The sequence below is a fragment of the Rhinoraja longicauda genome, chromosome 11 (genome assembly GCF_053455715.1).
Source record: "Rhinoraja longicauda isolate Sanriku21f chromosome 11, sRhiLon1.1, whole genome shotgun sequence".
Lineage (NCBI taxonomy): Eukaryota > Metazoa > Chordata > Chondrichthyes > Rajiformes > Arhynchobatidae > Rhinoraja > Rhinoraja longicauda.
This window is the reverse complement of record NC_135963.1, coordinates 55,677,636-55,749,120: the sequence shown is the minus strand read 5'-3', so window position 1 is coordinate 55,749,120 and position 71,485 is coordinate 55,677,636. Positions and strand designations below refer to the sequence as shown.

The window sequence follows — 71,485 nt, the reverse complement described above, 5'->3', positions numbered from 1 at the left end:
GGACTCGCCCAACATTGGGAACATTTTTTCCTGCATCTAGTTTGTCCAGATCTTTTATAATTTTATATGTTTCTATGAGATCCTATATGGACAGGTTCTTGATTAGTAACGGTGTCAGGGGGTTATGGGGAGAAGGCAGGAGATGGGGTTGAGGGGGGAAGATGGATCAGCCATGCCCAGATGAAGTAGATTGGGGCCAAATGGCCTCATTCTGCTCCTAAAACTTATGAACAATCCCAGTTTAATTGGACAATTGGCACTGGAACAAATTTTTAAAGTGAACTTAAAATGTCCCCAGTTATTGAGTAGGATTAAGGTTTAATTGATATCTGCAGAAGGGAAAGACTCATTTCATGGTCTTAGCCTTAAATATTTCATGCCCGAACTCTTCTTGCAAAAGCAACCTCAGTATAATTTATAAAAAAATTAAACAGGGCAAGTAGTCTTCCACAAATATCTCTGCCGATCAACAAATGAGCTTTGGTGATGAATGACTTGGACACATTAATACATTAATGACTTGGATGAAGGGATTAAAAGTACCATTAGCAAATTTGCAGATGACACAAAGCTGGGTGGCAGTGTGAACTGAGGAAGATGCTATGAGGTTGCAGGGTGACTTGGACAGGTTGTGTGAGTGGGCATGGCAGATGCAGTTTAATGTGGATAAGTGTGAGGTTATCCACTTTGGTGGTAAGAATAGGAAGGCAGAGTATTATCCGAATGGTGTCAAGTTAGGAACAGGGGGACCTACAACGAGATCTGGGTATCCTAGTGCATCAGTCACTGAAAGGAAGCATGCAGGTACAGCAGGCAGTGAAGAAAGCCAATGGAATGTTGGCCTTCATAACAAGAGGAGTTGAGTATAGGAGCAAAGAGGTCCTTCTGCAGTTGTACAGGGCCCTAGTGAGACCGCACCTGGAGTACTGTGTGCAGTTTTGGTCTCCAAATTTGAGGAAGGATATTCTTGCTCTTGAGGGCGTGCAGCGTAGGTTTACTAAGTTAATTCACGGAATGGCGGGACTATCATATGTTGAAAGACTGGAGCGACTGGAAAGACTGAATACACTGGAATTTAGAAGGATGAGAGGAGATCTTATCGAAACATATAAGATTATTAAGGGGTTGAACACTTAAGAGGCAGGAAACATGTTCGCAATGTTGGGGGAGTCCAGAACAAGGGGCCACAGTTTAAAAATAAGGGGTAGGCCATTTAGAACTGAGATGAGGAAGAACTTTTTCAGTCAGAGAGTTGTGAATCTGTGGAATTCTCTGCCTCAGAAGGCAGTGGAGGCAAATTCTCTGAATGCATTCAAGAGAGAGCTAGATAGAGTTCTTAAGGATAGCGGAGTCAGGGGGTATGGGGAGAAGGCAGGAACGGGGTACTGATTGAGAATGATCAGCCATGGTCACATTGAATGGCTCGAAGGGCCGAATGGCCTCCTCCTGCACCTATTGTCTATTGAAACATTAAACATTACTTACTGGGTGTCGGATTCCGCCAGTTGCCAGAAAGAAGAGGAATGGGGAATAAACTTCCAGTCTGAAACAGATAACACAAGAAAAAAACATTCTCGATTTTGGTTTCAAATAAATGTTTAAAGACAATGATACAAAGAGCTACTACTACCTAGTATGAACTAATTGGCCTACCCCTTATTCTTGAACTGTGGCCCCTGGTTCTGGACTCCCCCAACATTGGGAACATGTTTCCTGTCTCCAACGTGTCCAACCCCTTAATAATCTTATACATTTCGATAAGATCCCCTCTCATCCTTCTAAATTCCAGTGTATACAAGCCTAGTCGTTCCAGTCTTTCAACATGCGACAGACCCGCCATTCCGGGAATTAACCTAGTAAACCTACGCTGCACGCCCTCAATAGCAAGAATATACTGTCTGCCTCTTTGGTGACCCTCGGACTATCCTTGTTCAGACTTTGCTGGCTTTACCTGGCATGAAACGTTATTCCCTTATCATGTGTCTATACACTGTAAATGGCTCGACCGTAATCATGTGTTGTCTTTCTGCTCACTGGTCGGCACGCAACAAAAGCTTTTCACTGTACCTCGGTACACGTGACAATAAACTAAACTGAACTAAAGAGGGGGGAGCAACAGGTACAAAATGAGCTGACCTCGTCAAAGTGTAAAGTTTATATCTTTACAGCATCCTGCAAACCAACCTCCCTTTCATTGACTCCATCTGCACTTCACGCTGCCTCGGCAAGGCCACCAGCATAATCAAGGACCAGTCGCACCCTGGTCACCCCCTCTTATCCCCTCTCCCATCAGGCAAGAGGTGCAGAAGTGTGAAAATAGATAATAGACAATAGGTGCAGGAGAAGGCCATTTGGCCCTTCGAGCCAGCACCACCATTCAATGTGATCATGGCTGATCATTCTCAATCAGTACCCCGTTCCTGCCTTCTCCTCATACCCCCTGACTCCGTTATTCTTAAGAGCTCTATCCAGCTCTCTCTTGAATGCATTCAGAGAATTGGCCTCCACTTTCTTCTGAGTCAGAGAATTCCACAGATTTACAACTCTCTGACTGAAAAGTTTTTCCTCATCTCCGTTCTAAATGGCCTACCCCTTATTCTTAAACTGTGGCCCCTTGTTCTGGACTCCCCCAACATTGAGAACATGTTTTCTGCCTCCAACATGTCCAACCCCTTAATAATCTTATACGTTTCGATAAGATCCCCTCTCATCCTTCTAAATTCCAGTGTATACAAGCCTAGTCGCTCCAGTCTTTCAACATATGACAGTCCCGCCATTCCGGGAATTAACCTAGTAAACCTACGCTGAACGCCCTCAATAGCAAGAATACTCTTCCTCAAATTTGGAGACCAAAACTGCACACAGTACTCCAGGTGCGGTCTCACTAGGGCCCTGTACAACTGCAGAAGGACCTCTTTGCTCCTATACTCAACTCCTCTTGTTATGAAGGCCAACATTCCATTGGCTTTCTTCACTGCCTGCTGTACCTGCATGCTTCCTTTCAGTGACTGATGCACTAGGACACCCAGATCTCGTTGTAGGTCCCCTTTTCTTAACTTGACACCATTCAGATAATAATCTGCCTTCCTATTCTTACCACCAAAGTGGATAACCTCACACTTATCCACATTAAATGGCATCTGCCATGCATCCGCCCACTCACACAACCTGTCCAAGTCACCCTGCAACCTCATAGCATCTTCCTCACAGTTCACACTACCACCCAGCTTTGTATCATCTGCAAATTTGCTAATGGTACTTTTGATCCCTTCATCCAAGTCATTAATGTATATTGTAAATAGCTGCGGTCCCAGCACCGAGCCTTACGGTACCCCACTAGTCACTAAATCACAGACAGTTTCTTCCCAGCTGTTATCAGGCAACTGAACCATCCTATCATCAACCAGAGAGTGGGCCTGACCTCCCATGTACCTCATTGGAGACCCTCGGACTACATTTAATTGGACTTTACCTGGCATTAAACATTAATCCCTTTATCCTGAATCTGTACACTGTGGACGGCTTGATTGTAATCATGTATAGTCTTTCCACTGTCTGCATGGCAGGCTTCAAAAAAGCTTTTGACTGTACCTCAGTACAAGTGACAATAAACAATGAACCAAAGTAAATGTTGTACTCTTTATCCTTTATCTGTGCACTGTGGACAGCTTGATTGTATTCAAGTATAATCTTTGACTGGATAGTTCCAGCTTCTCACTGTACCTCATGACCACTGTGCACATGACAATAATAAACTGAGGATAGACAGGGCAAGTTTAGACACACAGACACACTTTAAGGGGTGATTGATGGTCAGCGTGGACTCGATGGGCCGAAGCGCCTATTTCCATGCTGTATCTCTAAACTAAATTAAGCGATGCAGTGCCAGTCATTCAAGATCGGTCCTGACCTGGGGCGCTGTCTGTGTGGAGTTTGCACGTTCTCCTGGTGGCCTTATGGGTTTCCTCTGGGTGGTCCGGTTTCCTCCCACATCCCAAAGGCTTTGGGGTCTGTGGGTTAATGGGCTTTTACAATGTGGGAGGTGGTGGAGGCAGATACGATAGTGGTGTTGAAGAGGCCTTTTAGATAGGCACGTGGATATGCAGGGATATGGGTCACGTGCGGGCAGAGGTGATTAGTCTAACTTGGCATCATGTGCAGCATGGTCATTGTGGGCCAAATGGCCTGTTCTGGTGCGGTACCGTTCTATGTTCTCATCGAAGCTCATCAGCAGCTTTTTGTTTCTTTTTAATGTTCTCAAAGCAATTGTTATGGTTGCAACGCTTAGACAGGTACACGGATGGGATAGATTTAGAGGGATTTGGGCCAAACGCAGGCAGGAGGGACTAGCGTTGATGGGGCATGTTGGTCAGCATGGGCAAGTTGGGCCGAAGGGCCTGTTTCCATGCTGTATGACTCTTAAGTCAACTGTCTATTGCTAAAATTGATCTTCCTCAAAACTTAGTCTGACCCATTTCCCTGTGCAGGTCACTAATTACAATTTTCAAGGTTTTTTTCAAGGTTTGGAGGGACATGGGCCAACATAGGCAAACGGGACGAGTGTAGATGGGGCATCTTGGGCAGCATGTGTGAGTAGGGCCGAAGGGCCAGTTTTCATGCAGCAAGTCCCATAACTGGAATACGTGCAAGAAAGTCCAGTGCTAAATGATGCAAATTACAGTCCAAGATGAAGAACATTTTGAGCGATACGTACGTATTTTGGTGAGCCCGCTGAATGCAGTTGAACATGGGGCCGTTCTCAGGATCGTCACTGTACATCACGGGGTACTGGGCGATAGGGAGAAATGCAGATAATTAAACACTGACCCAGTGACATAGTGACCAAAGATACTAGAGGAGCACGATGAACCACTGCGTTCCGCAGAGACCGTTCCCTCCGTAACTCCCTGGTCCACTCGTCCCTTCCTACCCAAACCACCCCATCCCCGGGCACTTTCCCCTGCAACCGCAGGAGATGCAACACCTGTCCCTTTACCTCCCCCCTCAACTCCATCCAAGGACCCAAACAGTCCTTCCAGGTGAGACAGAGGTTCACCTACACCTCCTCCAACCTCATCTATTGCATCCGCTGCTCTAGATGTCAACTTATTTACATCGGCGAAATCAAACGCAGGCTCGGCGATCGCTTCGCTCAACACCTGCGTTCGGTCCGCGTTGGCCAAATTGATCTCCCGGTGGCCGAGCACTTCAACTCCCCCTCCCATTCCCAGTCTGACCTTTCTGTCATGGGCCTCCTCCAGTGCCATAGTGAAGCCCACCGGAAATTGGAGGAACAGCACCTCATATTTCGCCTGGGCAGTTTGCAGCCCAGTGGTATGAACATCGACTTCTCCAACTTTAGATAGTTCCTCTGTCCCTCTCTTCCCCTTCCCCTTCCCAGTTCTCCCTCTATCTTCCTGTCTCCACCAATATCCTTCCTTTGTCCCGCCCCCCTGACATCAGTCTGAAGAAGGGTCTCGACCCGAAACGTCGCCCATTCCTTCTCTCCTGAGATGCTGCCTGACCTGCTGAGTTATTCCAGCATTTTGTGAATAAATACCCAAGATGAACCACTCCGTCGAAATCGCCTATACTGAAGTGTTGTACGCAAAGGAGCGTAACGTCCGCCATTTTAGTAGGCAAAACCCGCCGTTCGCTATGCCTCTCGCAGTGTAATCAGTGTTTTGGGGGAACAGTATGTGTGATGATACCATAAAATGAAGAATATATCTCATCTATCAATTCACAGATTTTTGTTATTTTCCTTTCAAAATGTTTCTGCAAGTTTCTGCCTACTAAAATGGCGACATGACCTACTACGGATTTTAGGGTCGAGTGGTCTATCTTGCTCTTCTAGTATCTTTGGGAGTGACCCAGTAGGGGCAGAGGCCTTCCCGAGTTGCCGCGGCCACGGTGACAATAGACAATAGGTGCAGGAGGAGGCCATTCGGCCCTTCGAGCCAGCACCGCCATTCAATGTAATCATGGCTGATCATTCTCAATCAGTACCCCGTTCCTGCCTTCTCCCCATACCCCCTGACTCCGCTATCCTTAAGAGCTCTATCTAGCTCTCTTGAATGCATTCAGAGAATTGTCCTCCACTGCCTTCTGAGGCAGAGAATTCCAGATTCACAACTCTCTGACTGAAAAAGTTTTTCCTCATCTCAGTTCTAAATGGCCTATCCCTTATTCTTAAACTGTGGCCCCTGGTTCTGGACTCCCCCAACATTGGGAACATGTTTCTTGCCTCTAACGTGTCCAACCCCTTAATAATCTTATACGTTTCGATAAGATCTCCTCTCATCCTTCTAAATTCCAGTGTATACAAGCCTAGTCGCTCCAGTCTTTCAACATATGATAGTCCTGCCATTCCGGGAATTAACCTAGTAAACCTACGCTGCACGCCCTGAATAGCAAGAATATCCTTCCTCAAATTTGGAGACCAAATCTGCACACAGTACTCCAGGTGCGGTCTCACTAGGGCCCTGTACAACTGCACACAGTACTCCAGGTGCGGTCTCACTAGGGCCCAGTACAACTGCACACAGTACTCCGCGGCCATGGTGCCTGCCCAAAGGTTCGGCGTTCTATGGGACCGGGACTCGACGGTCGGCAGAACCGGGAGAGAGCTGGAGATGTTGGATGTGAGGAGCAAGGGCCGGTAGGGATGGTGAACCAGGGTCATGTTTCCAGCACCTTCAAGGTCGGCTGCAGGAGGCGCCCCCGAGACACAAAGATGGCTCGGCCAGGAGAGGAGAGGGACGTCAGTTCGTGGGAACTGCTCCAGTACAACGAGAGCGCGGGCCGACCGAACTTTGGTCTTTGAATAACAGCGTCAAAAATGGCAGCACTGTGCTGTTGCATATTTGATAAATAACGAAAACAATTGATTGTGTAGGAAAATAACCGCAGTTGCTGGCACAAATCGAAGGTATTTATTCACAAAATGCTGGAGTAACTCAGCGGGTCAGGCAGCATCTCAGGAGAGAAGGAATGGGTGACGTTCCGGGTCAAGACCCTTCTTCAGACCGAGGACCAATCGATTGTACTATTGACACGGCTCTTTAGTGCAGGAGAATTGAGCCAGGGGCTTGGAAAAACAGGGAACCACAAATGCTGGTTTACAAAAGAAGACACAGGGCAGCACGGTGGCGCAGCGGTAGAGTTGCTGCCTCACAACGCCAGAGACCCGGCTCACTCCTGACTAAGGGTGCTGTCTGTGTGGAGTTTGTACGTTCTCACCGTGACTGCGTGGGTTTGCTCCAGTTTCCGCCCACACTCCAAAGACATGCGGGCGAGTTTGAGGGTTAATTGGCTTCTGTAAATTGTAAACTGTTCCTAATTTGTAGGCCAGAGCTAGTATACGCTGGTCGGCGTGGAATTTATGGGTCGAAGGGCCTGTTCCAACACTGCAAGTCTAAAGTCCAAAAGTCTAAGGACATAAATTGCTGGATTAACTCATCGGGTCGGGCTGCATCTCTGGTGAACATGGATAAGTGAAGTTTCAGACTGAAAAAAGGTCCTTGATGATGCTGGCTAATTTTTTGGGGCAGCACCTCCTAATGATTCCTTCGATGGTGGGGAGGTCAGTACCAGCGATGGATAATTAATTAGTAATTAGGCAGCAGTATTTTGAATAACTGGTTATACAAAGGCAGAGACCTCAGAATAGCCACGTTAAAAGGCACCAAGGGCAGGAATGAAGTCACAAAGAACTGCAGATTCTCCTTTTTTTAAAAAAAGACAAAGTGCTGGAGCAATTCAGACAGCATCTCTGGAGAACATGGATAGCTGACCTTTTCGATCTGACGAAGGGTCCTGACCCGAAACGTCACCTATCCATGTTTTCCAGAGATGCTGCCTGATCCACTAAGATCACCAGTGATAGGAGCAGAATTAGGCCATTCGGCCCATCAAGTCTACTCCGCCATTCAATCATGGCTGATCTATCTCTCCCTCCTAACCCCATTCTGCTGTCTCACCACTGACACCTGTACTAATCAAGAATCTATCTTAAATATATCCACTGACTTGGCCTCAACAGCCTTCTGTGGCAAATAACTTCACCACCTTCTGACTAAAGAATACTCCGACATTCTTGTCTTCAGTCCGAAAAAAATGACCACCAGGTTCAAGAACAGCATGCCAACACCTATCATGCTCTATCAGCAACTATGAAAGTCTATGGACTGGAAGGTCTAGATAGAGAATGGATGAGGGGAGGATGTTTCTGGTAGTGTGAGAGTCTAGGACCAGAGGCACAGCCTCAGCTATAAGGACGTACCTTTAGAATGGAGATGAGGAGGAATTTCTTTAGCCAGAGGGTGGCGAATCTGTGGAATTCATTGTCACAGATGGAGGCGGAGGCCAAGTCAACAGGTGTTTCAGCTGCGCCAGCACTTTGTGTCTAGACTGATTGCATCGAGCTTGCTAGACATGGATCTGGGCATCTCAACAATGCTGTATCACTAAACTAAACGATCGTGAGTAGAGACATTTATACATCTGCAAATGGAGTTTTGTTGTAAAGCTGCATTGATGGGATGCCTGGTAGGGACGGGACCAGGGAAGGCAAGAATATATCATTCTAAAACTTCCATCCCAACGGGAGAAATAGTTATTATGTGTTAATGTGCGGGGATCGCTGGTCAGCGCGGACCCGTTGGGCCGAAGGGCCTGTTTCCGTGCTGTATCTTCCTATCAAAGAATATTCTCTCTGCTGTCCAATCCTCTGAAATTACAGTATTGTTACAGTACAGATCCCATGAAATAAAAGTCCTAGCCCGCCCAACCTCTCCCTGTAGCTCAGGTCCTCGAGTTCTGGCAACATCCTTGGAAATCTTCTCTTCACTCTTTCCAGCTTAACAACATCCTTCCTATAGCAGGGTGGCCAAAACTGAACACGAGACCTTGTACATAGTGTGCAGAACGTGGGATCTGTACTGTAACAATACTGTGATTTCAGAGGATGGAACAGCAGAGAGAATATTCTTTGACAGGAAGATACAGCACGGAAACAGGCCGTTCGGCCCACCGGGTCCGCGCTGACCAGTGATCCCCGTACATTAACACTATCCTACACCCACCAGGGATAATTTTTACATTTACCAAGCCAATTAACCTACAAACCTGTACGTCTTTGGAGTGTGGGAGGAAACTGAAATTCTCGTAGAAAACCCACACAGGTCACGGGGAGAACGTACAAACTCCGTACAGACGGCGCCCGTAGTCGGGATCGAAGTTCTGTTATCCCACCTTCACATCCACTCCCTACACACTAGGAGGAATTTACAGAGGGCCGATTAACCTACAAACCCGCACGTCGTTGGGATGTGAGAGCTCCCGGAGGGAACGCACAGTTACAGGGAGAACGGGCAAACTCCACACACGCACGCACGCACGCACGCACGCACGCACGCACACACACACACACACGCACACACACACACACAGAGACAGCACCCGAGGTCAGGATCGAACCCCTGGTCACTGGCACTGTGAGGCAGCAGCTCTACCCGCTGTGCCACTGTGCTGCCCTTCGTCCTGCCTGGTTTCTTTGACGGTCCGTGCCAAGTTATGTCGTTTTGGCCGTCGTGAGTTTAGATTTAGCCTTGAGCCACAAGTTAGATTGTCAGAGGCCGATTGGAAAGAACACAAAGGATTTTTTCAGCCACATTGCAATTAAATAACAATTTGCAATTTTGAGTTGAGGGCTCCATGTTACACAGTGTTCAGAAATCACGGCACTCGCACAAAGAAAATATTGGAGCTACTTGGAAACAGCGGTCAGGAGGAAAGATTGTTGAGGTGGAGATAAGGAAGTGAGCAGTAAGCAGAACCAGCTTGAGATCAGACAGATCTTAACATGTAAGATTATAATGGGATTGGACACGTTAGAGGCAGGAAACATGTTCCCAATGTTGGGGGAGTCCAGAACAAGGGGCCACAGTTTAAGAATAAGGGGTAGGCCATTTAGAACAGAGATGAGGAAAAACTGTTTCAGTCAGAGAGTTGTAAATCTGTGGAATTCTCTGCCTCAGAAGGCAGTGGAGGCCAATTCTCTGAATGCATTCAAGAGAGAGCTAGATAGAGCTCTTAAGGATAGCGGAGTCAGGGGGTATGGGGAGAAGGCAGGAGCGGGGTACTGATTGAGAATGATCAGCCATGATCACATTGAATGGTGGTGCTGGCTCGAAGGGCTGAATGGCCTCCTCCTGCACCTATTGTCTATTGTCTAAACACCACACTTCACAGGCCAATAATGAAACAGTTTATCATAAAGTGCTGGAGGAACTCAGCGGGTCAGGCAGCATCTGTGATGGATTTGAGACTTTAGGCACACAGCGCGTAAACAGGCCCATCGGCCCACCGAGTCCGCACCGACCCAGTGATCACCCAGTACACTAACTAGCACTGTCCCACACACACGAGGGCAAATTTACATTTTATTTTAACCGAAGACAATTAACCTACCGTGTCAGGGAGAATATACAAACTCTGTACAGACAGCACCGGAGGTCAGGATCGAACCCGGGTCACTGGCGCTGTCAGGCAGCAGCTCTACACTGCGCCCCCAGTCAGTCTCACTGAAATCCTCCAGCACTTTGTACGTTTTGTTCAAGATTCCACCATTTGCAGTTTCTTGCATCTCCACGGCGGTTTAAGCAAGGTTTGGCGTGTTGCAAATCTTTAGGTCACTAACATTTTAATGACTGTGTGCAGTGGATTAAAATACTCGGGGGTAAGGCAGGGAAGGGAACTGCAGATGTAGGTGTCAGGAACTGCAGATGCAGGTCTCCAAATTTGAGGAAGGATATTCTTGCTATGGAGGGCGTGCAGCGTAGGTTCACTAGGTTAATTCCCGGAATGGCGGGACTGTCGTATGTTGAAAGGCTGGAGCGATTGGGCTTGTATACACTGGAATTTAGAAGGATGAGGGGGGATCTTATTGAAACATATAAGATAATTAGGGGATTGGACACATTAGAGGCAGGAAACATGTTCCCAATGTAGGGGGAGTCCAGAACAAGGGGCCACAGTTTAAGAATAAGGGGTAGGCCATTTAGAACGGAGATGAGGAAGAACTTTTTCAGTCAGAGAGTGGTGAAGGTGTGGAATTCTCTGCCTCAGAAGGCAGTGGAGGCCAGTTCGTTGGATGCTTTCAAGAGAGAGCTAGATAGAGCTCTTAAGGATAGCGGAGTGAGGGGGTATGGGGAGAAGGCAGGAACGGGGTACTGATTGAGAGTGATCAGCCATGATCGCATTGAATGGCGGTGCTGGCTCGAAGGGCTGAATGGCCTACTCCTGCACCTATTGTCTATTGTCTATTGTCTAAGACACGAAATGCTGCTTTCGTGTCACCCTGCACACCGATGCAGTTATAAAGAAAGCCCATCAACGCCTTAACCACTTGAGAAGATTACGGAGATACGGTACGTCAGAGATCATTCTCCTGAACCTCTACAGGTGTCCAGTGGAGACCATATTGACCGGCTGCATCACGGCCTGGCTCAGCAACTTGAACTCCCAGGAGCGAAGAAGACTGCAAACAGTGGTGAACACTGCCCAGTCCATCACGGGGACTGACCTCCCCACCATCGAAGGGATCTACAGGGGTCTCTGCCTCATAAAGGCAGCCAGCATCATCAGAGACCCACACCTCCCTGGCCACGCTCTCATTTCACTCCTGCCATCAGGAAGAAAATACTGGACGTCCTGAAAACTGGAACGTCCAGGTTCAGGAACAGCTTCGTCCCGACAGCCAACAGGCTATTAAACACTACAACCTCCGAATAAGCTCTGAACTACATAGACTTGGGGGCATTAGCTTTGTCCTTTTGCACTATTCTTGTTTGTTTTGTTGTGTGGATGTATGTATATACACACACACACTGATTTTTTTTCTCATTTATTGTGTTGTTTACAGAGTACTGTGTTCACATATTCTGTTGTGCTGCTGCAAGTAAGAATGTTATTGTTCTATCTGGGACATCTGTTTACTAAAACTCTCGTTTGTTTGTTTGTTTGTTCCTGAACTACAGCCAAAACGGTACACGATAGCGCGACAATTTTAGGCCCACCTTACTCACCATCGTCCCTTTGGTGCTAACGGAAGAAGTTTCATTGAAATCGGTGTGATATCTTTAAAGTTATTCACATTTTAAAGTTTAAATCTATCTCCTAGGGAGGGTAGGGGGGTGGATGGGGAGGGAAGGTAATGGGGAGGGGGGTTGGGGAAGGGAGGGGGGAGAGGGGTTGGGGGGAGGGGGTGGGGAGGAGGGAGGGAGGGCGGAGAAAGGACGTGGGGAGGGGGAAGGGGGGAGGGGGGGAGGAGAGGGTGCTGCACCAATGCAGGAGAGGTTTGGGCCCAACGGGTCCACTTGGTCCAGTATGACAATAAAACACTTGACTCTCTCTTGACGCTTGAGAAACTCAACGGGTCAGACGGCATCTCTGGAGAACATGGATGGGCGAGGTTTCGGGACAGGACCCTTGTGGTTTAAGGGGATTAGGTTAATGGAAGTAGCTAGGCAACCTGGATGAGTTGGACCGAAGGGCCTGTTTCTGTGCTGTGACCTGGTTCATCTCTAGGTTTGCAGATGACACAAAGCTGGGTGGCAGTGTAAACTGTGAACAGGATGCTATGAGGCTGCAGGGTGACTTGGACAGGTTGGGTGAGTGGGCAGATGCAGTATAATGTGGATAAATGTGAGGTTATCCACATTGGTGGCAAGGACAAGAAGGCAGATTATTATCTGAATGGTGTTAGATTTGAAAAGGGGAGGTGCAACGAGACCTAGGTGTCCTTGTTCATCAGTCACTGAAAGTAAGCATGCAGGTACGTGAAGAAAGCTAATGGCATAGAAGTGGCGGCGCCTAACGGCTGCGGCTCGCTAGCAGTCTGTTCGTCTTTTTTCCTTTTTTTTGTTGTTGTGTGTCGGTGTTGGGATGGTTTTTTTTGTTTGTTTTGGTTGTGTATGTGTGGGGGGTGGTGGTGGTGTGGGTGGGGGGGGTGGTGGTGTGGGTGGGGGGACGGGGGACACCTTTCTCTTTTAGGTCTCTTCCTCACGGTGCGGGGTGCGGCTCGGCCACGGGGCCTTCCATCGCCCGGCGCGGCTCGGCCGCTGGACCTAACATCGCCCGGTGCGGCTCGGCCGCGGGACCTAACATCGCCCGGTGCGGCTCGGCCGCTGGACTTAACAGTGCCCGGTGCGGCTCGGCCGCTGGACTTAACAGTGCCCGGTGCGGCTTGGCCGCGGGGCCTAACATCGCCCGGCGCGGCTCAGCCGCGGGACTTTTCATCGCTGGTGCGGCTCGGCCGCTGGACTTAACATCGCCCGGTGCGGCTTGGCCGCGGGGCCTTCCATCGCCTGGTGCGGCTCGGCCGCGGGACCTAACATCGCCCGGTGCGGCTCGGCCGCGGGACTTAGCTGCGCACGGCTCGGCCGCGGGGCCTTCCATCGCCCGGCTCGGCCGCGAGACGTTTCAGCGCCCGGTGCGGCTCGGCCGCGGGGACTTCCATCCCCTTGTGGGGACTGTGCGGGTCGGTCGGGGACGAGCTGTCTGTCCGTGGGTGCGGGGGGAAGAGAGTGGAAGTTTGGAGTGAGGGGGTGTTTGGAGTCACTGTGATGGATGTTTGTGTTGGGGTCATGTGTCTTGTGTTCTTTTTCTTTTTTATGTGACTGCTATGTAGTTTCGTTCGGTACCTTGGTACCGAATGACAAATAAAGCTCTGTTGTTGTTGTCTGTTGTTGTGTTCACAGCGAGAGGATTTGAGTTTAGGAGCAAAGAGGTCCTTCTGCAGTTGTACAGGGTCCCGGTGAGACCACACCTGGAGTATTGTGTGCAGATTTGGTCACCTAATTTGAGGAAGGACATTCTTGCTATTGAGGGAGTGCAGCGTAGGTTCACCAAGTTAATTCCTGGGATGGCGGGAATGACATATTATGAAGGAATGGATTGACTGGGCTTATATACACTGGAATTTAGAAGGATGAGAGGGGATCTTACTAAAACATATACAATTCTTAAGGGATTGGACAGGCTAGATGCAGGAAAAATGTTCCCAATGTTGGGGGAGTCCAGAACCAGGGGCCACAGTTTGAGAATAAGGGGTAGGCCATTTAGGACTGAGATGAGGAAAATCTTTTTCACCAGAGAGTTGTGAATCTGTGGAATTCTCTGCCACAGAAGGCAGTGGAGGCCAATTCACTGGATGTTTTCAAGAGAGAGTTAGATAGAGCTCTTAGGGCTAAAGGAATCAAGGGATATGGGGAGAAAGCAGGAACGGGGTACTGATTTTGGATGATCAGCCATGATCATGTTGAATGGTGGTGGCGAATATTGAAGGGCCGAAAGGCCTACTCCTGCAGCCATTTTCTATGTTTCTATGTTTCACTTTCGATTCATGGACTGGTGATTGAAGTCACTATCTCGGAGGTGATTCTGGTTATGGGTGATATAAACTTACGTCCACATTGTACTTCTTCCGAGCTGCCGCCACCTTGTACGCCAGAAAGGAGACCACGGCAAAGCTGGCCGCTCCTGTCAGCACCACGCACCCATATTCCTTCGATAGCACCACCATCTTTTGGACTCTAAACACAGACAAACAACAGTAGTGAAGGAACACAAGTAAGCACAACAGTTTCTAGTTCGCACTCCCAGCATCCAGTGCCTTGCTCTCTCGACTCCCTCTCTCATATAGACAATAGACAATAGGTGCAGGAGGAGGCCATTCGGCCCTTCGAGCCAGCACCGCCATTCAATGTGATCATGGCTGATCATTCTCAATCTGTACCCCGTTCCTGCCTTCTCCCCATACCCCCTGACTCCGCTATCCTTAAGAGCTCTATCTAGCTCTCTCTTGAATACATTCAGAGAATCGGCCTCCACTGCCTTCTGAGGCAGAGAATTCCACAGATTCACAACTCTCTGACTGAAAAGGTTTTTCCTCATCTCTGTTCTAAATGGCCTACCCCTTATTCTTAAACTGTGGCCCCTGGTTCTGGACTCCCCCAACATTGGGAACATGTTTCCTGCCTCTAACGTGTCCAACCCCTTAATAATCTTAATATCATCCATCACCTTCACCAATTGCCACATCCATGGATTAAACCGTGGCCCAGCCAATATCTCTAAACAGGTAGAATTCCAAGTAACCCCTGCATTCCCTCGACCATCCCACCCTCCTCCCCCACCCCAGTCACCCCACTAGTTCCACTGTACGCATCCTTGCATCCCTTCATTAACACCTCTTCCAAAGCCAACAATGGGCCATCGTGGGCTCAACCCTTCCTTGGTCATCTGTTGCCGGCCCTAATTTGTTCAGGCCTTTTCCTACCTCCAGCCCCCCCCCCCCTTTCAGTTTGAAGAAGGATTCCAATCCGAAACACCACCTGTTCCTTTTCTCCACAGATGCTGCCTGACCTGCCGAGTTGCTCCAGCACTTTGTGTCTACCCTCGGTAGAATCTTTACTTTAGACTTTACTTTAGACTTTAGAGATGCAGCGTGGAAACAGGCCCTTTGGCCCACTGAGTCCCGCGACGGCCAACAATCACATCATACACCAGCACTAACCTACATCATACACCAGCACTAACCTATACTCCTGGGGACAATGAACAATTTTACCAAAGCCAATTAACCTACAAACCTGCATGTCTTCGGGGCGTGGGTGGAAACTGGAGCACTTGAAGAAAACCCATGCGGTCGCAGGGAGAACGTACAAACTCCATACAGACAGCACCCGCAGTCAGGATTGAACCCGGGTCTCTGGCGCTGCAAGGCAGCAACTCTACCGCTGCGCCACCTTGCCACCCCAAGTTTTAGATTTAGATTTAGAGATAAAGCCCGGAAACAGGCCCTTCGGCCCACCGAGTCCGCGCCGCCCAGCGATCCCCGCACACTAACACTATCCTACACACACTAGGGACAATTTTTACATTTACCCAGTCAATTAACCTACATACCTGTACGTCTTTGGAGTGTGGGAGGAAACCGAAGATCTCGGAGAAAACCCACGCAGGTCACGGGGAGAACGTACAAACTCCGTACAGACGGCGCCCGTAGTCGGGATCGAACCTGAGTCTCCGGCGCTGCATTCGCTGTAAGGCAGCAACTCTACCGCTGCGCCACCGTGCCACCCCACGTTCTGTCGTTGGAAAGATCTATGGCTTGAAATCCAAATCCCTCCCCACGTTCCCTTCCTAGAACAATGACCACACTTGGTGTCCGGATGATGGAAGATTATAAATTCGCCTTTCCCCTCGGGAATAAAAGTCTGTGAGTTACACCAGGGTTCCTGAGGACTGTCGGTAGTCCGAACTGTTGGTAACGAAGGTACGGTTGCCTTCACCGGGCCGGGACATTGAGTAGAAGAGTCAGGGTGTCATGTTGCAGCTCCACCAGACTTAGGCCGCAAATGGATATTGCGTGCAGTTCTGGTCACCCCATTAAAAAATGGAGTCTTTGGACAGGGTGCAGAGATGGCTTACCGGAATGGTGACTAGATTAGGAGGTATTAATAGACTATTATTATTATTATTATTATTTACAGTGTACTAGTCTCCTTGTTCTATCTGGGACACACGACAATAAAACACTCCTGACTAACTGCAGGGAGAGGTTGGACAAACTTGCATTGTTTTCTCTGGAGCACGAGGGGCTGAGGGAAGACCCGATAGAAGTATATTAAATTATGAAGGGCCTAGATAGGCTACAAAGTCAGAACCATTTTCCCAGAATGGAAAAAACAAATACCAGAGGGCACACGGTGAGAGGGCCAAGGTTTACAGGAGATAACATCGCTGGTCAAGAAGGCATAGCAACGACTGTTCTACCTAAGAACACTGAAATGGTCTGGTCTACCCCAACATCTGCTGACGACCTTCTACCGCTGCACCATAGAGAGCATCCTAATACATGGCATCCCTGTGTGGTACCCCAGCTGCACGGAGGCAGAGAGGAAAGCTCTTCAGCGGGTAGTCCATAGAGCTCAGAGGGCCATCGGAACACAGCTACCAGCCTTGGAGGGCATCTACAACACACGATGCCTCAGAAAAGTCACCAGCATCCACAAAGACTCCTCACACCCCTGCAACAGTCTGTTCGAACTTCTACCATCGGGCAGACGCTACAAGGCCTTCTACGCCCGCACCTCCAGACTCAGGAACAGCTTCATCCCCAGGGCCATAGCTGCTATGAACCGGTCCTGCTGAGCTGGATGGTCACATCGCACAGTGAACCGGCACAGATCTACTTGAACTTTATACTGTTTTAAAACTGTTTCTAATTTTGTTTCACTGGGTTGTATAAATTTAGCTAATTAATTTATTGCATCGTATGGGAGGCGCATTCCCAATCTCGTTGCACTCCTGTACAATGACAATAAAGATATATTGTATTGTATTGTATTGTGTTGCAGGGCAAATTTTGTTTTTACACTGAGGGTGGTGGGTGCCTAGAGTGTGTGGTGGTGGAGGCAGGTACGATCGTGGCGTTTAGGAGACATTTGGATCGGCACATGGATGAGCAGGAAGTGGAGGGAAATGGATCATGTACAGGCAGAGAGGAGGCAGTCTTGGCATTATGTTCAGCTCAGACATAGTGGGCCGAAGGGCCTGTTCCGGTGCTGTACTGTTCTATCTTCAATGTAGGGGAGAAGGTAAGGTTTGGGAAGGGGAGATAACAAAGGGAGGGAACCACATCACGTTTTAAGCTAAGTGTAGACAAATTCTTAACACACAAAGATATATAATTGATAGACTGAGTTAAATTTAGCTTAGACCGAACAATTAGTTGGAGACGCAAGTATGAGCTCAACTCGAAAGCAAATAAGATGCGGAACAAAGAACAATTTATTTTGGAATTTGTGATTTAATTGTGCGTTCACTAGAGATAGGCCTTCGGTAAACAGGGGATTATAACGGCCTGCACAATATCCACCCACGGGAAAAGGGATCTTCAAGCAAATGTCAGATCATTAAAACCTTACTGACATTCCAGCAGTGTTTAATACAAAAATAGACAAATTGCTTATAGAGTCAACGAGTCAGTCTTACAGCATGGAAACAGGCCCTTCAGCCCAACTTGCCCACAACAGCCAACATGTCCCATCTACTCTAGTCCCACCTGCCTGTGTCTGGCCCATATCCCTCTAAACCTGTCGGATCCACCTACCTGTTTAAATGCTTCTTAAACATTGCAATAGTCCCTGCCTCCACTACCTCCTCTGGCAGATCGTTCCATACACCCACCACCCTTTGTGTAAAATAAGTGACCCCTCAGGTTCCTATTAAACCTCCCCCCCCTCACCTTAAACCATTGTCCACTCTGCTTCACACACATTTTGAACAAGACTGGCCATTATATATTTTTTAAGTAGACAGCGAGCATAAGAGGGTCTCGACCCGAAACATCGCCCATTCCTTCTCTCCCGAGATGCTGCCTGACCTGCTGAGTTACTCCAGCATTTTGTGAATAAATACCTTCGATATTGTACCAGCATCTGCAGTTATTTTCTTATAAGAGAGTTAAATATTGGTTTCCTCTCAAACTGTTAAGTAATCGAGTAGTTTAGTATAGTTTATTGCCACCAGGGGGCGCCTTACGGTGGCTGCCTCGCCAGCCGTCTGTCTCGTCTTTTTCCTTCTTTGTGTTTTTAGTTTGTTGTAAAATGGATGTTTTAGTTTATCTTTAGTTTTGTATTATGTGGGGGTGGGGGGAAACTTTTTAAATCTCTTTCCTCGACGGAGATGCGACTTTTTCCGTGTCGTATCTCCGTCCGCACTGCGTATCTCCTAACATCGTGGAGCTGGCGGCCTCTTGCTGGGACCTCAGGAGCTCCAACTGCGGGAGCCTGTGGACTTTAACAACGTGGAGCTCGCGGTCCCTGGTTAGCGACCGACTTCGGGAGCTCCAACCGCAGGAGCTTCGAACACCCCTAGGTTCACTAGGATAATTCCCGGAATGGCGGGATTGTCGTATGTTGAAAGACTGGAGCGACTAGGCTTGCACACACTGGAATTTAGAAGGATGAGAGGAGATCTTATCGAAACGTATAAGATTATTAAGGGGTTGGACACGTTAGAGGCAGGAAACATGTTCCCAATGTTGGGGGAGTCCAGAACAAGGGGCCACAGTTTAAGAATAAGGGGTGGGCCATTTAGAACGGAGATGAGGAAAAACCTTTTCAGTCAGAGAGTTGTGAATCTGTGTAATTCTCTGCCTCAGAAGGCAGTGGAGGACAATTCTCTGAATGCATTCAAGAGAGAGCTAGATAGAGCTCTTAAGGATAGCGGAGTCAGGGGGTATGGGGAGAAGGCAGGAACGGGGTACTGATTGAGAATGATCAGCCATGATCACATTGAATGGTGGTGCTGGCTCGTAGGGCCGAATGGCCTCCTCCTGCACCTATTGTCTATTGTCCCGACCGCGGGAGCTTCGATCGCCCCGACCGCAGATGGTTCGACTGCCCTGACCCTGGGAGAAAAGATAAGACTTTATTGCCTTCCACCACAGTCGGGAATGTGGAGGGGCTGTTGTGGTAGATGTTTATGTTAAATTTTTTATGTAGTTGTGTGTCTTGTTGCTTTTATTGTTATGACTGTATGGCAAATCAAATTCCTCATATGTTGCAAAACATACTTGGCTAATAAATGACAATTACCGAGGTACGGTACGGTAGCGCAGCGGTAGAGTTGCTGCTTTACAGCGAATGCAGCGCCGGAGACACAGGTTCGATCCTGACTACGGGCGCTGCACTGTAAGGAGTTTGTACGTTCTCCCCGTGACCTGCGTGGGTTTTCTCCGAGATCTTCGGTTTCCTCCCACACTCCAAAGACGTACAGGTATGTAGGTTAATTGGCTGGGTAAATGTAAACATTGTCCCTAGTGGGTGTAGGATAGTGTTAATGTGCGGGGATCACTGGGCAGCACGGACTTGGAGGGCCGAAAAGGCCTGTTTCCGGCTGTAGATATATGATATGATATGATACAGTGCAAAGCTTTTCTGTTGCGTGCTATCCAGTCGGCGGAAAGACTACACACGATTACAATCAACCTGCCCACAGTGTACAGATACAGAATGAAGGGAATAACATTCAGTTTAGTTTAGTTATTGTCACATGTATCGAGGTAGAGTGAAGATCTTTTTTGTTGCGTGCCATCCAGTCAGCATGATTACAGTCGGGCCACGAACAGTGGACAAATACAGGATAAAGGGAATAACGTGCAGTGCAAGATAAAGTCTGATTAAAGATAGTCCGAGGGTCTCCAATGAGGTAGATGGCAGGTTAGGATCATTCTCTAGTTGATTATAGGATGATCCAGTTGCCTGATAACAGCTGGGAAGAAACTGCCCCTGAATCTGGAGGGATGTGTTTCCTCTTGCCTGATGGGAGAGGGGAGAAGAGGCAGTAACCGGGGGTGAGACTGGTCTTTGATTATGCTGGTGGCCTTGCTGAAGCAGCGTGGTGTAGATAATAGACAATAGACAATAGGTGCAGGAGTAGGCCATTCAGCCCTTCGAGCCAGCACCGCCATTCAATGCGATCATGGCTGATCACTCCCAATCAGTACCCCGTTCCTGCCTTTTCCCCGTACCCCCTCACTCCGCTATCCTTAAGAGCTCTATCCAGCTCTCTCTTGAAAGCATCCAACGAACTGGCCTCCACTGCCTTCTGAGGCAGAGAATTCCACACCTTCACCACTCTCTGACTGAGTCAATGGAAGGGAGTCAATGGAAGGGAGGCTGGTTTGTGTGATGGTCCACGACTCTCTGCAGTTTCTCGTGGTCTCGGATGGAGCTGTTCCCAAACCAAGCTGTGATGCATCCCGATAAAGTGGACAGAGAGCATAAGAATGTTTGAGAATGAGCTAATATCTAACTATTAAGTAATCGAGTAGTTAAGTCATGTCATGGAACTAGCCTGGAGCTGGGTGCGGTTTATATTGCACACTGATGGTTGCTGGCAAATGCTGAAACGTAGACACAGGTCATAAGGTCATAAGTGATAGGAGATTTAGGCCATTCGGCCCATCAAGTCGACTCCACCATTCAATCATGGCTGACCTATCTTTCCCTCCTAACCCCATTCTCCTGCCTTCTCCGCAAAACCTCGGACACCTGTATCACCTATCTATCTCCACCTTAAAAATATCCACTGACTTGGCCTCCACAGCCTTCTGTGGCAAAGAATTCCACAGAGTCACCACCCTCTGACGAAATAAATTTCTCCTCATCTCCTTTGTAAAAGAACGTCATTTGATACTGAGCCTATGCCCTCTGGTCCTAGACTCTCCCACCAGCGGAAACATCCTCTCCACATCCACTCTATCCAAGCCTTTCACTATTCTGTATGTTTCAATGAGGTCGCCCCTCATTCTTCTAAACTCCAGCGAGTACAGGCCCAGTGCCGACAAACTCTCATCATAGGTTAACCCGCTCATTCCTGGGATCATTCTTGTAAACCTCCTCTGGACCTTCTCCAGAGCCAGCACATCCTTCCTCAGACATGGTGCCCAAAATTGCTCACAATATTCCAAATGCGGCCTGACCAGCGCCTTATAGAGCCTCAGCACTACATCCCTGTTTTTGTGCACAAGCCCTCTTGAAATAAATGCTAGCATTGAGTTTGCCTTCTTTACTAGCCTCAGTATCGAAGGACGTTCTTTTAGAAAGGGGACGAGGAGAAATTTCTTTCGTCAGAGGATGGTGAATCTGTGGAATTCTTTGCCACAGAAGGCTGTGGAGGCCAAGTCAGTGGATATTTTAAAGGCGGAGATAGATAGATGATACAGGTGTCCGCTGATGCAATTGTAAATCGCACATCAACGCCTCTACTTCCCGAGAAGATCAAAGAGATTCGGTACGTCAAAGAGGATTCTCTTGAACTTCTACAGGTGTTCAGCAGAGAGCATATTGGCTGGCTGCATCACGGCCTGGTTCGGCAACTTGAACGTTCGGGAGTGGAAAAGACTGCAAAAAGTTGTGAACACTGTCCAGTCCATCACTGACTCTGACCTCCCCACCATCGAAGGGGTTTACCAGAGTCGCTGCCTCAAAAAGGCAGCCAGCATCATCAGAGACCCACACCACCCTGGCCACACACTCATTTCACCCCTGCCATCGGGAAGAAGATACAGGAGCCTGAAAACTGTAATATCCAGGTTCAGGAACAGCCTCTTCCCAACAGCCATCAGGCTGTTAAACTCTACAACCTCAAATAAGCTCCGAACTACAATAGACTACTATTATTATTATCATTATTACTTACAGCATACTATGTTTACATATTCTGTTGTTCTGCAGCAAGTAAGAATTTCATTGTTCCATCTGGGACATGTGACAATAAAACACTCTCGACTTGACTCTTGACCTTAGAGTCTTTAATTTTCTCCAAGATCTTCGCACCTCCATCTATAATCTCCTTCTGATCTACCACCCTCAAACCTCTACACAACCCTTGGTCTCCGAGTCATCTTTCACTTTTCAGCAGTCCGAATGAAGAAGGGTCCCGGCCTAAAACTTCGCCCTGTTCATTCCCTCCTCAGAGGCTGCCTGACCCGCTGAGTTACTGCAGCACTGTGTGTGTGTGTTTTGTTCACATTTAATCTGTTCCCTTCTGCTGTCGAGAATCCCTGAACCCTTTCACAACAATTACCCCTTCCCTCACCCCAGTTATGTAACCAGTTTCTACAAACACTACTCTCACTCCCCTCCATTCCTCTTTGCTCCCCTTTCCCTCACCCTAGTCATTTAACCAGTTCCACAGTTAACAACAATGCATCCCTCTTGATCCCACCATCCCTAGCCAACAGTTGGCCTATCAGGGAACCACCCTGCCACAGGTCATCTGTTACCAGCCCCGATTTGCCCTGGTCTTTCCTCACCTCTAGGCCTCCCCCCTCTCCTTCTCTCCCCACTTTCAATCTCCCCACCCGAAAGACCACCTATCCACGTTCTCCAGGGATGCTGCCCGTCCCGCTGAATCACTCCACCACTTTGTGTCTGCTCATTAAAAATGACCCTTTAAGAGCCTGAATGCTTTATTATTTGGCTCAGTGTCAAGTTTTGTTCAAGAATGATTCTGTGACGCACCTTAGAAACATTTTTTTGCCAGCAGTCTATAAATAAATACAATGGCCGATGAATGCTTTTGGATACATTGAACAGTACAGCAGCTGAACGAGCCCTTCGGCCCGCAACGTCTGTGCCAAACTTGTTGCTGAGTTTAACTAATCTCCTCTGCCTGCACGTGACCCGTATCCCTCCATAACCATTTGCCTTTCAAAAAGCCTCTTAAATACCACTATTGTATCTGCAATGCTTAAACTTCCTGCACCCAATGTATCTATGCCTCTATTTATTCACAAAATGCTGGAGTAACCCAGCGGGTCAGGCTGCATCTCGGGAGAGAAGGAATGGGTGACGTTTCGGGTCGAGACCCTTCTTCAGACTGAAGAAAGGTCTCGACCCGAAACGTCACCCATTCCTTCTCTCCCGAGATGCAGCCTGACCCGCTGGGTTACTCCAGCATTTTGTGAATAAATCGATTTGTACCAGCATGTGCAGTTATTTTCCTATATGTATCTATGCTTCTCATCATTTTATACACTCCTGTCAGGTCTCCATTCAACCTGCGACGTTCCAGAAAAAAACAATCCACGTTTGTCCAACCTATCATCGTGGAATTCTTTGCCACAAATGTCTGTGGAGGCCATCAATGTGCATTTTTTAAGGCGGAGATTGACAGATTCTTGATTAGTATGGGTGTCAGGGGTAATGGGGAGAAGGCAGGAGAATGGGGTTAGGAGGGAGAGATAGATCAGCCATGATTGAATGGTAGAGTAGACTTGACGGGCCGAATGGCCTAATTCTGCTCCGAGAACTTATGATCTTATGAAATCAAAACACACAGATTGCTTATTCGGAATACCTCCTTCAGAGTTACAAGAGAACATTCTCTATGGACAAAGTTGTCCATCCAGGACAAAGGACCTGGTCTCGGACAGGGTGGTCTGCAGCACTGGGGTTCCGCAGGGAACAGTGCCAGCGCCATTCTTGTCCACCCTGTACACTGCGGACTTCAGGCACAACTCCGCAGACTCCTATCTACAGAAGTTCTCTGACGACTCTGCCATCGTCGGCCTCATCACAGGCGACGAGGACAGGGCGTACAGAGAACTGATCAAGGAGATTGTGGACTGGTGCCAGCGGAACTGCCTCCGGATCAACGCGGGGAAAACCAGGGAGATGGTGGTAGATTTCAGCAGGCGCAGCCAGGTCCCCCCGACACCGGTGAACATCCAGGGAATGGACATCGGGAGGGTGGACTCTTGTAAGTACCTGGGTGTTTACCTCAACAATAAACTAGACTGGACTGAAAACACCGATGCGCTATACAGAAAGGGCCAGAGCAGACCTTATCTGCTAAGGAGACTCAGGTCCTTTGGAATGCAGGGGGCACTCCTAAGGACCTTCTACAATACAGTGGTGGCATTGGCCATTTTCTATGGAGTGGTCTGCTGGAGCAGCAGCATCTCAACGGCGGAAGGGAAGAGACTCGACAAGCTGGTCAGGAAGGCCGGCTCTGTCCTGGGTTGTCCCCTCGACTCAGTGCAGGCGGTGGGAGAGAGGAGGATGATGGCAAAGCTAACATCGCTGCTGGACAACGACTCCCACCCCATGCAAGACACTGTCACTGCCTGAGTAGCTCCTTCAGTGACAGACTCCTTCACCCCAAGTGCGTGAAGGAGAGATATAAGAGGTCCTTCCTTCCCGCTGCTGTGAGACTGCACAACCAGCACTGCTCCCAGCAGACCAGTCAACAATAACAGCTGGACACACAGAAAACTGAAGACAATTTATGTATCTTTTATTTATAATGAATGATCTCTTGCTCTCCACTTTGCTGCTGTAACACTGTAAATTTCCCCGGTGTGGGACGAATAAAGGAATATATTATTAATCATGGCCATTCTCTAGCTGTTGGTGGGATGGTTCAGTTACCTGATAACACCTGGGTAGAAATTGTCCCTGAATCTGGAAGTATGCATTTTCACACTTCTTAGTATTATTAATACCAATTAATAATATTATCAAGCAGTTTTATTGACATTATCAAAGCATTATTCATAATTATTATTAAATTAGAAACAAAAACGTTACAAATTATAAATCACAAATGTGAATATTATATTGATTATTAAAAATGAGTATTATTAATACTAATGATTATTATAAACAATAATGGTCTGAAGAAGGGTCTCGACCCGAAACGTCGCCCATTCCTTCTCTCCTGAGATGCTGCCTGACCTGCTGAGTTACTCTAGCATTTTGTGAATAAATACCTTCGATTTGTACCAGCATCCGCAGTTATTTTCTTACACTACAATGAAAAGCTATGTTTTGCACGCTATGCAATCAGATCAGATAATACCCGACATAAATACAACCAAGCCAAACTCAAGTGCAATAGCCAAAGCAATAATTCAGGGCATTTTTTGTGCAAATCCAGTAAAGTCTGATTTGTACCAGCATCTACAGTTATTTTCTTATACTATATATAAAGTCTGATTATTGATAGCCCGGGGGGGGGGGGGGGGGGAGTCTCCAATGAGGTATTGACTATTGATGGGAGGTCAGGACTAGCTCTGTCACTGGTTTGCTGCATTCACTGAGTAGTGCCCAGTATTCACGTCTGTCTTCCCAGCAGAATACGCTCGTGGGAGTCGCGACAACAACTCCATTTTGTGTGCCTCGGGGACAGGGATCGATTGGAGATTCATCAGCTCCAAGCATGACCTTTCTGATTGCTCTTAAAGTCCATTTCACCCAACCCCATGGTTGCACCGGTAGAGTTGCACATGCCAGGACTGGGAGCATTGCATTGCATTGCATTGCATGTTGGTTTCACGCTGCCCTTGTCTATTTCACCCACCCCAGACCTCTCCCTCTCCCCCTCTCTCCCAAAGCAACCCCTGCAACAGTTCCAAACTGCTTCACCTTTGTACACCCCATGTATTCCCCTCCCTCACTCCCTCCCAGCCCCCCCTGTAGACGGGACACCACAACGCGAAACGTACCTGCTCTTGCCCGTCCTTCGCTTTGACTTTGCACTGTGGACTTGCTGCTGTTAATAGACCAGGCAGGGCGGACACCACGACAAGGGGAGGAGGAGGAGGAGGAGGAGGAGGAGAAAGGAAGGAACGACCAGCAAACGAGGATCCAGGATCATTCAATACTGGAGCCAGGATTTGGCTAAGATTTTTTTTGGAAAATCAATGACATTCCCGGGGCAACTGGGGGGTCCCGGTTGCAGATAGACCGCGGCTTGCGTTAGTTAGCCAGCGCTCCCATTTAACATGGTTATTTCTATGGGAGCATTGCCCCGGGGCTCTGCCTCTGCTCTGGAGACAGAGAGAGATTGGAAATCCATTCTGGATTTTGTCAGGCCGGGAGCATCTCGCCAGGGTTCCGCATTGTCCCCCCCCCCCCCCCACTTCACGCCAGTTGAAGATTTAATCAGCATTTTCACCGTAGGTGGAGGAAACAATGAGTTTTAGGACCCCTGTGCTTTTCTCCTCATTGAGAGGGGGGGGTGAGTCCAGTGGGGAAATCCCTCAAACAAGGGGAGGGGAGTTTCTTTTTTTTGATGGATGTTTCTTTTTTTTGTTGTTGTGTTGGTTGGGGTTGTGTAATTTGCTTATTTTATTGCTCTTGTTGTTGGACTGTGTGGGTGACTAAATTTCGTCCAAAAAAACTTGTTTTTTGGATGACAAATAAAGATATCCTGAATCCTGAGGGGAAGGGAAGGGCAGGGCAGGGGTAGCAATGTGGAAAGAAAAGAGAGGTGGCTTGCAATAGACAATAAGTGCAGGAGTACGCCATTCGGCCCTTCGAGCCAGCACCGCCATTCACTGTGATCATGTCAGATCATCCACAATCAGGACCCCGTTCCTGCCTTCCCATATCCCCCTGACTTCGTTATCGCTCGAACTAACGCTCTCTTGAAAGCATCCAGGGAATTGGCCTCCACTGCCTCCTGAGGCAGAGAGTTCCACAGATTCACCACTCTCTGGGTGAAAAAGTTCTTCCTCATCTCCGTTCTAAATGGCCTACCCCTTATTCTTAAACTGTGGCCCCTGGTTCTGGACTCCCCCAACATCGGGAGCATGTTTCCTGCCTCTAGCGTGTCCAATCCCTTAATAATCTTATATGTTTCGATAAGATCTCCTCTCTTCCTAAATTCCAGTGTATACAAGCCCAGTCACTCCAGTATTTCAACATATGACAGTCCCGCCATTCCGGGAATTAACCTCGTGAATCTACTCTGCACGCCCTCAATAGCAAGAATGTCTTTCTTCAAATTTGGAGACCAAAACTGCACACAGTACTCCAGGTGCGGTCTCACTAGGGCCCTGTACAACCGCAGAAGGACATCTTTGCTCCTAAACTCAACTCCCCTTGTTATGGCCAACATGCCATTAGCTTTCTTCACTGCCTGTTGTATCTGCATGCTTCCTTTCAGTGACTGATGAACTAGGACACCCAGATCTCGTTGTACTTCCCCTTTTCCTAACTTGACATAATTCAGATAATAATCTGCCTTCCTGTTCTTGCCACCAAAGTGGATAACCTCACATTTATCCACATTAAACTGCATCTGCCATGCATCCGCCCATTCACACAACCTGTCCAAGTCACCCTGCAACCTCATAGCATCCTCCTCACAGTCCACACTACCCCCCCAGCTTTGTATCATCTGCAAATTTGCTAATGGTACTTTTAATCCCATCATCTAAGTCATTAATGTATATTGTAAATAGCTGCGGTCCCAGCACCGAACCTTGCGGTACCCCACTAATCACTGCCTGCCATTCTGAAAGGGACCTGTTAATCCCTACTCTTTGTGTCCTGCCTGCCAACCACTTTTCTATCCATGTCAGTACCCTACCCCCAATACCATGTGCTCTAATCTTGCCCACTAATCTCATATGTGGGAACTTATCAAAGGCTTTCTGAAAGTCCAGGTACACTACATCCACTGGCTCTCCCTTATCCATTTTCCTAGTTACATCCTCAAAAAATTCCAGAAGATTAGTCAAGCATGATTTCCCCTTCGTAAATCCACGCTGACACGGAACGATCCTGTTACTACTATCCAAATGTTCCGCAATTTCGTCTTTTATAATTGACTCCAGCATCTTCCCCACTACTGATGTCAGACTAACTGGTCTATAATTTCTCGTTTTCTCTCTCTCTCCTTTCTTAAAAAGTGGGATAACATTAGCTACCCTCCAATCCACAGGAACTGATCCTGAATCTATAGAACATTGGAAAATGATCACCAATGCATCTACGATTTTTAGAGCCAGTTCCTTAAGTACCCTGGGATGCAGCTCCTTGGTCTTGGTGGTATTTAGGGACAGGTTGTTATCTGAGCACCAGTCCGCCAGGTTCTGCACCTCCGCTCTGTATTTTGTTTCATCACCGTTGGTGATCAGCCCGATCACCGTTGTGTCATCTGCAAACTTGACAATGGTGTTGGTGGCGAATGCAGGAACACAGTCGTGTGTGAAGAGGGAGTAGAGCATGGTGCTCAATACACAGCCCTGTGGTGTGCCGGTACTCAGGGTGATAGTGGAGGACAGGTGCGGGCCCATTCTCACTGCCTGCGGTCACTCCAGCAGGAAGTCCAGGATCCAGTCACATAACGACGAGCTGAGGCCTAGCTGGTGGAGTTTGGTGATGAGCTTGGTGGGGATGACCGTGTTGAAGGCAGAGCTATAGTCAATGAATAGCATCCCCACGTAGGTGCCCTGTCTCTCCAGGTGAGTCAGGACAGTGTGAAGAGCCAGAGAGATGGCGTCCTCTGTGGATCTGTTTGCCCTGTATGCAAATTGATGTGGGTCCAGTGAGTCAGGGATGCTGGATTTGATGTGTGAGAGGACCAGCCTTTCAAAGCACTTCATGACTATCGGAGTTAGGGCAACCGGGCGGTAGTCGTTCAGGTTGGTGATCTTTGCTTTTTTCGGCACCGGCACTATGGTAGCCAACTTCAGGCACTTGGGGACCGTAGCCAGAGATAGTGACAGGTTAAAGATCCTGGTGAATACCTCAGCCAACTGTTCAGCACAGTCCCTAAGTACCCTTCCTTGAACTCCATCCGGGCCTGCAGCCTTGCGTGGGTTGACCCTTTGCAGAGCGCGTTGTACCTCCTGTGTGCTCAATGTTAAGACCTGTCCCTTCGCCTCGGCTGGGGTTCTTCCACTCAAGGTGGTGTTGCCAGTTTCGAAGCGGGCAAAAAAGGTGTTTAGCTCATTGGTCAGTGTCATACCGCTGTGGGGGCAGGCAGGGCTGCTCTTGTAGCCAGTGATGTCCCTGACACCCTGCCACATGCTTCTGGTGTCCGTGGTGTTGAAGTGGTCTTCCACCCGTTGCCTGTGGGTGTCTTTGGCCCTTTTAATACCTCTGTTCAGCTTTGATCTGACAACACTGTATGCTGAAGTGTCACCAGATTTAAAGGCATTGTTGCGTGCCCTTAGCAGGTTCTGTACCTCCTTATTCATCCAGGGTTTCCGGTTTGGGAACATCTTTATTTCCTTGTCCTCCGTGACATTCTCCACACAGCAGTTGATGTAGGAGAGCCCAGTGGATGCGTACTCCTCCAAGTCTACCTCTGAACCGCAGGTGGCCTGTTGTGCAAACAGGTCCCAGTCGGTGCGATCAAAGCAGTCCTGGAGTTGTAGGGTAGCGTCTTTTGACCGTCTTTATTGCAGGTTTGGTCTTGCGGATGAAGGGTTTGTATGCGGGCAGTAGAAGCAGTGAGAGGTGATCGGATTGTCCCAGGGGTGGGCAGGGGAGAGCTCTGTAGGCGTCCTTTACGTTGGTGTATACTTTATCCAGCGTGTTTGAGCACCTGGTAGGGCACTGCACGTGCTGGTGGAATTTGTGGAGCGTGGCTCGTAGGTCGACCAGATTAAAGTCCCCGGCAACAATGAAGGCGCCGTCGGGGTGGGCATCCTGCTGCTTGCTGATGGCCGAGTGCAGCTGTGCTAGTGCTAGGTTAGCATTAGCCTGTGGGGGAATGTATGCGGCCATGATGATAACCACAGTAAACTCCCGCAGATAGAACGGCCTACATTTGAGCAGTAGGTACTCCAGGTCTGGGGAACAGTAGCTCTCTATCGCGGAGTGGTTAGTGCATCGGTCATTGTTGATGTAGATACAGAGCCCAACGCCCTTGCTCTTACTGGAGTCCTTTGTTCTATCGGCCCGCTGTAGTGACCGGTTCGTTAGCTCCACAGCCCCGTCAGCAACCAGCGCGTTGACCCACGTCTCCGTGAAGATCAGCGCGCAGCAGTCTTTCAGGGATCGCTGGGTGTTGATCCATAGCCTTACCTCATCCAGCTTGTTGGAGAGTGACCGGACATTGGCGAGAAAGACTGGGATGGAATGGGGGAGGGAAGGGGAGAGGGAGGGGGAAGGGGGGAGAGGTGAGGAGGGGAGGTGGGGGGGGGGGCAGGGGAGGGGGGAGGGGGAGGGAGTGGGAGGGAGTATGGGGAGGAGAGGGTGCTGCACCAATATAGGAGAGGTTTGGGCCCAACGGGTCCATTTGGTCTATATGACAATAAAGCACTTTTGTCTCTTGAGTTCATAATTAATTGGAGCAGAATTAGGCCACCCGGCCCATCAAGTCCCCTCCGCCACTCAATCATGGCTGATCTATCTCTCCCTCCTAACCCCATTCTCCTGCCTTCTCCCCATAACCTTTGACCTGCTTAGTTTAGTTTATTGTCACATATGTAAGGTACAGTGAAAAGTTTGTTGCGTGCTACCCAGTCAGCAGAAAGACAATACATGATTGCAATCGAGCCATTCACAGTGTATCGATATATCATAAGGGAATAGCGATTAGTGCGATGTAAAGCCAGCAAAGTCCGATCAAGGATAGTCCGAGGGTCACCAAAGAGGTAGATAGTAGTTCAGCACTGCTCTCTGGTTGTGGTGGGATGGTTCAGTTGCCTGATAACAGCTGGGAAGAAACTGTCCCTGAATCTGGAGGTGTGCGTTTTCACACTTCTATACGTTTTGCCTGATGGGAGAGGGGAAAAGAGGGCGTGGCCAGGGTGCGACTCGTCCTTGATTAGTCTCACCCTGGCCACTCCCTCTTCTCTCCAAATTCCAAATCGCTTCCTAATCAAGAATCTGTCAAACTCTGCTTTAAAAATACCCAATGGCTTGGCCTCCACAGCCTTCTGTGGCAGTGAATTGCAGATTCTCCACCCTCTGGCTAAAGAAATCCCTCTCATAATAATAATAATAATAATAATATTCATTTATTGTCATTGCAACGAGTACAACGAAATTAAAAAAATAGCCAATCCTGACGGTGCGTACAAACATATATGCAATAAATGCAAAAACAAATAAATACAATTATATTAAGTACAAGATTTTTTAACGGTGTTGCCTAGTGCAAAGGTAGTGTTCAGTTCTCGTATGGCCCTGGGGTAAAAACTGTTCTTAAGTCTGTTTGTTCGGGATTTGATCGACCTGAAACGTCGACCAGAGGGCAGATGAACAAACAGACGGTGGCCGGGGTGGGATGGATCTTTTATTATTTTGCCTGCTCTACTGAGGCAGCGTAGGCTGAACAGGTGCTCCAGGGAGTGCAGTGAGCAGCCGATGATCTTCTGGGCCGTCGTGATGACCCTCTGAAGGGCCTTCCTGTCCTTTTCTGAGCAGCTGGCATACCATGTGGTTATACAGTATGCCAGCACACTCTCGATGGAGCAGCGATAGAAGGACAACATGAGCTTCTCCTGCAGGTTGGTTTTCCTGAGGATCCTCAGGAAGTGGAGTCTCTGCTGTGCCTTCTTTACTGTGGTGATGGTGTTGGTAGACCAGGTAAGATCCTCTGCGATGTGCGTACCCAGGAACCTGAAAGCGGGTACCCTTTCCACACAGACCCCATTGATGTAGAGTGGGTCGTATTCTACACTGGTTTTTCTGAAGTCAATAATAAGTTCCTTTGTTTTGGAGGAGTTCAGGACAAGATTGTTCACTGAACACCATGCTGCCAGCCTTTGGATTTCATCCCTATAGGCTGTCTCATCTCCTCCTGAGATGAGTCCAACCACAGTCGTGTCATCCGCGAACTTGATGATGGTGTTGGTGGGATGGGTGGGGGCACAGTCGTGAGTGTAGAGGGAGTAAAGGATGGGGCTCAACACACAGCCCTGTGGTGAGCCGGTGCTCAGTGTAATGGTGGAGGAGAGGTGAGGGCCTATTTTGACGGTCTGGGGGCGGTTGGTCAGGAAGTCCTTGATCCATTGGCAGATGGTTTGGGAAAATCCAAGGTCAGAAAGTTTGGTGACCAGTCTGCTCGGGATGACCGTGTTAAAGGCAGAGCTGAAGTCGAGGAAGAGCATCCTCACATAGCTCCCCTGGTGTTCAAGGTGGGTCAGTGCAGTGTGAAGATGCAGTATGTCCTTTTATCTATCCGTACTTGGCACTGATGTTCCACTGTAAATATGAACTTGTTCTATGTACACTCGCTTGAGATCTTGGCCACAGTAAAGTAGACTTCCATGAAATATTTTTTTTAAATAAAAGAAAACTATTCGGAAAGGTTTAGAGTCAATAGTCAATAGTCAATAGTCATTTATTTGTCACATACAAATAAATGTGCAGTGAAATTAAAACTTACCCGCAGTTCAACATGGGCCAAACATGGGCAGGTGTAGATGAGGCATCTTGGTTGTCATGGGCAAGTTTACTTTTTGTTTAGTTTATTTTATTATTGTCATGTGTACCAAGGTACAATGAAAAGCTTTTTGTTGCGTGCTATCCAGTCAGTGGAAAGACTATACATGTTTGCAATCTCCCCTCCCCTTTTTTCCCCTCTCTTCACTGTACCCGTATAGTGAAAGGCTTGGAAAAGAGTGGATGTGGAGAGGATGTTTCCACTAGTGGGAGAGTCTAGGACCAGAGGGCACAGCCTCAGAATTAAAGGACGTTCCTTTTGGAAGGAGATGACAAAGTATTTCTTTAGTCAGAGGGTGGTGAATCTGTGGAATTTATTGCATGAGGCTGTGGAGGCCAAGTCAATAGATATTTGTAAGGGAGAGATAGATGGATTCTTGATTAGTACGGGTGTCAGGGGTTATGGAGATAAGGCAGGAGGATGGGGTTGAGAGGGAGAGGTAGATAGGTCATTATTAAATGGTGGAATAGACTTGATGGGCTGAATGGCCTAATTCTGTCCCTATCACTTATGACCTTACCCCACCTGGATTGACAAACATTTCTCCCCTCCCATCTCTCCTTCCCTCCCCCCACCCCTCCCCCCACCCCTCCCCCGTCCCCTTCCCCCACTGTTCCTCCCAGTGGTTTCACTGCTTATCGACCCCCCTCCCCCTACCTGTATCCACCTATCACTCACCAGACTTTGTCATGTCTCCTCTTCCCTGCCCGCTTTTCCCACCCCCGCACTCAATCTGAGTCATAATTCTCGTCAGTTTTGTTTTTATTTTGTCCTGAACCATTGAACTCATAGTCAATAGAATTAAAGGAAATGTCCGTTTCAACACCACTATAGTTTAATCTTGAGTCCAGAGTTCATTGCCTGATCTAATCAATTAAATAGTCAGTACCATAAACATTTTCCAACTAAATTTCGGATAAATAAAATGATTATTTTTCCTGTTCTGTCATGGTTTGTGTTGGGAGGTATCTGGCATGAAATCCCAGATTAATTGTTTCACATCTACCTGTTCTACTGGTTTAAACGTGGGCTTGACTGAACTTTGCTTGGCCTGAACTTATTCGCAATCTTTGACAAACAATATTTCCAACGCACAAAGTTAGGAACGCGTTAAAAAACTTCTGAATAATTGCACAAAGCGTCAAAGGCGAAATGAATGAAAAGCCGGGGGGGGGGGACACACGCAGTCACAGGGAGAACGTGCAAACTCCGTACAGACAGCACCCAGTAGTCGGGATCGAACCCGGGTCTCTGGCACCGTGAGGCGGCAACTCTACCGCTGCGCCACCGTGCCACCCAAGTCCGCTAATGTTGCATGAAATTAGGGAATGGGAACAGGTGGACCTAGGGGGACTAGATCATTGTGTACACCCCATTTGCTGACAAATTATATATTTTTGTTTTCCCCATCTCCTTGTTTCCATGTTCCCATTCCTCCCAGTGGTTTCACTGCTTATCGACCCCCCCTCCCCTCCACCTGTATCCACCTATCACTCACCAAACTTTGTCATGTCTCCACTTCCCTGCCAACTTTTGCCACCCCACCCACGCAACATCCCATCTCTCTTTCCCAGTTCAAACGATTATTAATGCCATTTCCCTGGCCCTACACATCCCCAGAACACCTGGCCAAGAGAGACACCTACGTCAGACGTCTATCCATAGACTACGGCTCTGCTTTTAACACCATTATCCCATCCGAGCTCATCACCAAACTCATGGAACTTGGAGTCAGCACTCATCTCTGCAAACTGGATCCTCGACCTCCTGACCAACAGATAACTAAACTAAACTCAAGCTTAAAATATGGACCAACATATGCACAAAGGGACTTGGAAGGACGATAGAAAATCAAACAATATTGAAATAATATTATACAATATTGAGTTCTTTACACAATATTGAGATGTTTCCTAATTTTAGGATCTGTTCCAGCTTTGTAAGGGGGAATTATTTTTTAATTAATTTTAGTTTAAACGTAGCTTAGTGGCCGTGAAAGGAACTGCAGATGCTGGAACTTTGAGCAACACACAGAGTGCTGGAGGAACTCTGCGGGTCAGGCAGCATCCGTGGAGGGAATGGATAGGAGACGTTTCGGGTCAGGACCCTTCTTTTAGTGGCCGTGAACGACTTTGGGGCATGCTAAGATCTTGCTACGAACCATCTGAGTAGAACTTTTCTTTAATGTAAGAAAATAACTGCAGATGCTGGTAGAAATCGAAGGTATTTATTCACAAAATGCTGGAGTAACTCAGCAGGTCAGGCAGCACCTCAGGAGAGAAGGAATGGGTGACGTTTCGGGTCGAGACCCTTCTTTGAGAACTTGAGGGTGTAATCACATACCATTTGTAGTGTTGCTTAGCAACATGAGGTAAGTTGTTTAAACAGGTTAAACACTGATTGATTCCATCTGTTCTCTCAATTTTGTTTTAGGCTTCAAAATCAAATGCCAGGCAACTCTATCCGCGCTGGTCCCTGACGTGGATCTGTAATCATTCAACACAATCGCTCCACTCGATTATAACCCCAACTCCAACAGCAGCAATAGACGCTATTCCCTTTATCCTGTATCTGTATGCTGTGGACGGCTCGACTGTGATCATGTATAGTCTTTCCACTGACTGGACAGCACGCAACAAAAAAAGCTTTTCACTGAACCTCGGCACATGTGATACTAAACTAAACTTTGTCTGTTCCAGATAAAATGGGGTAAAGGAAGGGATATTATTTTTATTTAACCTGAGTCGTTCTTCAATCTTTTTGTTCTTCTAGAGCAACGTATTTAAAAGAGGAATCTGAGGGGTAACATTTTCACACAAAGGGTGGTGGGTGTATGGAACAAGCTGCCAGAGCAGGTAGTTGAGGCAGGGACGATCCCAACATTTAAGAAATAGTTAGGCAGGTACATGAATAGGACAGGTTTGGAGGGATATGGACCAAATGCGGGCAAGTGGGACTAGTGTAGATGGGACATGTTGGCCGGTGTGGGCAAGTTGGGCTGAAGGCCCAACTCTATGACTCTAAGAGACTCTATCACTATGACTATGACACTGTATCACTCTATGACTATGACTCTAAGAGACTTTGGCCAATTCATGCACGCAGCAAGCAGAACTATGTATCTTATGTTTCATTGCCTGCAGGAGAAGTGTGTGAATATTGATCTGCTTACGTGTGATAAACACATACCTCACTGCAGTCTCGGCATCTGTGTGTGTTGCAATGCCTTTCCACCGGCCACCTTTCCAATGGTCAACCTTTCTGTTTGTTTGTTTTTGTTTGTTTTTATTATCTTGTGTACAGAGGTACAGTGAAAATCTATTGTTTGCTTGCTATCAAGTCAAAGAAAGACTATACATGCTTATGATCAAGGCATCCACAGTGCAAAGATAAATGAATAAAGGGTGTAATAGTGCGCAGATACAGTGCATTCAGAAAGTATTCAGACCCCCTTCACTTTTTCCACATTTTGTTACGTTACAGCCTTATTTTAAAATGGATTAAATTCTTTTTTTTTTATCGTCAATCCACGCACAATACCCCAAAATAAAAAAGCGAAAACAGGTGTTTAGAAATTTTTGCAAAGTAATTAAAAAGAAATAACTGTAATATCACATTTACATAAGTATTCAGACCCCTTTCTAGGTACTTTGTTGAGGCACCTTTGGCAGCGATTACAGCCTCAAGCCTTCTTGGGTATGACGCTACAAGCTTGGCACACCTGTATTTGGGTAATTTCTCCCATTCTTCTCTGCAGATCCTCTCAAGCTCTGTCATGTTGGATGGGGAGCGTCGATGCACAGCTATTTTCAGGTCCCTCCAGAGATGTTCGATCGGGTTCAAGTCCGGGCTCTGGCTGGGCCACTCAAGGACATTCACAGACTTGTCACGAAGCCACTCCTGCGTTGTCTTGGCTGTGTGCTTAGGGTCGTTGTCCTGTTGGAAGGTGAACCTCCGCCCCAGTCTGAGGTCCAGAACGCTCTGGAGCAGGTTTAACTCAAGGATCTCTCTGTACTTTGCTCCGTTCATCTTTCTCTCGATCCTGACTAGTCTCCCAGTTCCTGCCGCTGAAAAACATCCCCACAGCATGATGCTGCCACCACCATGCTTCACCGTAGGTATGGTATTGGCCAGGTGATGAGCGGTGCCGCTTGGCATTCAGGCCAAAGAGTTCAATCTTGGTTTCACCAGACCAGGGTGTTTCTCATGGACTGAGAGTCCTTTAGGTGCCTTTTGGCAAACTCCAAGCGGGCTGTCATGTGCCTTTTACTGAGGAGTGGCTTCCATCTGGCCACTCTACCATAAAGGCGTGATTGGTGGAGTGCTGCAGATATAGTTGTCCTTCTGGAAGGTTCTCCCATCTTCACAGAGGAACTCTGGAGCTCTGTCAGAGTGACCATCGGGTTCTTGGTCACCTCCCTGACCAAGGCCCTTCGTCCCTGATTGCTCAGTTTGGCCAGGCGGCCAGCTCTATGAAGAGTCCTGGTGGTTCCAAAGTTCTTCCATTTAAGAATGACGGAGGCCACTGTGCTCTTCGGGACCTGCAATGCCGCAGAAATTGTTTTATACCCTTCCCCAGATCTGTGCCTCGACACAATCCTGTCTCGGAGGTCTACGGACAATTAATTCGTCTTCATGGCTTGGTTTGTGCTCTGACATGCACTGTCAACTGTGGGACCTTATATAGACAGGTGTGTGCCTTTCCAAATCATGTCCAATCAATTTAATTTACCACTGGTGGACTCCAATCAAGTTGTAGAAACATCTCAAGGATAATCAATGGAAACAGGATGAACATAAGCTCAATTTTGAGTGTCAGAGCAAAGGGTCTGAATACTTATATAAATGTGATATTTCAGTTATTTATTTTTAATTACTTTACAAAAATTTCTAAACACCTGTTTTCACTTTTTTATTATAGGGTATTGGGTGTGTTGATTGATGATAAATAAAATGAATTGAATCCATTTTAAAATAAGGCTGTAACGTAACAAAATGTGGAAAAAGTGAGGGGGTCTGAATACTTTCTGAATGCACTGTATAACAGTGAAGTCCAATAAGGTTTGATTAAGGATAGTTCAAAGGTCTCCAATCAGGTAGGTGGGAGGTGAGGACTGAACTCTAACTGATGAGAGGAACATTCAGTTGCCTGCTAACAGCTGAGTCAAGATTTTCGGATCGTATCATAAGACGTAGGAGCGGAATGAGGCCATTCGGCCCATTGAGTCTGCGCTGCCGTTCGATCGTGACTGATCTATTTTTCACGGATCATTTATGCATTGTCGTGGCATGTTGAGTTTAAAGTCTTTAAACACAGAACATTCTCTCTTCAATGTGTTTATGTTGTGATCTTATGCACGACAAACCTGCACCAGGAGATTTGAAGACTTAATATGCAATTAGGTAGATTCAGAGTCACACAGCTTGACCACACGGTGGCGCTGGTGGTCCCGGCTTTGTCCCAGTGGCTCAGTCTTCCTCAAACCTGCAACAAGGCACACAGCCAGCAGGGAGGCTCCCCACATTATCTCCATTCCTCACCCTCTTCTTTCATCCTTCTTCTTTCTTCAGTCTTTCTCTTCTGCATCTTCTCCCAGTTTCTCCCTCTCTCTCTACCCTCTCTCTCCCTCTTTCCATCTCCCTTCCTCTCTCCCCCTCTTCCCCTCCTCCTCTCCCTTTCTTTCTCCTCTCTACTCTCCCTCCCTCTCTCCCTCCCTCTCTCCCTCCCTCCATTCCTCCCCCCATCCCTCCCTCTCTCCCTCCATCCATTCCTCCCTCCATTCCTCCCTCCATCCCTCCCTCCATCCCTTCCTCCCTCCCTCCATTCCTCCCTCCATCCCTCCCTCTCTCCCTCCCTCCATCCCTCCCTCCATTCCTCCCTCCCTCCATTCCTCCCTCCATCCCTCCCTCTCTCCCTCCCTCTCTCCCTCCCTCCCTCCCCCATCCCTCCCTCTCTCCCTCCCTCCATTCCTCCCTCCATCCCTCCCTCTCTCCCTCCCTCCATTCCTCCCTCCATTCCTCCCTCCCTCCCTCTCTCCCTCCCTCTCTCCCTCCCTCCATTCCTCCCCCCATCCCTCCCATTCTCCCTCCCTCCATTCCTCCCTCCATTCCTCCCTCCATTCCTCCCTCTCTCCCTCCATCCATTCCTCCCTCCATTCCTCCCTCCATCCCTCCCTCTCTCCCTCCCCCTCTCCCTCTCTCTCCCCTGGGTTTATAAGCTTCAAGTGGTCAACCAACAGCAATAATGCTGGGGTTTGGCCTCTGCTGGCCTGTCAGCCAGTTCAAGGGATCAGAGGGGACTCCAAGGAAGAGGACTCTGTCACAACGCCTTTACCGTCTCTAAGGACTCACCCTGTAAACCACAAAATGCTGGTGGAACTCAACAGGCCATGAATGGACAGATGATGTTTTGGGTTGGGACCCTTCAGTCTGACTAACAGGCTCAATTTATCCAAAGAAGGGTCCCGACCCAACACATCACCTGTCCATTTCCCTCCACAGATGCTGCCTGAGTTCCTCCAGCACTTTGTTCTTTGCTCTGGATTCCAGCATCTGCAGTCACTTGTGTCTTCATATTTTGCACCATCCAGACTTCACCACTTGGTGGCCCCAAATCCCACAAAATCGCAAGACTTTCTGCTTCTTTTTTTCTCCAATTCCCACGATTGGTAAATACCGATCAAGTTATTGGCATACTTCATACACTTCACCTCCAATTTCCATCCTGCCCTTAAATATACCTGGACTATCTCTGACATCTCCCTCCCGTTTCTGGACCTCACCATCTCCATCACAGGAGACAGACTAGTGACGGACATTTACTACAAGCCCACCGACTCGCACAGCTATCTGGACTACACTTCTTCCCACCCGGTCCCCTGCAAAAAGTCTATCCCCTACTCCCAATTCCTCCGTCTACGCCGCATCTGCGCCCGGGATGAGGTGTTTCAGACTAGGGCTTCTGAGATGTCCTCGTTCTTCAGAAAACGGGGCTTCCCCTCCTCCATTATAGATGAGGCTCTCACTAGGGTCTCTTCTACATCCCGCAGCTCCGCTCTTGCTCCCCCTCCCCCCACTCGCAACAAGGACAGGATCCCCCTCGTTCTCACCTTCCACCCCACCAGCCAGCGGATCCAACATATCATCCACCAACATTTCCGTCACCTACAACGGGACCCCACCACTGGCCATATCTTCCCATCCCCTCCCCTCTCTGCGTTCCGCAGAGACCGTTCCCTCCGTAACTCCCTGGTCCACTCGTCCCTTCCTACCCAAACCACCCCAACCCCGGGTACTTTCCCTTGCAACCGCACGAGATGCAACACCTGTCCCTTTACCTCCCCCCTCAACTCCATCCAAGGACCCAAACAGTCTTTCCAGGTGAGACAGAGGTTCACCTGCACCTCCTCCAACCTCATCTATTGCATCCGCTGCTCTAGATGTCAACTTATTTATATCGGCGAAACCAAGCGCAGGCTCGGCGATCGCTTCGCTGAACACCTGCGCTCGGTCCGCATTAACGCAACTGATCTCCCGGTGGCCCAGCACTTTAACTCCCCCTCCCATTCCCAGTCTGACCTTTATGTCATGGGCCTCCTCCAGTGCCATAGTGAGGCCTACCGGAAATTGGAGGAGCAGCACCTCATATTTCGCCTGGGCAGTTTGCAGCCCGGTGGTATGAACGTCGATTTCTCCAACTTCAGATAGCTCCTCTGTCCCTCTCTTCCCCTCCTCCTTCCCAGATCTCCCTCTATCTTCCTGTATATCCTTCCTTTGTCCCACCCCCGACATCAGTCTGAAGAAGGGTCTCGACCCGAAACGTCACCCATTCCTTCTCTCCCGAGATGCTGCCTGACCTGCTGAGTTACTCCAGCATTTTGTGAATAAATCAAGTTATTGGCAATGTTGCTTCTTGTCAATCTATCCGAAACATCACCTATCCATGTGTCTGGAGAAGGATCTCGACCCGAAACGTCACCTATCCATGTTCTCCAGATATGCTGCCCGACCTGCTGAGTTACTCCAGCACTTTGTGTCCTTTTTATAGACAAAAGACAATAGGTGCAGGAGGAGGCCATTCGGCCCTTCGAGCCAGCACCGCCATTCAATGTGATCATGGCTGATCATTCTCAATCAGTACCCCGTTCCTGCCTTCTCCCCATACCCCCTGACTCCGCTATCCTTAAGAGCTCTATCTAGCTCTCTCTTGAATGCATTCAGAGAATTGGCCTCCACTGCCTTCTGAGGCAGAGAATTCCACAGATTCACAACTCTCTGACTGGAAAAGATTTTCCTCATCTCCGTTCTAAATGGCCTACACCTTATTCTTAAACTGTGGCCCCTTGTTCTGGACTCCCCCAACATTGGGAACATGTTTCCTGCCTCTAACGTGTCCAACCCCTTAATAATCTTATACGTTTTGATAAGATTCTTATACGTTTCGATAAGATACGATAAGATAAGATAAGATAGTTCTATGCAAGACGTACAGATATAAGCATTGAAATCACACACACATTTGTACATTTCCAAGCTATACGTTTATTTAGTAAGCACTATCTGGTGGTGACAGGAAGCCTGTATCATATAATATTCTATAACTAATAAGCAAACCTTAGAAAGTACATTTATGTTGACGTCCTTTAGAAAAGGTTAGATTATTTCACTTTTATTTAAGACTCAATGACATATATAAGAACCAAACTGTTGTCTTTCAGTCATAATTTATGAATATGTGTTTATATCATGGTAAAATAAAATTGGCACTTATTTCATAACTGCATATCTAGTCATTAGGAATAGGAATAGAATTAGGCCATTTGGCCCATCAATACTCCGCTTGACTCCGCTTGTTTATAGTCACAGTATGGAAACAGGTCCTTCAGCCCACCAAGTCCACGCCGACCATCGATCAGCCACCCACACTAGTTCCATGTTATCCCACTTTCTCATCCACTCCCTACACACGAGGGACAATTTGCAGAGGGCCGATCAACCTACAAACCCGCACGTCTTTGGGATGTGGGAGGAAACCGATGCGCCTGGAGGAAACCCACCTGGTCACAGGGAGAACTTGCAAACTCCACACAGACAGCACCCGAGGTCAGGGTCGAACCCGGGTCTCTGGCGCTGTGAGGCGGTGGCTCTATCCCCTACGCTACTGTGCTGCCTTGACGTTGTTGCCATGTTATTGAACTAATTCTATACACGAGGTTCTGTGAATTAGTAACATTATAAGTTCATAAGTGATAGAAGCAGAATTAGGCTGAAGAAGGGTCTCGACCCGAAATGTCACCCATTCCTTATCTCCAGAGATGCTGCCTGTCCCGCTGAGTTACTCCAGCATTTTGAGTCCATCTTAAGTTCCATTCAATCATGGCTGATCTATCTTTCCCTCTCAACCCCATGCTCCTGCTTTCTCCCTATAACCCTTGACACATTATTTGAATATTTTTATACATGTTTTATATTTACAAATGATATCAGACATTATATTTTTAGAAATGTTGGGATTAATGCAACCTCAGGAGTGGATATTTTCAACTGAATTTCTAGGGTACTAATTGGGCTGGGCAAGTTTCTAAGAAGATCGTGCCAATTTAAGTTTATCCTAGCTACTTGAATTTTAAAACCTCTTTCTCAGGTTCTGGGCATGTTTGCAGTGGGCAGGGTGAAGGAGAGTTGCAAACGTCACCCTCAGAAAACTGGTGGGTTGTGAATTATTTTCGGCAAATAAACTTACGAAGCTGGCGTCGAACAAAAAGCAGACGGGATACTTTATAACACAGCGCAAGTGGCTTGAAGGTACAGTACAAAAACATTAAACTCGACAAAAAAATCTTGGGAGTGTAAGAAAATAACTGCAGATGCTGGTACAAATCGAAGGTATTTATTCACAAAATGCTGGAGCAACTCAGCAGGTCAGGCAGCATCTCAGGAGAGAAGGAATGGGCGACGTTTCGGGTCGAGACCCTTCTTCAGACTGAAGAGGGTGTCTCGACCCGAAACGTCACCCATTCCTTCTCTCCTGAGATGCTGCCTGTCCCGCTGAGTTACTCCAGCATTTTGTGAAAAAATCTTGGGTCATCAGCTGGAATCTGATGTCAGGCCCCAGATCTATTTTGTAGCTGAACGCACGTGATCCATAACCCTCCATTCCCTGCATATCCATGTGCCTGTGTAAAAGTCTCTTAAACACCACTATTGTCTCTGCCTCCACCACCACCCTTGGCTACACACCCCAAGCACCCATCACTCTCTGTGTAAAAAAACTCTGCCCCAAACATCTCCTTTAAATACTGCCCCTCTCACGTTAAAGCTATGTGGTAGCACAATGGTGCAGCGGGTAGAGCTGCTGCCTTGCAGCCCCAGGTTTGATCCTGACTATGGGTGCAGTCTGACGGGGAGTTTGTACATTCTCCTTGGGACCAAATGGGTTTTCTCCGGGTGCTCCGGTTTCCTCCCACATCCCAAAGACGTGCAGGTTTGTAGATTGACTGGCTTCTATACACTGATCAGCCAAAACATTGTGACCACTGACAGGCGAAGTGAATAACGTTGATTATCTTGTTACAATGACACCTGTCAAGGGGTGGGATATATTAGGCAGCAAGTGAACAGTCAGTTCTTGAAGTTGATGTGTTGGATGCAGGAGAAATGGGCAGGAGTAAAGACCTGAGCGACTTTGACAAGGGCCAAACTGTTATGGCCAGACGACTGGGTCAGAGCATCTCTGAAACGGCAAAGCTTGTGGGGTGCTCCCGGTCAGCAGTGGTGAGTACCTACTGACAGTGGTCCGAGGAGGGACAAACCACAAACTGGCGATAGACAGGGTGTTGGGCGCCCAAGGCTCATCGATGCGCGAGGGCAACGAAGGCTATCCCGTCTGGTCCAAACCGACAGAAGGTCGACTGTGGCACAAGTCACAAAAAAATTTAATGGTGGTCACGGGAGGGATGTGTCACAATACACAGTGCATCGCACCCTGCTGCGTATGGGGCTGCACACGGAGGACCAACAGCATATGAGGCAGGTGGTCATAATGTTTTGGCTCATCAGGTCATAATGTTTTGGCTGATCGGTGTATATTGTCCCTGGTGTGTAGGTAAAGTGCTCGTGTTCGTGTGATCGATGGTTGGCGTGTTTTCAGTGGGCCAAAGGGCCTGTTTCCACTGTATCTCTAAACTAAACTGAACTAGGCCCTCGACTGTTTGACATTCCCATCCTGGGAAAAAGGTTCTGACTCTGAATTCTGGTAAGCCTCAGTTGTGAGCAATTATTTGAAGAGAACACACACTCACTGAATACAATCATAGACTGTGTTAACGGATACTAAGTTTGTTTCTGTGGGGGGTTTGCTGCCAGTATACTGGACCCTGCCCCAGTTGCAGTAAAACAGCAATGTGTGGAAACAGTGAGTGAAAACAAAGAAGATGTCATCAATGTGTAAAACTACGGGCTTTGGATGACAAATGATCAATAAAGGTTGAAGGGTCCACCAGCTGTGCCCACGAGTTGCCGCAAATCTTCCCCCACTGTTTCTGCACCAAACACTGTTGTTTACATGAAGCTGGCTTTGTATCCTCGCTTCTGTTCACGAGGCGGTGATCAGAACTGTTGGTTAAAGTGGTAATAAAGTTATTACCGGGCGGAAACCGCGCACTTTGCCCCTCTGTGCGGGGGCCAAAGACGAGGGATGTAAAGTGTCCCTTGGCTGGACAAGGCTCAAAAATCAGATGGACATTGCCTCCTCCAGTGTCAGAGTGAGGCCGCACGCAAATTGGAGGAACAGCACCTCATATTTCACTTGGGCAGCTTACACCATGAACGCTGAATTCTCCAACTTTACGTCATTTCATCACACGCTCCCCTCCCCCCTCCCCCCTCCCCCCTCCCCCTCCCTCCTTGCCTCCTTCCTCCACCCTAGTCGTTTCCCACAGTTCTCCACAGAAGATAGACACAAAATGCTGGAGTAACTCAGCGGGACAGGCAGCGTCTCTGGGCAGAAGGAATGGGTGGCGTTTCGGGTCGAGACCCTTCTTCAGACTCATTCCTTCTCTCCAGAGATGCTGCCTGTCCCACTGAGTTACTCCAGCATTTTGTGTCTATCTTCGGTGTAAACCCAGCATCTGCAGTTCCTTCCGACACCACAGTTCTCCACGTTGATTCTCTTGAGATCACACCTTCCTCTAGCCAACGATGGACCTGCCAAGCAAAGTCCTGCCTGAGGTCATTTGTTGCCGGCCCTGACCAGTCCTGGTCTTTTCTCACCTCCAGCTCTTCACCACCACCACACCCCCCCCCCCACTCCACCCCACCTCCTACTTTCAGTCTGATGAAGGGTCCTGACCCAAAACTTCATCCATCCTTTATCTCCAAAGATGCTGCCTGACCCGCTGAGTTACTCCAGCACTTTGTATCCATCTTCGAATGTTGTTGTCTATAAAGAATTGGAGAAATCCAGGACACTTGGACTTTAGTTTACACAGGTAGATAGGGTGGTCAAAAAGGCTTTTGCAACATTGGCCTTCATCAGTCAGAGTTTCATCAACTTCACCACCAATTTTCATCCTGCACTCAAATTTATTTGGACCATCTCCGACACCTCCCTCCCCTTTCTTGATCTCACTGTCTCCATCACAAGAAATAGACTATTGACTGACGGCTATTATAAACCCATTGACTCCCACAACTATCTCGACTACACATCTTCCCACCCTGCTTCCTGCAAAGACTCTATCCCCTGCTCCCAATTCCTCCGTCTACGCCGCATCTGCGCCCAAGATGAGTTGTTCCATATTAGAACATCCGGGACGTCCTCATTCTTTGGGGAACAGGGGTTCCCCTCTCCCATCATAGATGAGGCCCTCACTCATGTCTCCTCGGTACCCCGCAACTCCGCCCTTGCTCCCCCTAGTCGCAACAAAGACAGAGTCCCCCTAGTCCTTACCTTCCACCCCATCAGCCGTCGCATAAAACACATAATCCTCCAAAATTTCCGCCACCTCCAATGAGATCCCACCACGTCACATCTTCCCATCTCCACCCCTTTCCGCCTTCCGCAGAGACCGTTCCCTCCGCAACTCCCTGGTTAACACATCCCTTCCCACCCAAACCACCCCTTCCCCAGGTACCTTCCCCTGCAACCGCAGAAGATGCAACACCTGTCCCTATATCTCCCCCCTCGACTCTGTCCAGGGACCCCGACAGTCCTTTCAGGTGAGGCAGAGGTTCACTTGCACCTCCTCCAACCTCATCTACTGTATCCGTTGTTCAAGATGTGGACCCTTATACATCGGCGAGACCAAACGCAGACTGAGAGATCGTTTCCCTGAACACCTTCGCTCAGCCCGCCTGAACCTACCTGATCTCCCGGTTGCTGGACACTTTAATTCCCCTTCCCATTCCCACACTGACCTTTCTGTCCTCGGTCTCCTCCGTTGTCAGAGTGAGGCTAAATGCAAATTGGAGGAACAGCATCTCATATTTCGCTTGGGCAGCTTACAGCCCAGTGGGATGAATATTGATTTCCCTCACTTCAGGTAGCCCCGGCATTCCCTCTCTCTCCATCCCTCCCCCACCCAAGTCGCACCAACTTCTCATTTTCACTCTACAAACAGCTTACAATGGCCTGTTTCCCTTATCATTGTAACTTTTTTGCCCATCTTTCATTCATTGTTCTTTATCTCTCCACATTACTGTCTATATCTCTCATTTCCCTTACCCCGAACCAGTCTGAAGAAGGGCCTCGACCCGAAATGTCACCCATTCCTTCTCTCCGGTGATGCTGCCTGTCCCGCTGAGTTACTCCAGCTTTTTGTGTCTATTGAGTATTGAAGTTGGGAAGTCATGTTGCAGTAATGTAAGGCGTTGGTCAGGCCACATTCAGAGTATTGTGTTCAGTTCTGGGCAATGATACTAGAGGAACAAGATAGACCACTCGACCCTAAAAACCGTAGTACGTCACGGCGCCATTTTAGTCGGCAGAAACATTTTAAAAGAAAAAGAACAAAAATCTGTGAATTGATAGATGAGGTATATTCTGCATTTTAATGGTATCATCACACATACTGTTCCCCCACAACACTGATTACACTGCGAGAGGCAGAGCGAACGGCGGGTTTTGCCTACTAAAATGGCTCCTTTGCGTACTACACTTCAGTATAGGCAATTTTAACAGAGTGCTCCATCTTGTTCCTCTAGTATCTTTGGTTCTGGGCACCATGTTAAAGGAGATATGTTGTCAAGTTGGAAAGTGCACAGAGAAGATTTACAAGGATGTTGCCAGGATTGGAGTGTCTGAGCTTTTGGGAGAGGTTGAGCACGTGGGGACTCTACACCTTGGAGCGATGAGGGCTGATCTTATGGAGGTGTATAAAATCATGAGTGGAATAGATCAGGTAGACGCACAGTCTCTTGCCCAGAGTAGGGGAATCAAGAACCAGAGGACACAGGTTCAAGGTGAAGGGGAAAAGATTTAATAGGACCTGAGGTGTAACATTTTAAACACAAAGGGTGGTGGGTCTATGGAACAAGCTGCTAGTGAAGGTAGTTGAAATAGGGACTATCGCAATGTTTAAAAGACAATTGGATAGGTACATGGATTGGACAGGTTTGGAGGGATATGGGCCAAACGCAGGCACGTGGGACTGGTGTAGATGGGACATGTTGGCCGGTGTGGGAAAGTTGAGGTGAAGGGCCTGTTGGGACTTGGTTAAGGACCTAGCAATGAAGGTTTGATGCATACCCTCAGTGAACTGAGATACACCAGGATCTTGCTTATTCCAGGACACCGAGGTGACCAAGAATCACAGCATGGTTTGGGAACAGCTCCGTCCACAACCACAAGAAATTGCAGAGAATTGTGGACGCAGCCCAGACCATCACACAAACCAACCTCCCTTCCATTGACTCGATCTATATCTTATGTTGCCTCAGCAAGGCTAGCAGCATAATTAAGGATGAGTCTCAACCTGGTCACTCCCTCTTCTCCCCTCTCAATAGACAATAGACAATAGGTGCAGGAGTAGGCCATTCGGCCCTTCGAGCCAGCACCGCCATTCAATGTGATCATGGCTGATCATTCTCAATCAGTACCCCGTTCCTGCCTTCTCCCCATACCCCCTGACTCCACTATCCTTAAGAGCTCTATCTAGCTCTCTCTTGAATGCATTCAGAGAATTGGCCTCCACTGCCTTCTGAGGCAGAGAATTCCACAGATTCACAACTCTCTGACTGAAAAAGTTTTTCCTCATCTCTGTTCTAAATAGCCTACCCCTTATTCTTAAACTGTGGCCCCTGGTTCTGGACTCCCCCAACATTGGGAACATGTTTCCTGCCTCTAACGTGTCCAACCCCTTAATAATCTTATACGTTTCGATAAGATCCCCTCTCATCCTTCTAAATTCCAGTGTATACAAGCCTAGTCACTCCAGTCTTTCAACATACGACAGTTCCACCATTCCGGGAATTAACCTAGTTAACTTACGCTGCACGCCCTCAACAGCAAGAATATCCTTCCTCAAATTTGGTGACCAAAACTGCACACAGTACTCCCTATCAGGCAAGATGCACAGAAGTGTGAAAATGCACACCTCCAGATTCAGGGATAGTTTCAGGCAACTGAACCATCCTGTCACCAACTAGAGAGCGGTCCTGGGCTACTATCTACCTGATTGGAGACCCTTGGATCGGACTTCACTGGACTTTACCCTCTTCGCCCAGTAACTGTGCACTGTGGCCGGCTGGATTGTAATCATGTATGGTCTTTCCACTGACTGAACGGCACGCAACAAAGAAGCTTTTCACTGTACCTCGGCACACGTGACAATAAACTAAACTAAACTAAACTAGTATCTTTCGAAATGTGCAGGAAGGAACTGCAGATGTTCGTTTACACCGAAGATAGACACAAAATGCTGGAGTAACTCAGCGGCACAGGCAACATCTCTGGAGAGAAGGAATGGGTGACATTTCAGGTCGAGACCCTTCTTCAGTCTGAAGAAACGTCACCCATTCCGTCTCTCCGTAGATGCTGCCTGTCCCGCTGAGTTACTCCAGCATTTTTGTGTCCATCTTTCGTTGTAGCTTTCACTTTGTTTCTAAGCTTTTGTCACAGTTGTATTGATCGATCCTGGAGTTAGAGGGTCGTGGAGTAATACAGCACGGAAACAGGCCCTGCGGCCCAACCTGCCCATGCTGACCAAGGTGCCCCGTTTGAGATCTGCCCCAGTTGAGAAGTCAGCATGGGCCTCTTTTCCATTCTGTGGAACAGATGAGGGGTGAGCATGAGATTAGCTTGCCCCAAGGTGAAAGGCTTTGGTCTGACCTGGCAGACTCTGGTGGGGTCAATGGCAGTCGGGTATAGAGGGACATCTCCCTGGCACAACCACTGGAATTAGAACCCAACTCATGTGGAGCAAATTGGTGTGGCACGGTGGCGCAGCGGTAGAGTTGCTGCCTCACAGCGCCAGAGACCCGGGTTCGATCCTGACCATGGGTGCTGTCCGTACGGAGTTTGTACGTTCTCCCTGTGACCGTGTGGGTTTTCTCCGGGTGCTCCGGTTTCCTCCCACACACCCCAGGGGTGCAGATTTGTAGGTTAACCGGCCCTCTGTAAACTGCCCCGAGTGTGTAAGATAGAACTAGCGTGTAAGATGAACCCGTGCGTGGGATGGAACTAGTGTGTTAGATGAACAAGTGTGTGGGATGGAACTAGTGTGTAAGATGAACAAGTGTGTGGGATAGAACTAGTGTGTAAAATAGAACTGGTGTGTAAGATAGAACTAGTGTGTAAGATAGAACTAGTGTGTGGGAAAGAACTAGTGTGTAAGATGAACAAGTGTGTGGGATAGAACTAGTGTGTAAAATAGAACTGGTGTGTAAGATAGAACTAGTGTGTAAGATGAACAAGTGTGTGGGATAGAACTAGTGTGTAAGATGAACTAGTGTGTAAGATAGAACTAGTGTGTAAGATGAACTAGAGTGTGGGATAGAACTAGTGTGTAAGATAGAACTAGTGTGTAAGATGAACTAGTGTGTGGGATAGAACTAGTGTGTAAGATGAACAAGTGTGTGCGATAGAACTAGTGTGTAAAATAGAACTGGTGTGTAAGATAGAACTAGTGTGTAAGATAGAACTAGTGTGTGGGAAAGAACTAGTGTGTAAGATGAACAAGTGTGTGGGATGGAACTAGTGTGTAAAATAGAACTGGTGTGTGGGATAGAACTAGTGTGTAAGATGAACAAGTGTGTGGGATAGAACTAGTGTGTAAAATAGAACTGGTGTGTAAGATAGAACTAGTGTGTAAGATAGAACTAGTGTGTGGGAAAGAACTAGTGTGTAAGATGAACAAGTGTGTGGGATGGAACTAGTGTGTGGGATAGAACTAGTGTGTAAGATGAACAAGTGTGTGGGATGGAACTAGTGTGTAAAATAGAACTGGTGTGTGGGATAGAACTAGTGTGTAAGATGAACTAGTGTGTAAGATGAACTAGTGTGTGGGATAGAAATAGTGTGTAAGATGAACTAGTGTGTAAGATGAACTAGTGTGTGGGATAGAACTAGTGTGTAAGATGAACTAGTGTGTGGGAAAGAACTAGTGTGTAAGATGAACAAGTGTTGGATAGAACTAGTGTGTAAGATGAGCTAGTGTGTGGGATAGAACTAGTGTGTAAGATGAACAAGTGTTGGATAGAACTAGTGTGTAAGATGAACAAGTGTTTGGATAGAACTAGTGTGTAAGATGAACTAGTGTGTGGGATAGAACTAGTTTAAAGGGGTGATCGTTGGTCGGCATGGACTCGGTGGGCCGAAGGGCCTTTCTCCCAGCTGTAAACAAATATTACCCAAGGTTGAATTGACAATTCCAGCAGGTATTTACTTTAAATTTTTTTTTTGTTCAGTGAGATCCTGGAATTTTTCTTTTTATAAATCTCAGTGTTTTCCGGTGGGGTTCTTGTCCATGACTGTCCCTCCCTCCTGCCCGCTGGCATGCTGCAAGGGTCCTGGGCACCTTTCGAAGATCTCACTGATGGTCAGTTCCCTCTCCTCCTCGGGCCTGCTCCGGTGTCTGATGTAGCGGGCTTTCCGGGCCTCGGCGAAGGCCTCGTGGAAGCTGGGCATGGTGTGCACGGTTCTGGGCAGCCCGTCGGGCGCGTAGATGTCCCCCTCGTCGGGGGGGCTCTCCACGGAGGTCAGGGGCTGCAGGCTGCCATGGGGTTGCCTGGTCTTGACTTGGCTCGGGCTGGGGTGGCAGCTGGTGGCATCGCCGTGTGCCGGCCCGACATCCCCCGATTCCGACGCCGTTTGGTTGCCCCCCCTGGGGGAGGTCTTGGCGAGGGACGGCTTGGGGCCGGTGGGCGCCGCGCCTGATTTCGGGTGGCCCGCGGTGGGCGCGGTCAGGGCTCGGACCTCTTCCGCCCCCGCCCGCTCCTCCACCGCCTCCTGCCGGCCGCCCAACCCACCGAGGAAGTCGTTGATCCGGCTCTGCAGAGCACGGGAGATGCTGGCCGGCACCACGATCCTGCTCATCTTCACCGACTCCTTCTGCCCCCTAGAATCAACAGCATAAGCAAAAAAACAATTCATGGAAACATAGAAACATAGGTGCTGGAGTTGGCCATTCGGCCCTTCGAGCCAGCACCGCCATTCAATATGATCATGGCTGATCATCCAAAATCAGTGCCCCGTTCCTGCTTTCTCCCCATATCCCTTTATTCCTTTAGTCCTAAGAGCTAAATCTAACTCTCTCTTGAAAACATCCAGTGAATTGGCCTCCACTGCCTTCTGTGGCAGAGAATTCCAGGTGTAAGTGGTTGCCCTTACTTTACCTTTAGTTTAGGGATACAACATGGAAACAGGCCCTCTGGTCCACCGATTCTGTGCCGACCTGCGATCACCCCACAATTTATAATTTGCAGAAGCCAATTAACGTACAAACCTGCACGTCTTTGGAGCGTGGGAGGGAACCGGAGTGCCCGGAGAAAACCCACGCGGGCGCAGAGAGAATGCGCAAAGTCCACGCAGACAGCACCCGTGGTCAGGATGGAACCTGGGCCTCTGGTGCTGCAAGGCATCTGCGCCACCGTGCCGCCCCTCCAGCCTCTCCATTCTGTGAGTCACAGAGTAGAACCTAGGGCGGCACGGTGGCGCAGCGGTAGAGTTGCTGCCTTACTGTCCCAGAGTCCCGGGTTCGATCATGACTGCGGGTGCTGTCTGTATGGAGTTTGTACGTTCTCCCCGTGACCGCGTGGGTTTTCACCGAGTGCTCCAGTTTCCTCCAATGTTCCAGTGACGTGCAGGTTTGTCGGTTAATTAGCTTCTGTAAATTGTCCCTAGTGTGTAGGATAGAACTAGTGTACGGGGTGAACGTTGGTCAGTGTGGACTCTGTGGGCCGAAGGGCCTGTTTCCATGCTGTATCTCGCAACTAAACTAAACGATCCTGACTACGGGCGCCGTCTGTACAGAGTTTGTACGTTCTCCCCGTGACCTGCGTGGGTTTTCTCCGAGATCATATCATCATATCATATATATACAGCCGGAAACAGGCCTTTTCGGCCCACCAAGTCCGTGCCGCCCAACGATCCCCGTACATTAACACTATCCTACACCCACTAGGGACAATTTTTACATTTACCCAGCCAATTAACCTACATACCTGTACGTCTTTGGAGTGTGGGAGGAAACCGAAGATCTCGGAGAAAACCCACGCAGGTCACGGGGAGAACGTACAAACTCCTTACAGTGCAGCACCCGTAGTCAGGATTGAACCTGAGTCTCCGGCGCTGCATTCGCTGTAAAGCAGCAACTCTACCGCTGCGCTACCGTGCCGCCTATCTTCGGTTTCCTCCCACACTCCAAAGGCGTGCAGGTATGTAGGTTAATTGACTGGGTAAATGTAAAAATTGTCCCTAGTGTGTGTAGGATAGTGTTAGTGTGCGGGCATCGCTGGGCGGCGCGGACCCGGTGGGCCGAAGGGCCTGTTTCCGCGCTGTATCTCTAAATCTGAATCTAAATCTAAAATCTAAATCTAAACTAAACTAAAGCTATATATCATGGAAACTATGTTTCGCATGGTATCCAGGCAAATCCACGAGAATGACAAACCATTCATAAGTCCACCAGGCAGAGCAAACACAGAGGAAACTGAGTGCAAAATACAGTGTTACAGCAACAGAGAAAATGCAGATAAAAAAAACTGCAAGGGCTGCAACAAGGTGTGTTGGAAGATCCGGAATACATCCTTACCTTATGAAAAGGAGACACACAAAGTGCTGGAGTAACTCAGCGGGCCAGGCAGCAACACCGGAGAACATGGATAGGTGGCGCCACGGGTCAGGACCTCCCTTCTTCTTCTTGCCCGGTCTGAGGTAAGGTCCCAACCTGACGCATCACCCATCCGTGTTCTCCAGGGATGCTGCCCGGCCCGTTGAGTTGCTCCAGCACTTTGTGTCTATTTTTCTAGACCAGCATCTGCAGTTCCTTCCTCCTTAACATGAGATGTCTTTCCAAGGGATGGATAACAGTGGGTTTAGGTTTATTATTGCTGTCATGTGTACCGAGGTAGAGTGACAGGCTTTCTATCCAAACAGCTCAGATATACCGTTCAAACTCAAGTACAATGGATAGAGCAAAGGGAAGATACAGAGAACCTGAATCTGCTTTTAAGCTTTTGTATCTTACAAAATAAGGGAAATATTTTGCAAAGATAGACACGGAAACCTGTAGTAGCTCAGCAGGTCAGGCAGCATCTCTGGAGAGATGGAATAGGTGACGTTTCGGGTCGAGACTCTTCCTCAGAGGAAGTCTGAAGAAGGATCTCGACCTGAAACGTCACCTATTCCATCTCTCCAGAGATGCTGCCTGACCTGCTGTGCTACTCCAGTATTTCTGTGTCTATCTTGGGTAGTTCCCTCCTACACATTTTGTTACCTGATTCCTTCTGATGCCAAGATGAAACTCCCATCCTTTGCCGTTAGTCTGATGGGTAAAAGTTTGTTGTTGAAACCGATAGTTTCTTTGGATGGATAGTTGGGGTCTGGGCAGAGCCGTTGGTAGTTATTTGCTGCCTTCTTCTTGGCGTAGCCTTGGGATAACCAAGCGAGGTGTGAATACATGGGAGGCCTCAATGGACATTGAGAGAGCCAAGAGCGTTTTAATTTCATAGACCGAATGGACCCGTTGGGCCCAAACCTGCATTGGTGAAGCACCCTCTCCCCCTCCCCCCCTCCACCTCCCCCCCTCCCCCCCTGCTCTCCCCCTCCCTCCCCTCCTCCCAAGCCCTCTCCCTCCTCCCCATTCCTCCCCTCTTCCCCCCTCCCCCTCCCTCCCTTCCCCTCCCCCTCCCTCCTCCCCATCCCCCCCTCATCCTCCAAAGACGTACAGGTTTGTAGGTTAATTGGCTTCAGTAAAAACTCTATATTGTCCCTAGTGTGTGTAGGATAGTGCTAGTGTACGGGGTGATCGCTGGTTGGTGTGGACTCTGTGGGTCGATGGACCTGTTTACGCACTGTATCTCTAAAGTCTAAGTTAATAAGCCAGGTACTAGTGCAAAAATGCCTGAACTCCTTAGTGCAACCAAAGATACCTCATGTTCCGCTAAGGTAGCTTACAACCCAATGATATGAACACTGATTTCTCCAACTTTAGGTAACCCCCACAATACACCCTCCACCCTTCCCTTTCACTCTCTTCAACCCCCCACCCCTTCAATCCCCCACCCCTTCAATCCCCCACCCCTTCAATCCCCCACCCCTTCAATCAGTCTGAAGAGTCCCGACCCGAAACGTCACCTATCCACGTTCTCCAGAGATGCTGCCTGACCCGCTGAGTTACTCCAGCGCTCTGTGAAACGTCACCTATCCATGTTCTCCAGAGATGCTGCCTGACCCGCTGAGTTACTCCAGCAGTTGTTGTTTTTTATGTCTGAAAACCGTGACCACCAGGTTCAAGAACAGCTTCTCCCCAACAACGATCAGGCTCTTGAACACGACACAATACTAACCTCAGCAACTATGAACTTCTATGGACTGAAAGGTTTGATAGAGTGAATGTGGAGAAGGATGTTTCCACTTGTGGGACAGTCTAGGACCAGAGGGCACAGCCTCAGAATAGAAAGATGTACCTTTGGAATGGAGATTTGGAGGAATTTCTTTAGCTGTGGTGTTGGTGAATCTGTGGAATTCATTGCCACAGACGGCCGTGGAGGCCGTTATTGTGTATTTTTAAAGCGGAAATTGATAGGAACTTGATTAGTAAGGGCTTCAAAGATTACAGGGAGAAAGCAGGAGATGGGAGTTGAGAGGGAAAAATAGATCAACCATGACCGAATAGCAGAACAGACTCAATGGGCCGAATGGTCTAATGCTGTGCCTATATCTTGTGATCTTATGATCTAAGGTTGCACTCAGGACTTTGCTTTTTTTGTGGTTATGGTCATGGTATTATGGTTATTAATTTTTGGAAAAAAAATCATATATTATCTGTGTGTTGAGCTTACTGGGCCATTAAGCTGCTGTAAGTAAGAAATTAATTGTTCCATTGATGGAACATCGATGATGTGAGAATTAAACGCTTTGACTCTCGACCCAATGCCTGAGCATGGAGTTTGGGAGGTCATGGAGTTTGGGAGGTCATGTTACAGCTGTACATGACGTTGGCGAGGCCACATTTAAAGTAACGTGTTCAGTTTTGGTCACAATCTCACAGGGAAGGTGTTGTCAAGCTGGAAAGAGTGCAGAGAAGATTTACAAGGATGTTGCCAGGACTCGAGGGCCTGAGCTACAGGGAGAGCTTGAGCAGGCCAGGACTTTATTCCCTGGAGCGCAGGAGGAAGAGGGGCGATCTTAGTTTAGTTTAGAGATACCAGCGCGGAAACAGGCCCGTCGGCCCATCGAGTATCCCATCGACCAGCGATCCCCGCACTTTAACACTATTCTACGCACACTTTACCCACTTTACCCAAACACCCAGCCAATTAACCTACAAACCTGCACGTCTATGGAGTGTGGGAGGAAACCGAAGATCTCGGAGGAAACCCACGCAGGTCACGGGGAGAACGTACAAACTCCGTACAGACGGCGCCCGTAGTCGGGATCGAACCCGGGCCTTCGGCGCTGCAAGCGCTGTAAGGCAGCAACTCTACCGCTGCACCACCGTGACCGCTCACGGTGTAGAGGTGTATAAAATCACGAGAGGAATACAGTCGGTAGGGTAAATGCACAGTCTTTTAAACCCAGAGCAGGGGAATTAAAAACCAGAGGGCATAGGTTTAAGGTGAGGAGGGAAGGATATCAGGAATCTGAGGGGCAACTTTTTTACACAAAGGGTGGTGGGTGTATGGAATGAGCTGCCAGAGGAGGTAGTTGAGGCAGGGACTGTCACAACTTTTAAAAGACATTTGGACAGGTGCATGGATAGGACAGGTTTATATGGGTCAAACGCAGGCAGGTGGGACTAGTGTGGATGGGACATGTTGGTCAGCGTGGGCAAAGTGGGCCGAGGGGCCTGTTTCGGTGCTGGATGACTCTGTGACCCCACGACTCGCCACATTGACAATAGACAATAGGTGCAGGAGGAGGCCATTCGGCCCTTCGAGCCAGCACCGCCATTCAATGTGATCATGGCTGATCATTCTCAATCAGTACCCCGTTCCTGCCTTCTCCCCGTACCCCCTGACTCCGCTATCCTTAAGAGCTCTATCCAGCTCTTTCTTGAATGCATTCAGAGAATTGGCCTCCACTGCCTTCTGAGGCAGAGAATTCCACAGATTCACAACTCTCTGACTGAAAAGGTTTTTTCTCATCTCAGTTCTAAATGGCCTACCCCTTATTCTTAAACTGTGGCCCCTGGTTCTGGACTCCCCCAACATTGGGAACATGTTTCCTGCCTCTAACATGTCCAACCCCTTAATAATCTTATACGTTTCGATAAGATCACCTCTCATCCTTCTAAATTCCAGCGTGTACAAGCCTAGCCGCTCCAGTCTTTCAACATATGACAGTGTGCGCTAAGCTGCATCTTGACCAGGGCGACTCACCATTCTTTATCCTGAGGAGGTCCCTCTGGATGCGCCTCTGTTCCTTCATCATTCGGTTGATACAGGAGAACCTTGCCTCCTCCAAGTCGTGCAGCCCATTCCGCAGTCTCGTCTCCGCCCGCTTGGATTCTCGTCGCTCTGCGTCCAGCCGCCTGGTTAACTCTCCATCCAGGGCGTGCGACTTAACACGTTGCATTTTCTTGCTCTGAGGCGCAAGGGAAATGTTTGCGGTCAGAAGCCACGCTGGCCGATTGACAGGTACATGGCGTTTAATTTAGTTTATGGATGCAGTGCGGAAACAGGCCCATCGACCCACTGAGTCCGCGCCGACCAGCGATCACCTGTTGAATTCATTGTGGGAGAGTCTAGGACCAGAGGTCATAGCCTCAGAATAAAAGGATGTATCTTTAGCGAGATGAGGAGGAATCCCTCCCCCTTCCCAGTTCTCCCTCTATCTTCCTCTCTCCACCTATATCCTTCCTTTGTCCCGCCCCCCTGACATCAGTCTGAAGAAGGATCTCGACCCGAAACGTCACCCATTCCTTCTCTCCTGAGATGCTGCCTGACCTGCTGAGTTACTCCAGCATTTTGTGAAGGAATTTCTTTAGTCAAAGGGGGTGAATGTGTGGAATTCTTTGCCACAGACGGCTGTGGAGGCCAAGTCAGTGGACAATTTTAAGGAGGAGATCGACAGATTCTCGATTAGTACGGGTGTCAGGGGTTCTGGGGGGAAGGCAGGAGAATGGGGTTGAGAGGGAAAGATAGATCAGCCATGATTGAATGGCAGAATAGACTTGATGGGCCGAATGGCCTAATTCTTCTCCTAGACCATTTGAACGTATGAACCCCACACACTCGTACTATCCTGCACAATAGGGTCAATTTACAATTTTACCGAAGCTAATTAACTGAAGAAGGGTCTCGACCCGAATGGTCACCTATTCCCTTTCTCCTGGGGTGCTGCCTGACGAGCTGAGGAAATACTCCAGCATTTTGCGTCAAGCTTCGGTGTAAACCAGCATCTGCAGTTCCTTCTTGTACAACCTGCAAATCTGTATGTTATTGGTATGTGGGTGGAAGCCAGGGCACCCGGGGAAAACCCACACAGCCACGGGAAGAACGTACAAACTCCGTACATACGGCACCCATGGGAAGGATGGAACCCAGGTCTCTGGCGCTGTGAGGTAGCGACTCTATCGCCGAGCTTCTGTCCCACTCTGTAAATGTCAGGAACAGTCCTGACCAACAGTGGGTCATTTAGTATTAGTATCACACAAGCTCATTCGGTGATTGAGACTGGACGTTTCCACCATGTGGTTTCAATAAAAGGATTAAGGAGCACAGGGGCAACGCAAGGCCATTCAGCCTATCTAGCCTGTTCCAGCATTTAATTGTCTCATGGCTAATCTGTATCTCGCGCTTCAAGAGATGTGCACAACCAAATATTGGTGAATAGCGTCATAGGGTCATAAACAACGGAAACGGGCACTTCGTCCATCTTGTCCATCATGCCCCATCTATGCTAATCCCATTTGGATGCGTTTGGTCCATGTCCCTCTAAACCTTGCCCATCCATGTACCGTAAGAAAATAACTGCAGATGCTGGTACAAATCGATTTATTCACAAAATGCTGGAGTAACTCAGCAGGTCAGGCAGCATCTCGGGAGAGAAGGAATGGGTGACGTTTCGGGTCGAGACCCTTACCTGTCCATTTAGATGTTGTTATAGTACCTGCCTCAACTACTTCCTTTGGCAGCTTGTTCCACACACCCACCAACCTCTGTGTGAAAAAGTCACCCCACAGGTTCCCATTAAATATTTCACCTCCCAGCTCAAACCTATGTCCTCTATTACCTGATGCCCCTACTCTGGGAGTAAGACTCTGTGAATTCACCCGATCTATTCTCCTCGTGATTTTATACAACTCTACATCGACAGCCCTCAGTCTCCTGCGCTTCAAGAAATAGCATCCCAGCCTGCCCAAGCCCTGCCTATAGCTCAGGCCCTCAGGTCCTGGCAATGGTACGGTACATAACTGCCTGAGAGTGGCACCGCAGGTAGATAGGGTGGTGAAGAAGGCTTTTGGCACGCTGGTCTTCGTCAGTCTGGGTATTGAGTACTGCATAGTAGATGGGATGTTATGTACCAGTTGTACAATACACTGGTGAGGCTGCACACTTGAGGTATTGTGTTCGGTTTTGATTAGCCTGCTCTTGGAATAATGCTGTTAAGCTGGAAAGAGTACAGAGATTTATGAGGATTTGTGAGGAAAATAAGTTCAACGTTATCGCACTTTGTCATCCACAGCAGGAGTAATTTACCTCGAGAGGCCAATTAGCCTACAAACCCTGTCCTCCTCAATGCACCACGTGCTCAGAACTTAACACTTTTCACCCCAGTAGCACTCGGGTGAATATGAACTTGAAACCCAATATATACTTGTTGAGATAGAACACAAAATGTGCTGGAGTAACTCAGCGGGACAGGCAGCATCTCTGGAGAGAAGGAATGGGTGACGTTTCGGGTCGAGGCCCTTCTTCGGAGGCCCATCCAGAGAAGCTGCCTGTCCCGCTGAGATCTTCCTACACTCACCTTCTTGAGAGATGGTGTCCAAAAGCAATGCAGAACTCCCAGTTGGATCAATCACAGTTTACTAAACAGAAAAGTTTGTCCCCAGGTTCCCAATGCACAAGGTGTGGACTCGTGAGCAAACATTCGGGAGACCAGCGGGACGGATGGGGACGGATTCATCTTCTACTGTGGGGCTGTGACTGTACCGAGCCCAGACCATCACGCAAACCAGCCTCCCTTCCATTGACTCCATCTACACCTCACGCTGCCTTGGCAAGGCCAGCAGCATAATCAAGGACCAGTCGCACCCCGGTCACTCCCTCGTCTCCCCTCTCCCATCAAGCAAGAGGCACAGAAGTGTGAAAATGCACACCTCCAGATTCAGGGACTGTTTCTTCCCATATAGACACAAAATGCTGGAGTAAATCAGTGGGTCAGGCAGCATCTCGGGAGAGAAGGAATGGGTGCCGTTTCGGGTCGAGACCCTTCTTCAGTCTGAAGAAGGGTCTCGACCCGAAACGTCACCCATTCCTTCTCTCCCAAGATGCTGCCTGACCCGCTGAGTTACTCCAGCATTTTGTGTCTACATTCGATTTAAACCGGCATCTGCAGTTTTTTTTCCTACACAGTTTATTCCCAGCTGTTATCAAGTAACTGAACCATCCTATCACCAACTAGAGAGCGGTCCTGACCTCCCATCTACCTGATTAGAGACCCTCGCACTACCTTTAATCAGACTTTATTGGACTTTATCTTGCACTAAACGTTATTCCCTATCTCCTGTACGCTGTGAACAGCTCGATTGTAATCATGTATTGTCTTTCCGCTGACTAGTTAACACGCTATTTAAAGCTTTTCACTGTACCTCGGTATACGTGACAATAAACTGAACTAGACTAGACTAGACTAGAGTAGACTAGGCCAGACAAAACTAAACTACTCTTCTCTCAGGCAGGAGGGGGGTCATATCCATGTGCCTTAACGCTGAACGATTCTCGGGACTGTACCCTGTCTTAACCTGGGAACTTCCTGCCCTGAAGAAGGGTTTCTTCCTGGTCTGAAGAAGGGTCTTGACCCGAAACGTCACCCATTCTTTCTCTCCAGAGAAGCTGCCTGTCCCGCTGAGTTACTCCAGCATTTTGCGTCTCTCTTCAGCGTAAACCAGCATCTGCAGTTCCTTCCTACACATGCAGACTTCCTGCCCTTGCTTATTAACCCCTCCGCCTCCTTGAAAAAGCCGACACTCCATTAACCCTTCCGTCTCCTTGAAAAGGCCAACAATCCACTAACCTCTTCGATCATCGGTAGGTCGTTGGAGAAGGATCTTTACACGGAGGGTGGAAAGGAGAGGGGTTGGTGTCAGCTCCTTTCACCAAAAGAGGAAAAAGGCCCAACTAATATCAGAGGGTTGCTCTCACCTGAGGGGGTTGAAGAGGACGGGAGTAGGAGGGGAGCGAGGGGTGGGCTACAAGGGCCAAGAATTGACACCAGAGATCAGTGGTGATCGAGGTTTGGAGGTGGTGTTGGAGGTGGAGAAGGTGGTGGAGATGGAGGTGGGGGTGGAGGGGATGGTAGTGGAGATGGAGGTGGTGTTAGAGATGGAGAAGGTGGTGAAGATGGAGGTGGGGGTGGAGATGGAGAAGGTGGTGGAGATGGAGGTGGGGATGGAGGGGATGGTAGGGATGGTAGTGGAGATGGTGTTGGAGATTTCGAATCGAGGCCTGCACTCGACCAAGGGCAGTGAACTGACCTGTAAGAGGAGTGAAGGTGGGGGAGTGGTGGGGGATGGAGGCCAGGGAGCGTATCACTCCAGAGGAGATGGGGCCGGGAGGGGACAGAGGACACAGTAGAGTGAAGCTGGGGCCGCGTGGGGAGAGTGCACTGATTGGGAGCAGGCAGAGAGCGGGGGTCAGGGTGAGGGAGGGACGACCGGAGATGGCGGTGTGAGGCAGTGAGGAGAATACTCCCTGTGTCCGAGAACCAACGATGTAGTGACATCACAGGGCAACAGTAGGGGGGGTGATTGTTTGGCGAGCACCACAGCATTGTCCCCGCCTCAACAGGTCTAGAACTGAACTGGAAGGAGCACAGGGAAGATTTACAAGGACGCTGGCCAGGACTCGAGGGCCTGAGCTATGGGGGGAGGTTGGGCAGGCTAGGACTTCATTCCCTGGAGCGCAGAAGGCTGAGGGGGAGATCTTGCAGAGGGGTGTAAAATCAATCAAACTTCAGGGGAATAGATAGGGTGAATTCGCAAAGTTTTTTACCCAGGGTCAGGCAAGCAAAAACCAGAGGGCGGAGGTTTAAGGTGAGAGAGGCAGGATTTAATACGAACCTGAGGGGCAACGTAGAGGGTGGTGAGTGTGTGGAACAAGCTGCCAGAGGAGGCAGGTGCTGTAGCAACATTTAAAAGACACCTGGACAGGTAGTGTCAAAGAGTCATCGAATAAATGTGTAAGAAGGAACTGCAGATGCTGGTTTACATCGAAGATAGACACAAAATGCTGGATTAGTCTACTCTAATCTAGTCTAGTCTAGTCAACCCGAAACGTCACCAATTCCTTTTCTCCAGAGGTGCTGTCTGACTTGCCGAGTTACTCCAGCATTTTGAGGCGTAGAGTTGTACAGCACGGAAACAGGCCCAATGTCCCAACTTCCCCATGCCAACCAACATGCCCCATCCACACTAGTCCCACCTGCCTGCGTTTGGCCCACATCCCTCTAAACCTGTCCTACACTTGTACCTGTCTAAATGTTTTTAGACATTGTGGAGGTACCTGACAAGGTTGAGAGGGATATAGAAACATAGAAAATAGGTGCAGGAGTAGGCCATTCGGCCCTTCGAGCCTGCACCACCATTCAATATGATCATGGCTGATCATCCAGCTCAGTAGCCTGTACCTGCCTTCTCTCCATACCCCCTGATCCCTTTAGCAAAAAGGGCCACATCTAACTCCCTCTTAAATATAGCCAATGAACTGGCCTCAACTACCTTCTGTGGCAGAGAATTCCACAGACTCATCACTCTCTGTGTGAAGAAATGCTTTCTCATCTCGGTCCTAAAAGACTTCCCCCTTATCCTTAAGCTGTGACCCCTAGTTCTGGACTCCCCAACATCGGGAACAATCTTCCTGCATCTAGCCTCTCCAACCCCTTAAGAATTTTATATGTTTCTATAAGATCCCCCCTCAGTCTTCTAAATTCCAGCGAGTATAAGCCCAGTCTATCCAGTCTTTCTTCATATGAAAGTCCTGCCATCCCAGGGATCAATCTGGTGAACCTTCTCTGTACTCCCTCTAAGGCAAGAACGTCTTTCCTCAGGTTAGGAGACCAAAACTGCACACAATACTCCAGGTGTGGTCTCACCAAGGCCCTGTACAACTGCAGCAGAACCTCCCTGCTGCTAAACTCAAATCCTCTTGCTATGAATGCCAACATACCATTCGCTTTCTTCACTGCCTGCTGCACCTGCATGCTTGCTTTCAATGACTGGTGCACCATGACACCCAGGTCACGTTGCATCTCCCCTTCTCCCAATCGGTCACCATTCAGGTAATACTCTGCTTTCCTGTTCTTGCCACCAAAGTGGATAACCTCACATTTATATGGACCAAACGCGGGAAAATGGGACTAGTTAGATGGGGCAACTTGGACGAGGGGCCTGTTTCCGTGCCTCTAATTAAATTCCCCTCCCATTCCCAATCTGACCTTTCTGTCCTGGGCCTCCTCCATTGTCAGAGTGAGGCCCAGCGCAAATTGGAGGAACAGCACCTCATATTTTGCTTGGGTAGTTTACACCCCAGCGGTATGAACATTGAGTTCTCTAACTTCAGATAGCCCTCGCTTTCCCTCTCCCTCCATCTCTTCCCCTTCCCAGTTCTCCCACCAGTCTTACTGTGTCCGACTACATTCTATCTCTGTCCCGCCCCCTCCCCTGACATCAGTCTGAAGAAGGGTCTCGACCGGAAACGTCACCCATTCCTTCTCTCCAGAGATGCTGCCTGTCCCGCTGAGTTACTCCAGCATTTTGTGTACACCTTCGATTTAAACCAGCATCTGCAGTTCTTTCCTACACCTCTAATTAAATTATTGCATTAACAGGTTAGGCCAAATGAACAAAAGTAGGAATAGTTGATTCATTAACAACCAAGGCCAATGAGTCCAGGGGTTGTTGAAGGAAGCGTAAATATTGTTCAACAGTCTGATAAATAGACGGCCCTCATTCCTGTCAATGCCAGGAGACACAAGAGAAAGCAGAGGCTGGAAAGTTTGGTCTAGTTTAGTTGAGTTTATTGTCACGTGTACTGAGGTACAGTGAAGAGCTTTTGTTGCGTGCTACCCAGTCAGCGATCCATTTAGAGTGTACAGATACATGTTAAGGGAATAACGTTTAGTGCAAGGTAAAGTCAGTAAAGTCCGATCAAAGATAGTCCCAGAGTCACCAATGAGGTAGATTGTAGCTCAGCACTGCTCTCTCTGGCTGTGGTAGGATGGTTCAGTTGCCTGATAACAGCTGGGAAGAAACTGTCCCTGAATCTGGAGGTGTGCGTTTTCACACTTCTGTACCTCTTGCCTGATGGGAGAGGGGAGACGAAGGAGTTGCCAGGGTGAGACTGGTCCTTGATTATGCTGCTGGCCTTGCCGAGGCAGCGTGAGGTGCGGATGGAGGTCACCAGAGGCTGCCATTACGTGCCACAACGGGAACTCCCCTTAGACAACACGGGGACACCACAGTCGGTGGGAGCCTCAACTCCAGCAGTAGAAACTGGCCAGGCGACGTTTCCGGTCAGGACCCTTCTCTACAGACTATGCCAGTCTGAAGACCTGTAACCTCATTTATGGCTGTCTTCTAGAGATGCTGCCTGACCTGCTGAGTTACTCCGACACTTTCTATCTTTTTTTTGTAAACCAGCATCTGCAGTTTTTTGCATCTACCCTCTGACCACAGACAGCAGTGAGGACAGTGGGCAAACCTACGCCTCCTCACACAACAATTCAACGCCAAACGTATAAGATTATTAAGGGGTTGGACACGTTAGAGGCAGGAAACATGTTCCCAATGTTGGGGGAGTCCAGAACCAGGGGCCACAGTTTAAGAATAAAGGGTAGGCCATTTAGAAATGAAATGAGGAAAAACTTTTTCAGTCAGAGAGTTGTGAATCTGTGGAATTCTCTGCCTCAGAAGGCAGTGGAGGCTAATTCTCTGAATGCATTCAAGAGAGAGCTAGATAGAGCTCTTAAGGATAGCGGAGTCAGGGGGTATTGGGAGAAGGCAAGAACGGGGTACTGATTGAGAATGATCAGCCATGATCACATTGAATGGTGGTGCTGGCTCCCTTTACCCATTCGGCCCTTCGAGCCAGCACCGCCATTCAATGTGATCATGGCTAATCATTCTCAATCAGTACCCCGTTCCTGCCTTCTCCCCATACCCCCTGATTCCGCTATCCTTAAGAGCTCTATCTAGCTCTCTCTTGAATGCATCAAGAGAATTGGCCTCCACTGCCTTCTGAGGCAGAGAATTCCACAGATTCACAACTCTCTGACTGAAAAAGTTTTTCCTCATCTCCGTTCTAAATGGCCTACCCCTTATTCTTAAACAGTGGCCCCTGGTTCTGGACTCCCCCAACATTGGGAACATGTTTCCTGCCTTTCACACAAAGGGTGGTGAGTGTACGGAACTAGCTGCTGGAGGAGGTAGTTGAGGCAGGGACTATCGCGATGTTTAAGAAACAATTAGACAGGGACATGGACAGGACAGGTTTAGAGGGCAAACGCAGGCAGGTGGGACGAAGGGCCTGTTTCCACGCTGTATGATTCTACGACTCAGCCTGAAGAAGCATCTCGACCTGAAACGCCACCTCATTCCTTCTCTCCAGAGATGCTGCCTGACCCGCTGAGTTACTCCAGCTTTTTTGTGTCTATCTTTGACTCCCTGAGCTACAGAAGCGTGACAATAACACTGCTCTCTCTCTCTCTCTCTCTCTCTCTCTCTCTCTCTCTCTCTCTCTCTCTCTCTCTCTCTGCTCGATTCCCGCTCCCACTCTCTCGGAATTCCAGGTCCTTCCCAACCAAGGCGTTGCAAGGACTTACCCAGGAGAGGGAAGATGAGTTGGCGCAGGTCAGGCAGGTTCCAGCGTTGGCGACCTGGGGCAGGTTGTACAGAGTCTCTGGTCCGTCCGTGTCTGTTCCTCAGTCGCTGTGAGTTCTCGCCCGACTAGTCGCTGCTCCTGCAGCGGGCTTTAAAGTTAAGCGTTGCCACGGGGAACGACACGTCCATCAAAACTTTGGCAGCGGCCCATTCTTCTCTTGCTGGGACTCCGGCAGCTTGGCTGGAGAGAGGATTACATTACCCCAAAAATGGAGCACTGAAAAGGGGCCTTGGTTGTTAAAAGCAAAGGAATAAACGGCGGAGGACAAAGGTGCATTTGTGAAGTAAAACGCTGCAGTAAATAGGAGCCTTTCTTTCAGTATAATAGTGTTTGACTTTAGTTACCACAACAAATCACTTTTAACTACAAAGGCTTGGATAGAGTGGATGTGGGGAGGATGTTTCCTCTCAATAGACAATAGACAATAGGTGCAGGAGGAGGCCATTCGGCCCTTCGAGCCAGCACCACCATTCAATATGATCATGGCTAATCATTCTCAATCAGTACCCCGTTCCTGCCTTCTCCCCATACCCCCTGACTCAAGTCAAATTTCAAGTCAAGTCAAATTTATTTGTCACATACACATACACGATGTGCAGTGAAATGAAAGTGGCAATGCCTGCGGGTTGTGCACAAAAAGAATTACAGTTACAGCATATAAATAAAGTTAATAAGTTACTATTATTGTCGACAAAAATTTAGTCTCTCCGCTATCAATTTAGTCTCTCCGCTATCCTTAAGAGCTCTATCTAGCTCTCTCTTGAATGCATTCAGAGAATTGGCCTCCACTGCCTTCTGAGGCAGTGAATTCCACAGATTTATAACTCTCTGACCGAAAAAGTTTTTCCTCATCGTTCTAAATGGCCTACCCCTTATTCTTAAACTGTGGCCCCTGGTTCTGGACTCTCCCAACATTGGGAACATGTTTCCTGCCTCTAACCTGTCCAACCCCTTAATAATTTTATATGTTTCGGGTCGAGACCCTTATTCAGAATGGTTATACTGGTCCCTAACCAGACTGAAGAAGGGTCTCGACCCGAAATGTCACCCATTCCCTCTCTCCTAGATGCTGCCTGACCCGCTGAATTACTCCAGCATTTTGTGATACCTTCGATTTGTACCAGCATCTGCCGTTATTTTCCTAAATAGGAGTAATCAGTATGAACAGTAAGTGCAGTAAACAGCACAGCAACAGGCCCTTCGGCCCACAATGTCCCTGCTGGACATGATCCCCAAGTTAAACTGTGTAGGAAGAATCTGCAGACGCTGGTTTCAACCGAAGATGGACACAAAAAGCTGGGGTAACTCAACGGGACAGGCAGCATCTCTGGAGAGAAGGAATGGGTAACGTTTCGGGTCGAGACCCTTCTTCAGACTGGTTAGGGACCAGTCTAACCATTCTGAATAAGGGTCTCAACCCGAAACATATAAAATTATTAAGGGGTTGGACAGGTTAGAGGCAGGAAACATGTTCCCAATGTTGGGGGAGTCCAGAACCAGGGGCCACAATTTAAGAATAAAGGGGTAGGCCATTTAGAACGGAGATGAGGAAAAACTTTTTCAGTCAGAGAGTTGTAAATCTGTGGAATTCAGTGGAGGCCAATTCTCTGAATGCATTCAAGACAGAGCACTAGATAGAGCTCTTAAGGATAGCGGAGTCAGGGGGTATGGGGAAAGGGCAGGAACGGGGTACTGATTGAGAATGATCAGCCATGATCACATTGAATGGCGGTGCTGGCTCGAAGGGCCGAATGGCCTCCTCCTGCACCTATTGTCTATTGTCTATTGAAACGTCACCCATTCCTTCTCTCCAGAAATGCTACCTCTCCCGCTGAGTTACCCCAGCTTTTTGTACCCAAGTTCAACTAATCTCCCCCGCCTGATTGTGATCCCTACCCCTCCATTCCCTGCATCTCAGTGCGCCTATCCAAAAGCTCCTTAATCACCACTATCGTATCTGCCTCCACCACCACCCTTGGCCAAGTATGTGCACATACAAGGAATGTGCCTTGGTGCTCCGCCCACAAATCACAACACAAACATCCAGTTAACAATTAAGAATAAAGCCATAACCACATCAAAACAATAAGGATACAACATTACGGTCTAAACATGTGGGTGAAAATAAACCAGAGCAAAAAAGAGACTACAGACTTTGGTTATTGAGTAGAGCTATCGCTCGTGGAAAAAAGCTGTTTTTATGTCTGGCTGTGGCTGCTTTGACAGTCCGGAGTCGCCTTCCAGAGGGAAGTGCTTCAAAGAGTTTGTGGCCAGGGTGAGAGGGGTCAGAGATGATCTTGCCCGCTCGCTTCCTGGCCCTTGCAGTGTACAGTTCGTCAATGGGGGGAAGGTTGCAGCCAACAACCTTCTCAGCTGTGCGAACAATCCGTTGCAGCCTCCAGATGTCGTGCTTGGTGGCTGAGCCAAACCAGACCATGATGGAGAAGGTGAGGACGGACTCTATGATAGCAGTATAGAATTGGACCATCATTGCCTGAGGCAGATTGTGTTTCCTCAGTTGCCGCAGGAAGTACATCCTCTGTTGGGCCTTGTTGACTGTGGAGTCGATGGTGGCCCCCCATTTAAGGTCCCTGGAGATGATGGTTCCAAGGAACTTAAATTACTCCACAGATGTGACTGTGGTGTTGTTGATGGTGAGTGGGGGGAGGGGAGGGGGAGCTCTTCGAAAGTCTACAATTAGTTCCACTGTCTTGAGAGCATTGAGCTCCAGGTTGCTGCGATGGCACCAGGACGCCAGCTGTGTCACTTCCCGTCTGTAGGCAGATTCCTCCCCATCCTGGATCAGCCCAATCAGGGTAGTGTCATCCGCAGTTTTAAAGTTATTCACATTTTAAAGTTTAAATCTATTTCTTAGGGAGGGAGGGAGGGGAGGGAGGGGAGGGAGGGGGGGGAGGGAGGGAGGGAGGGAGGAGCGAGAATAAGGGTGTTTGATGGAGATGGAGTGGGGGGGAAGGGAAGGGGGGAAGGGGGAAGGGGAGGAGGGAGGGGAGGGGGAGGGAGGGAGCGGGGGAGGGGGAGGTGAGGGAGGGGGGTGGGAGGGAGCGGGGGAGGGGGAGGTGAGGGAGGAGGGAGGGGGGAGCGGGAGAGGAGGGGGAAGGGGAGGGTGCTGTACCAATGCAGGAGAGGTTTGGGCCCAACGGGTCCACTTGGTCCTTTAAACTTTGCCCTTCTCACCTTAAAGCCATGCCCTCTAAGTGGCGACTGCGGACAGTTCAACAGCCCCGACCGCAGGTGAACAAAGAGAAAGGTGAATGAACTTTATTACCTTCTATCACGGTGAGGAATGTGGTGGATGTTTTTTTGTGGCTGTGTGTCTTGTTGATTTTCACTTCGTATGGCTGTATGGTAACTCAAATTTCACTGCACCTTAATTGGTACATGTGACAATAAATTGATCTTGAAATTTTGGTCTTGAATCTTAGTCTTTGACAGTTCCACCCTGGGGATAAAGGTTCTGACTGTCTACCCTATCTATTCCTCTCATCTATATACTAAAACTCTCGTTTGTTATCTTGTTTGTGACTGAACTTCGTAGCGCAGCGGTAGAGTTGCTGCTTTACAGCGAATGCAGCGCCGGAGACTCAGGTTCGATCCTGACTACGGGTGCTGCACTGTAAGGAGTTTGTACGTTCTCCCCGTGACCTGCGTGGGTTTTCTCCGAGATCTTCGGTTTCCTCCCACACTCCAAAGACGTACAGGTATGTAGGTTAATTGGCTGGGTAAATGTAAAAATTGTCCCTAGTGGGTGTAGGATAGTGTTAATGTACGGGGATCACTGGGCGGCACGGACTTGGAGGGCCGAAAAGGCCTGTTTCCGGCTGTATGTATATGATATGATATGATATGAAAACGGTACACGATAGCGCGACAATTTTAGGCCCACCTTACTCACCATTGTCACTTTAGTGATAATGCAAGTAGTTTTATTGAAATCGGTGTTATTTTTTAAAGTTATTCACATTTTAAAGTTTAAAAGGAGGGGAGGGGGAGGAGAGGAGGGAGGAGGGAGTGGGGGAGAATGGAGAGGGGAGGGGGGGTTGAGGAGAGAGGGGAGGGGGGGAGGTCAGGGTGCTGCACCAATGCAGGAGAAGTTTGGGCCCAACGTCTGGTCATTTTAATAAACTTCTATTGGGTCTTCCCTCAGCCTCCGATGCTCCAGAGAAAACAAGTTTGTCCAACCTCTCCTTATAGCAGGTCTGGTGCAATGTTAACCCTGTTTCTGTCTCCACAGATGCTGCCCGACGTGCTGAGTATTCCTGGCCTTTTCTGATTTTATTTCAGATTTACAGCATCTGCCGTTCTTTTTTTATATTTTCAACATTTTCTGCCAAAACACCTCCCTCATCTTCCCAGCTGTTATCAGGCAACTGAACCACCCTCCCAACAACTAGAGAGCGGTCTTGAACTACTATCTACCTCATTGGAGACCCTCGGACTATCTTCAATTGGACTTTACTGGGCTTTACCTTGCACTAAACGCCATTCCCTTTATCCTGTATCTGTAGACTGTGGACGGCTCGATTGTAATCATGTGCAGTCTTTCTGCCGACTGGATAGCACGCAGCAAAAAGCTTTTCACTGTAAACCAAACTAAACTGGTTGAGAGAGTGTGGCATGGCAGTGCAGTTGGTGGAGCTGTAGCCTCACAGCACTACAGGCCTGGGTTTTATTTCTGACCGTGGGAGCTGTCTGTGTGGAGTTTGCACGTTCTCCCAGTCTCCTCTGTGTTTCCACACCTTCAAGACGTGCCCGTTGGTAGGTTGGTATGTAGGTAAGTGGCAGAACATGGGAGGAGTTGACAAGAATGTGGAGAGAATTTAAAAAAGGGGGATTAATGGTTCAATGGTATTTTATTGTCCCAGGCAACACTAATCATCAGTTCACACTAATCCTACATCATCCCACTTTCACATACACTCCCTACACCTATTGCTGTAGGCCGAATCTGCACCTATTGTCTATTGTCTATTGTCTACACACCAGAGGGCAATTTTACACTGGCTAATTTACCTACAAACCTGCACGTCTTTGTGATATGAGTGGAAACTGGAGCACCCGGTGGAAACCTACACGGTCAGAGGGAGAACGTGCAAACTCCACACAGGCAGCACCCGGGGTCAGGATTGAACCCGGGACTCTGGTGCTGTGAGGCAGTGGCTTTACCAGCTGTGCCACTGTGCTGTGTTGAAGGTGTGCAAAGGATTGACTGCAAAGGATGTTATCAGGCCAGCATCCTAGACCATTAAGAGTGTTTTATTGTCATACGAGACCGTGGACCCGTTGGGCCCAAACCTCTCCTCCCTCCTCAACCCCCCCTCTCCCTTCTCACCCACTTCCCCCTTCCCCCCTCCCTCCCTCCTCACTCCTCCCCTCCCCCTCCCCTCCTTTTAAACTTTAAAATGTGAATAACTTAAAAAATATAACACCGATTTCAATAAAACTACTTGCATTATCACTAACGTGACAATGGTGAGTAAGGTGGGCCTAAAACTGTCACGCTATCGTTTATCGTTTTGGCTGAAGTTCAGTCACAAACAAGATAACAAACGAGAGTTTTAGTGTATAGATGTCCCAAAACGGAACAATGAAATTCTTACTTGCAGCAGCACAACTGATATTATGGTCACGTGTGGCGGCGCCTAACGGCTGCGGCTCGCTGGCAGTCTGTTTGTCCTTTGTCCTTTTTTTGTTTGTGTGTTGGTGTTGGGGTGCTTTGTTTTTGGTTGTGTATGTGTGGGGGGTGTATGTGTGGGGGGGGGGGGGGTGTATGTGGGGGGGGTGGGGGAAATCTTTCTTTTTTTAGGTCTCTTCCTCGGGGCGAGGCTTGGCCGCGGGGCCTTCCATCGCCCGGTGCGGAGCGGCCACGGGGCCTTCCATCGCCCGATGTGGCGCGGCCGCGGGGCCTTCCACCGCCCGGTGCGGCGCG

General features: G+C 48.6%; 2 protein-coding genes across 3 annotated transcripts in view; both read right to left on the bottom strand.

Moving 5' to 3' along the window:
- Positions 1-26,245, bottom strand: part of mgst3a (microsomal glutathione S-transferase 3a) — a 30,292-nt gene extending 4,047 nt beyond the window's left edge. Inside the window, exons 1-4 of the mRNA XM_078408054.1 lie at positions 26,090-26,245; positions 14,471-14,597; positions 4,715-4,788; positions 1,486-1,543 (exon numbers count right to left, since the gene is read on the bottom strand). Coding sequence (XP_078264180.1) covers positions 1,486-1,543; positions 4,715-4,788; positions 14,471-14,587 — 249 coding nt within the window. The 5' untranslated portion in view covers positions 14,588-14,597; positions 26,090-26,245. The remainder of the gene's footprint in view (positions 1-1,485; positions 1,544-4,714; positions 4,789-14,470; positions 14,598-26,089) is intronic.
- A 15,092-nt stretch (positions 26,246-41,337) lies between these two features.
- Positions 41,338-65,716, bottom strand: ccdc190 (coiled-coil domain containing 190). Of its 2 annotated transcripts, XR_013547805.1 has the most exons (5): positions 65,480-65,716; positions 56,815-57,019; positions 53,709-53,862; positions 50,658-51,329; positions 41,338-44,388 (listed from the first exon to the last, which is right to left on the bottom strand). XR_013547805.1 is itself a non-coding variant. In XM_078407768.1 (4 exons), exons 2-4 carry the CDS (start codon positions 57,008-57,010, stop codon positions 50,711-50,713), a joined length of 969 nt encoding a protein of 322 aa, XP_078263894.1. In that variant the 5' UTR covers positions 57,011-57,019; positions 65,480-65,716; the 3' UTR covers positions 50,634-50,710. The 2 variants fall into 2 exon arrangements, 1 of the variants encoding a protein (XP_078263894.1); XM_078407768.1 differs by lacking the exon at positions 41,338-44,388 and having other exon boundaries at positions 50,634-51,329.
- Between the last annotated feature and the right edge of the window lie 5,769 nt (positions 65,717-71,485).

Excerpts from the sequence above, each read along its gene's own strand:
- ccdc190 (XM_078407768.1), bottom strand. The coding sequence starts at position 57,010 with ATGCAACGTGTTAAGTCGCACGCCCTGGATGGAGAGTTAACCAGGCGG. Across the intron at positions 53,863-56,814 it reads CCTCCTCAGGATAAAGAATG|GCTACGCCAAGAAGAAGGCA; the intron begins GTGAGTCGCCCT and ends GGTTATCCCAAG. Across the intron at positions 51,330-53,708 it reads TTGGCATCAGAAGGAATCAG|GGGGCAGAAGGAGTCGGTGA; the intron begins GTAACAAAATGT and ends TGTTGATTCTAG.